Source organism: Amphiprion ocellaris, chromosome 13, assembly GCF_022539595.1.
Source record: "Amphiprion ocellaris isolate individual 3 ecotype Okinawa chromosome 13, ASM2253959v1, whole genome shotgun sequence".
Lineage (NCBI taxonomy): Eukaryota > Metazoa > Chordata > Actinopteri > Pomacentridae > Amphiprion > Amphiprion ocellaris.
Window position 1 is genome coordinate 23257397 of NC_072778.1, and position 72089 is coordinate 23329485.

Here is a 72089-nt window from a genome sequence, read left to right on the forward strand (position 1 = left end):
CCAGGCAAACTGTGAACAGCAGAATGAATAAGTTAAGCGACGTTCCACAGCAACCTCTATGGTGTAAACCAGTAAACCAAGGCCTGGTAGCAACCTGAGAATACCAGGATAATTTTAAGACAGAGTTTCAAACAATACAACTCAATACTAGGATAATCTAGGGGTTACTGACAAGGACCAAGTACAGCAAGTCCAAGGACAGTTCAGGGGAGGCTATGGATTGATAAGTTCACAACTAGGAACTTGAGACAGACAACAAGACAGACTATGAGTCATTCACAATTGGAAAATCCAAGTTAAAAAAATAGAGTAACACTAGACAGGACCAGCAATCAGACAATCACACACAATCAAAAAACAAACTCCAAACTACGGGAGAAAGAACACACAATGTTAGTAATATGCAATGGTGGTGGATTTCTGTATTGAAGAGAAAGTGAGGCAAATTGGAGTCCCTCAGCACTCTAGACATATAGCAGCATTCAACTGAGGGGAAGTTCATATGTGTGTCCGACACTGTGGTCTGCAGTATGGGATCCCCACAGGGGATTGTCCTTGCCCTCTTTCTTTTCACCCTCTACACAGCAGACTTATTCCATCACACCATGAACTGCCATCTTCAGAAGTTCTCTGACAACTCTGCCATTGTCGACCTCACCACTGACGGAAACGAGAAGGATTACAGAGAACTCAACCAGACAAACAAGCACAATCACATTCACAACTACGGACAATTTAGAATCACCAGTTAACCTCAGCATGTTTTTGGACTGTGGGAGGAAGCTGGAGAACCCGGAGAAAACCCACGCATGCACAGGGAGAACATGCAAACTGCATGCAAAAAGATCTCACTGCAGGGCTTTATTGCGTCTGCATGCACAAACCCCCACGCTGTAATGATTTCTCTAGTCTGACACCTGTTTGAAAAAGAGTAATGATAAATTCCCATTGATTAGCTGTAAAGAGTGAGAAATCCCTGTAAGAAAAAGCAGATGTGCTAACTAAAGGGTATCAGAATTCTAATAAAAGTCATATCAAAGGTCACTATTGGTTACATACAGTATGTCAGTGGGCTCATGTTGTGATCCATCCATGTGTTTGCACACCTCATAACTGGATCATTGTGGTAAATTCATTTGTCTGTAGCGGATAACGATTACCGATGAGGATTACACAGGGTGAGATGAAATGCATTATGGTCTGTTTTGCCTTGCTATATGGCTGTAGAGAGAGGAACTGCCCATTGAATAGTGGGGATCATGTTGATACACTTAGTAGAACATAGCTTTTCTACAGCAGCCATTCATTTGTTGATATCCTGCAGAGGGCTATAATGAATGAAGAGATGAGTGGAGAAAATAGTTCACCAGTGTAATTTGTTTCTCAAAGTGGCTGGGGGTAAGCATAAATTTGTATTTGCCACTATTTCACTCTTAGTCTTCCGAGCTTCCCCTTTTCATTGTTTTTTTTTTTTTTTTTTTGTCTATCCAGGCTTATTTTATTATTTTTTGGTGATGTCAGCCTCTTGCTCATTTTGCACCAGACCTAAATGTCTCTAGCTACAGGATGGATGCCCTTTCACTTGTTCAACACTTTTCCTTTATTCAAGACTAATCTTTCAAGGAGGTAAATAAGCATTATTACAACCAGCAAGAGAGACGGCATGTGGACATTGTGAGTTATTTGTAAGTCCAGTCCAAGGCAAGCTAGCCAGTGAAGGAAAAAAAAAAAAAAATCTGGGAATGAAAGCTCCAATAAATGAATGAACTCAAAAGAGGCAAGTTGATGAAAGCATACTAGGTTTTCATCTTCACAAAGAAATTGATTAGAAAGAAAACAACTATTAATTGTCTATCAGAATTAGATCATTTTGAATGGTTTTGAATAGTATGATGGGGCTAGATAGCACCTCTCAGGATTCGATTTTAAATTGTATTTTGTCTTTCATTTGTTTTCTCTTAAATGTTGTAAAATAGGCTTGTGCAAAATTGTCTAAACTTGGTAAAGTATTGGGTTGTGTTGCCTCATTATTCTGCATTTTAATCTCTCACTTTTTCGTGACATCACAAGGACTGTAAAAAAATGTTCCTGACAATATTTTTATTTTGATCAATAGTTAAATTTAGCTAAGCATTGTGAATGCAATTAAGTCAGTATGATGTCAGTTATTTGCTGCTACTTTGCTGCTAATTTGCCTGATTACAAACTGAGGTACAATTTAAACATTGCCTAACAATTTGGAGCTGAAATTCAACTCAGGTGAAGACTGCTTCTGTCATTCCTTTGATGATTGTGCTCTTGATTCATCAGTAGTTATTTCTCTTTTTCTCTCTGCTCTTTTTTCAAGCTTTGTCTTTACTTTTCTTTTTATTGCTACCTACAGCATGGTTGTCAATATCACCCTCTTCTATTGTTGGCTCATGATTGTCTTTTTTTCTGTCTTCCAAAAATTGTAATAATCAGTAACACTCGTGCATATAGGCATACTTTTACGCAGCTCTTTCAACTGTGTTACTACAGTTATTGTTTTTTCTTTTTTTTTTTCTGGCCCCACACATATCAGGAAACATCCCAGCAGCAGAAGCTAATTGTGGAGGCTGTGTGTGTGTGTGTGTGTCTCAGTGTGTGTGTGCCCTCCTTTTCGCCTGTGGGTCCCATCTCAAAAGAATGAGGTTTATGACCAGGTAACCTAAGATATCCTTCATCATTTTAATGCACCGCAGTATAGTTGCTGACACCTTGCTGCTGCAAGTCAATGAATGAAGAGGCAGAAAAAAGAAAAAAAAAAGTTATGTAGAAATGGGGCCGATAGAAAGACATATTCAAACAACGAAGTGTCTGTGCCAGCAATCGTGTATCTTATTCGTGGAGGGATAATACACCCACAGGGGAACATGGGTGACATTTCAGCTGGCATCCAGCTTCACAGGGTCAGCAATGGGATGTAATGGAATATGATTGAATGTGATGGAGGAAAATGGCCAGTAATAGCAGTGGTGGTGCAATGCAGGGTTGTGTACTTACTCACATGAAATGATGTGAGGAGACTTGATGAAAAGACAGGTGGAAAAGGGATGGAAGAGCATGTGAACCAAACCAGAGCACTGATGAATTTAATGAATGGTGAATTCTAACACAGTTTAATCTGACTGAATAAATATTTCATGGTAACATGAGAACCTACTGTTTCCCAACAAAGAAGACAGATGGTCAACTGCAACGATGAAAACAAAGCAATAACTGTGTCATTATATTTGCAGCTTGCTGAAGATGACACATTGCACTGTGTGCATGTACAATACAGAATGACAATGAACGTGTAAAAAAGGAGATATTCCTTTGTTCCTTGAAATCTGTGTTCCTGAGTAAACTGAAAAATAAGAATGACAAAAGTTAATCAAAGCTTAATTTAAATATTTACTTTTTTCATTAGCTAGAAACTATTTCACCTGCACCATTCTGTGATTTTAATATGACCAGAATTCTCCACCACCTACCCATTAATCATTACAGCTGAAATGGCGTCATGTTTTTCACCAAATTAGCTGATCCGCCTGTAATTTAAATCCATGTTTTTTTGTAATTAAAAGATGTGTGCATGTGTGTGTGTGTGTGTGTGTGTGTGTGTGTGTGTGTGTGTGTGTGTGTGTGTGTGTGTGTGCGTGTGTAATTTACAAGTAAAAAATGCATGTAAATTGCTCCACATTAATTATAATTAATTATTTCAAAAAATGAAACATTTGATCAGTACTATTACCAGCAGAGGATAAATCCCCATCCTATGAAAGGGTTAGAATGTACTGTTGTACTGTGATGGACCTCTGCAGATCCACACACACACACACACACACACACACACACACACACACACACACACTGACAGACACACACACTTGCTGGCAAGCTCACAGATAGCCATAAAAGTGTTCTTTTGCTCTCTCCCTTGCATTATTACATCTCCTTATCAAGAGTCCATCTTCTGTTCACTCTCTCCACTCTTGCCTCTAGGAACAGCAATCAGACCCAGAGGATGGGGAATGCTTCGCTACATGTCAGTGTACAAAGACAGCCCCTTTTCTTTTAAAGCCCAGCTGATAAAGCAATGGAGCAATCCGCTGTTCCCCTCAGAGAAAAAAGCCTGATTTGGCTATGCATACCAGCACTCATCATGTCTCCTCCCAACTTACCTGCTCATCGTGCTCCTTATATTTATATTCATTACTTTCGTATCACTACCCCTGCAGGCAACATAGATTCTGCATACCGCTAATTGTGCCAGTGTTGCTTTAGACAGACCACAGACATAAAGTGATGTGGTACAAATGTGCATTTTTGAAATGGAGATTAAGTCTGAGTTTTTCTGTAGAATTCACAAATCTGCTTTCATTTAAAGTACACATCATAAAAACCCGGAAAATAAATGATTTACCACTAATTTAGAAGAATTTAACTTAGAATAGGAAGACAGCCTAATGACACTATACACTATTCACCATTAATGGTAACAAGAACAGTCCCTGGTTTCTTTTCAGGACTGTAGGCAAGCTGATAAATATTCACAGCTCTATGGACCCTTTAATTGGTTGTCTGCATTGATGACTTCACGAATTTCACTACAAAGAGCCTTCTGTTCATTTAGTTCTCAGTAGTGAAGATGTCATGATGTTCGTCAGAAATAAAGTTTTGAATATTAGTTAAAAAATCCCAAACATGTCTTTGGGTGCAGCAGCTCTGGACGCATCCATAGAACCAGATTTATACTTGGACTGCTTCTCTGCTGTAAATCTCTCAGAGCTCATGTAGATAGTAAATTCTTCTAAACCAGCAACATGTCTGTTAGACCCCATCCCAACTAGATTGTTCAAGGAGATCTTTCCTTCAATTAACACTGCAGGATTAAATATCATCAACTGCTTTTTACGAATAGGCTACGTACCACAGGCTTTTAAAGTTGCTATAATAAACTCAATTCTCAAAAAGCCTACTCTGGATACAGGTGCTTCAGCCAACAGTAGAACTTTATCCAACCTCCTTTTTTATTTTTAAAAGTCTTGAAAAAGTCGTTGCAAGCCAATTGTGTGATTATCTACAAAGAAATGGTTTGTCAGAAGAGTTTCAGTTGGGATTTAGAATATATTATAGTACAGAAACAACACTGGTGAAAGTCACCAATGTTCTTCTAATAGCTTCAGACAGTGGACTAGTTTCTACACTTGTTCTACTGGATCTCAGTGCTGCATTTGATACAGTTGATTGCAGCATTTTATTACAGAGACTGGGGGATGTTCTTGGGATTAAAGGAACCGTACTGAACTTGTTTTAAATTATATCTATCAAATAGATTTCAGTTTGTTCACATTGGTAAAGATTCCTCCACTCACACCAGAGTTAGTTATGGAGTTCCACAGGGTTCTGTGTTAGGACCAATACTATTTACTTTGTACATGCTCCCCTACAGGCAATATTACTAGGAAACACTGTATAAATTTACATTGTTATGCAGATGACACTCAGTTATTTTTATCTAGAAAGCCCAACGAAACCAATCAGTTAGTCAAACTCCAGGCATGTCTGAAGGACTTAAAGGCCTGAATGACCTGTAATTTTCTTCATTTAAATTCAGACAAAACTGAGGTTATTGTATTTAGCCCTAAACACCTCAGAAATACACTGTCTGACCAGATAGTTACTTTTAATGTCATTGCCTTGGCCTCCGGTTCTACTGTAAAAAACCTTATCTTTAATCAGGATATGTCATTCAACATACATATAGAACCAGTTTGTACGACATCTTTTTTTCGTCTACATAATATTTGGAAGTAATAATAATTGATGAATAGACATATATATGAACTTAAGCAGCAAAAATGTTTGTTTCATATATTTATCCGTCCATTTTTCATCTGTCTACTGCATTTACAGATTACTGTAAACAGCAGTCTTGCTGGGTTCCAGTACTCATGTTAAGTGCTGTGGAAACCTTGTTCCCCATCCTCCTCACGTGTGATCTGTTTGTGAGGAAGTCTAGTATCCACTTGCACATGGGTGTTGGTATTCCTAGTCCTGCTAATTTCACAGTAAGCTCCCAGGAGGCAGACTGATCCAGATGAGATGAGGAGACATGCAGTGGATTTTTACACATCTCTCTTTGGAACAGACCAGTGTTGCATGGAGAGTCGCAAGAAGCTGCTGGAGGATCTTTCCAAGCATGGGGGAGAGAGCTGCTCTGGACTCCGCATTGTCGTTGGAGGAGTTGACAGTCGCTGTCAATGAAAATGACCCCATGACGGGCATCAGGCATTAACGGTCTCTCCAATGACTTCTGTAAATGCTTTTGGAATTTTATTGATTCTGATTTACATAGAATGTTGCTGGAGTGTCCCAGCACAGGATCCCTCCCTGTTTCCTGCCAGTGAGTAGTGCTTTCTCTGCTGCCCAAGAAGGGAGGGCTGGTCTTGTTGAAGAACTGGAGGCCAGTGGCTCTTCTTTGTACTGGCAACAATATGTTTTCCAGAGCTTTATCTAACAGACTAAAACACTTTCTGGAAATACTTGTAAATATGCACCAAAAGTACTGTGTACTAGACAGGGCAATTAGGGACAATATTTTCTTAATTTATGATGTGCTTGATGTGTGTAAAGAGGATAATTTGAGTTTTCATGTTGTGTCACTAGATCAGGAGAAGGCATTTGACTGGGTGGATCACTCTTATTTGTTCAGTGCACTAAGGGCTTTTGGAATTGGTGACACGTTTTTGAGTTGCATGAACTGACTGTACAGTGGTGCTGAATGTTTGGTAAAGGCAAGTGTTGGTCTGCGTCAACCAATCCCTGTGCAGTGAGGGATCAGGAAAGGACTGTCCTACTTCAGGGCTTGCCATTGAGCCCTTGCTGTGTAAGTTGAGAAGTTGGCTCAGAGGTTCTTCATGGCAGGTCAGCAGGATGTTCAGTGTTTTCAGGACACCCTTTTCCTCTATGAGAAGGCATCATCTGCATGGATGAACTGGAAGAAAAGTGAGGCACTACTGGGGTGAACAGTGGAGAGACCACACGAGGCCAAGGATACCTGGTGGACTTGAGTGGGGGATAATGGGACTAAAAGTGCTGGGAGTGTTTCTGGGTTCTGAAGACTGGGAGGGAGTTAAGCAGAGGGTGTGTGCTCCATTGTCTAAATGAAAATGTTTGCTGCCCCAGTTGTCAAATAGGAGAAGGGTTCTGGTAGCCAATAACTTCGTTGCCTTTCGCACAGACATATTGCTCTAACACCACCAAGTTCAGTGGGCCATCCTGAACTTTTTCTGGTCTACCTAGTACTGTATTCAAGCAGCAGTTCTCTAGCTCTCTTTAGCTGAAGGAGGACAGGGGCTGATTGACATCCAGTCCAAGACTGCCTATTTCAGGCTTGGCACGGCACAGAGACTGCTGTCTGGCTATGACTCAAGATGAACTGGCCCTGCACAACTACTGATGAAGAGAGCTGAGCACCTGTGATACGACAGGCAGCTTTTCCTGATAAAATTAGATGAACTGGACTTACCTGGGCTGACCCCTTTTGCAGCTCTCTTCTGGAGGCCTGGCAGGTTTTCCAGAGCACACAGGTCATTGACAAGGCCCTGAGAATTGTGGCTGTTTGAGGAACCTTTGTTTTTCAACAGTCTTATTCAGACTCAGATACTGCAGTCTGCCAGCCTGGGAGTCAGTCTCAGGAAGGCTGATTGTACTAAACTAAATCACTTGATGAAGATGTAAGCTGCATCCATGGACATCCTAAGACTGAGAGCCAACATCACATCCATCAGGCTAATGAACACAATTGTTGAAGAGGTCTGTGATGCCCTGCCACAACCTCTGCGAGCATTCACAGAGAACTGTTCTCTGTCTGACCAGTGGGATGAAGAGAGTGAGTAGAGGTTCCCCCCTCTGTCCATTACTCCAGTTGTGGGTGAGTGGCAGGAGGGAGGAGGTCAGCTGCTGTCTTTTGCAACCTCTCACCTGGACAGGTTTTAGGGAGCAGGGATGAAAGCAGTCTATCAAATCTGCTTGAAGATTTTGAACCTGCACTCTCTGGAGGGAATTAAAGCGTCAAGGTGGCCTGACTTCTTTGGTCCAGATATTAGACAGCAGACTGGACCACGGACATCTAGTGGAGGGGTTATACATGGCACAAATAGCTACAAACAGACACAGAGCACATCTGGATCCAAACCAGGGGGAAGGATGTTTGTTTTGTTTCCAGCCTGAGACCCTGGAGCATCTTTTCATCCAGTGTCCTCAGCTGTCAGGCCTTTTTGATGTCCCAAAGAGAATTTGGATTCATTTATTTCTGGCCCCAAATACCATGTTAAAAAGAAGAATGCGCACACCTTTGTGAATTTTTTTGTCAGGTTCAGCTAACCTGGCCATCAGGCTGACGTAGAGAAACCAGACTCAGAGTGCAGGTAATGTGGAACCAGTCCCAGCAAAAGCAGATGGTGGCTAATATACAGGCCCTTATTCATAGTTGGACTGTTGGAAACATTCTGTGTTCTGAGGGATGGGATGAAGAACTGTTGCTGAATCTTTGATCATAGTAGCACACTGTTCAGTTTGTTGGCAAATGATTTTGTTGCATTTCAGGGATGTGTTTCTTTTTTTTTAGTTTTTCACTCATTGTGATGATCTCATTGTGATTTAGTTTTTCCTGCAATGATTTATTAAAGGAACTTTTAAAGCTGAACCTCTCCTCTGTTTATTTCACTTTATGCATACATTTATATGACAGCATCAGATGTCACTAACTCTGTGTTTAATCTTCTTGAATTTCCCTCAGGATTAATAAAGTATCTGTCTGTCTGTCTGTCTGTCTGTCTGTCCCATAGTTTGTGTATTGTTTTATCTGCAGGTATTTCTAGGCCTGAAGCTTCACATTTGTAGATGTTATGGTGGAGGAATGTGTGACAAAAACATAAATTTGGCACAAGATGCCAGTGTCTGTATCTTGTTTTCTACCAATAGTCAGTGCTAGTTTATTTTAACTATTCAATTCAATTCAATTTTATTCATACAGTGCCAATTACAGGTCAAACTGTCTCAAGACGCTTTACAGAACCCATATGCCTGAACCCCCAGAGCAGCCCTAAGGTGACAGTGGCAAGAAAAAACTCCCTTTTAATGGGAAGAAATCTTAAACAGAACCCGGCTCTTTATGTGGGGAGACCCATCTGCCTGCTGGCTGGCAGGCTGAGAGGGACAGAAGACGTAAAGAGGTAGAGGTAGAAGGGTAGAGGGATGGGGAGATGGAGGGGGAGCGGGAGGGATGGGAGAAGAGGAGGGTGTGAACAAGGAACATATAACACACAATTGGATCCATGCATGATAAGCTAGATGATACAAAATACAAGGTAACAATGAAACTGATTCAAAAGTTCACTGTTTTTTTACGAGCTGCAAGGTGGCATGGTCGTTAGCACTTCTCACCTTGCAGCTAGAAGATCCCTGGCTCGCGTTCCGGCCTTCCCGGGGTCTTTCTGCATGGAGTTTGTATGTTCTCCCTGTGCATGCGTGGGTTTGCTCCCACAGTCCAAAAACATGCTGAGATGTATTGATTATTCTAAATTTGCCTGCAGGTGTAAGTGCGAGCGTGATAGTTTGTCCTGTTCTAAGTTACTGTAATGTTTTTAAGTTATTTTCTTGTTTGTTAGGTTTTTTTTTTAATGTGAAGCACTTTGGTCACCCTTTGGGATGTTGTAAAGGGCTATATAAATCAGCTTTGATTGATTGATTGACTGTTATGATGTATGGCTCTGGCATTAAATATACTGCATATATAGCTGGTCGTAAAATTCAAACAGTGTGTAGATGAGCATATCAAGTATAGTGAGGGCGATGCAGAAATGGGAAACTGGAAGCAGTGGGCTGGAGGAAGGTCAGCAGCAGCATCCCACAGTGGACATGATGGAGACTAGGCCAGTTGGTGGGAGAACAACCACAGATCTGAAGCGTCCAGCTCTGGGACCAGGGTCACTCAGAGAAAGGACACAAGGAGAAACGGAGTGAATGCAATGCGATAACAGAATATATAGTAAATACAAAGATAGAGAAGGACTCAGTGCATCAAGAGAGGTCCCCCAGTAGCCTAGGCCTATAGCAGCATAACTAGGGGCAGAACTAAGCAACGTTGAAAGTCAGTTGTGCAAATGAAGACACCAACTGACCCCTCAGGGTCACCCGAGTCAGCTCTAACTGTAAGATTTGTCAAAAAGGAAGGTTTTAAGACTGGTCTTAAAAAGAGAGAGGGTGTCCGCCTCCCGAACCCAAACTGGGAGCTGGTTCCACAGGAAAGGCGCCTGATAACTGAAGGCTCTGCCTCCCATTCTACTTTTAGAGATTCTAGGAACAACAAGTAAACTTACAGTCTGAGAGTGAAGAGTTCTGCTAGGATTATATGCTACTATCAGCTCTTTAAGATATGATGGAGATTGGTTGGTAAGAGCTTTATATGTCAGAAGAAGGATTTTGAATTGTATTCTAGATTTCACAGGAAGCCAATGAAGAGAAGCCAGTATGGGAGAAATATGATCTCTCTTGCTAACTCCTGTCAGTACTCTGGCTGCAGTGTTTTGGATCAGCTGTAGATGTATGAGAGAGCTATTGGGACAACCTGATAATAAGGAATTGCAATAGTCAAGCCTGGAAGTAACAACTGCATGGACTAGTTTTTCTGCATCACTCTGAGCGAGGATGTTCCTGATTTTCACAATATTTCCCAGGTGGAAAAGGAAGTCCTACAGATTTGTTTTATGTGTGAGTTAAAGGACATGTGCTTGTCAAAGATAACTCCGAGATTCCTCACAGTAGTACTGGAGGCCAATGTAATGCCATCCAGAGTAACTATATGTTATGAAAGCGAGTTTCGAATACAAATACACTATTGCCAGAATCCCAGTTAGATCTTAACCCCTTGGTTCTTCCTGTTATGCCCTCCACTTCTGACGCTAGATAGCGAGAAAGGGACTGATTACTGTCAGGTGGGAATGATCTGCAGCAATTACTCATCATACACATAAAAGCCAGATGCGGTCACCACTCATCACTGGACTGTTAAACAGTCAATTTAGTGTTGATTATTGTTTGCATCCAGCTCTTAGAAAGACTCATGCTCTAACCATGTTTTTTGTGTCGCAGTTCTGAATCCTCGCCTGTTCTGCAGAACCTGTCCTTGGAAATCCTTCGTTTTCCCCGTTCATCGTTTGGATCACCCGAGAGACCCACACCATGCTTCCTCCAGCCACAGCATCTATCTCGTCTCCACCATCACGATAGCCACACTCCACCTCTGCCCACCTCACCTTCCTTCATTACCATCAGAACTCTCTGCCAGTTAAGTTCCCCACTCAGTTGCCTAGTGTTGAAACTTTTCCGAGTGATTCTGTTTTGCCCTGTCGGCATACTGATTTAATAGTGTTGTTGGAAGCATTAGCTTCTGCTGCCGCATTTGGCACACCTGTAGTTTCGGTTTCATATTCAGAGTAGAGTGTTTTCCATAATAGATAGTTTTCGCTGTTCTGGCATTCAGATTCCTGCTATCCCCTGTTAGCTCTCCTGCCCTGGTCATACTAGGTTCAGGTTAGTCCTGTTTTGTAATCTTGTGATCCAGTTGGTTTATAGTACTCTGCAGCTGCTCTTAGCAGTACTCCTGTTCCTGTTGGCTCTGCTTCATTGTAATTAGTATTCTGAATTTATTCTTGTGTTTAGCCGTGAATTATAGTAAAACCCATTAACTGTACTCTGGCTGTCATGTTCTCATTGCCCTGCACATGAGTCTCTGTACCAGCATAACAATTCCAGGTCAAAATCTTTTTTTTTTTTTTTTACACACACTTTTATTCAATCCAAACCATTTTTTTTCTCACTTAATCAATTTATTTTGGTACACATTGTTAACCAAACCACAATTACAATGGCAGCAAATTTGGAAAGAACAGTGTTAATCAGTAATATTTTTAAAACTAAGACTGCTGATAAGACGAACCACATCAGAATCTGTACATATGGATCCTTTTTTACAGTCAGTGAAAACCACCATAGTTTGTGATTGTTTTAGTAGGTTTTGGAAGGCATTCCAAATATAGTTGTAATCTTTAATTCAAACATATTCTACAGCTTGCAGGGTGGGAAAAATCTAATCTGACAGAATTAATAATTCAAGGTGAAATGAAAAAAGTCTTCTACATCAACAGTGGACATTTATAACTTTCTCTGCCACATTTATCTATCCTGTGCTTTGTTGCATGTCAGTAAATGAAGAAACTGTCGCTAATGGAAGACATTTCAGGATTTTGCCCCGAGTTTTTCCTTTCCTCACCTAGTTTGATGTTTTTGTAAAACACGAACCTATAGGACACTGAATTCACTGAGAGGTACACTATTAATGGTGCTGTCAGATGTGACAAATATTCCAGCCCCACTTAAAGATCCCCTACGTACTTAATGTGTCATGAGTTACAAAGGCTGATGAGCTTTGTTTGTCCTGTCATATTTGTTTGATAATGAAGACAAACACCTTGATGTGAACTTCCACTCTGCATGTATTTGGTATATAGAAAGATGTGGGGAGTGTTGGAGGACAGGGATAGGGTGGACTGAGGGTGGATGTAAAAGTAGTGAATGATGGGTTTCCAGAAACAGATCAATTGCTCAGGGCTTTAAACCCAGATTGGTTTTTACTCCATGGGGAATTCAACATGGACATATGATCATGTGTTCACACATACATGCTTATGCATCATATTTTGCATCAACCACCTTCAACCACTTTTCGAGCCCAGCCTGCGACCCATCCCAACTGCGAACCAACACCTTCACTTCCAACTGCTCTGTCAAAACTGAACTGCACTCTGTGATTATAATAGCTCAATCACAGATTCCTACTCCATTCCATAAACCCTGGCTTCATTTACATATACAGTCATGACAAAAATGATTAGACCACCCTTGTTTTCTTCAATGTCTTGTTCATTTTAATGCCTGATACCACTAAAGGTATATTACCCAAAGAATACAATGAACACGACAAAAATGCAGATGATTACATACTACTCTATGTCCTATTTTACATGCCAAACATGGTACTACCAAATTGCTAATGGTCATGGCAGGAAACATCTTCTACCCTACAAGGTGACCGTGCACTCATCCGTTCCTGTGTCAGGAATCATTGTCAGACCTCCAGGGACCTTAAAAATGAAATTTGACTTATTCATCAAGGACAGTTGGAAACCTACTTCTTGAAGCTGGTCTGAAATCACACAGGGCATGGAAGAGGCCTTTCATCAATGAAAGGCAGAGGACAGCTTGGTTACTCTTTGCTGGGGAAAACAAAGATTGGACTGTTGATCATTGGGCTAAGGTTCTCTTCAGTGATGAATCCAATTTTCAGTTGATGCCCACTCCAGTGAACTTACTGGTTAGGAGGAAGCCTGGACAAGCCTACAAACCAGACTGTCTGCCCCTACAGTAAAACATGGGGGTGGATCAATGATGATCTGAGGTTGTATCAGTATGGGTGGAACAGGGCAAATGCAATTGTGTGAAGGGTGAATGAACCAGGTCATGTACAGGACTAAACTTGAAAACAGTCTTCTTCCATCAGCTGGAAACCTCTTTCCTGCCTCACATGACTAGACAATGCCCCTTGCCACATGGCAAGGTCAATTTAAGCCTGGATGGAGAACCAGAACATTGGAACCATGCCTTGGCCTGCTCAATCACCAGATCTAAATCCAATTGAAAACCTGTGGAAAATCATCAAACGCAAAATGGAGAACCACAAGACCAAAAACAAAGCAAATTTCTATGAATTTGTGCAACAGGAATTTGCTGCTGTAACAATGTCAGAAGCTGGTGGAGAGCATGCCAAGATGCATGGCTGCAGTCATCAGAAACAATGGTTATGTAATCAAATACTAACTCCTATGTGCATCATGTGACTAAAACAGACAGAAAAGAAAACATGGAATGCCTATAAGCACTGTTTTTGGCAGTAAAATGCCATAGCTATTGATGTAAGAACTGAAGTGATTTTGGTTATTATCAAGAAAACCATAGAAAATGTCTAGATATATGCTCTTAAATTAAACTCTTACGAGCTAGTTTTGTTGTTATCATTGTATTTATCCAAACAAATTTACCTTTAGTTGTATTAGGCATTAAAAGGAACAATAAGTTGAGGAAAACAAAGGTGGTCTAATAATTTTTTCCATAACTGTATATTAGGGCTGGGACTTTACCGCATTAATTTTGATTAATTAATTACAGGAAAAATAATCTTACCCTTCTCAGTTCCCTAATTTCTGGTACACCGGTAACACTGATGCACACTCCAGCCCGGAAAGTGGTAGTAATGTAGCTAAAATCTGTCTGCCAGCCACAAAGAACATGCACATGACACACTGAATGAATTAGCACACAAGAAGGTTTGGTCAACAGTGATGGAAGGTGAGACCGCATTGAGCTTGTTGTTCAGAAAGTTTTCTTTTAAGAATCTTCCCTATGGCAGCTTGGATATGTACAAAATGTGCAACAAAGAGTTTTCTGGTCACCGTAGCACTTCAAGCCGATGGCATCACCTCAATGCAAAGCATGTCGCTGCGAGCACTAGAGCTAATGTTAGCTATGATAGTCCTGGTACCGAGAGACAGTGTAGTCATCCCATAGTAGACGACTTTTCAACACACAAAGTGCTTGAGTTTTCAAAAAGTCTTAAAATATTGAATATAATCATTATAATTGAACATGGAGCTTGCAGTAATCTGTGAATATAGTAGACAGATGAAAAATGCAGATAAATGTAAAAAAACAAACAGTGATCCACCAAGGAGGCAGAGCCTTCATGCAGTTATGTGACCATCGGCATTGGTTTGTCTGTTTGTCTTTTAATAACTTAATTATAAACTTTGATTTAATCAAAAAAATATTTATTTGCTAAGAAATAAAAGATAATATTCCTGAAAAAACACCCATCAAAATTTCACAATTTGTCAGACCCAGAAATTATGAAAACAGGACAAATCTATTGATTTTCAACTTTTTGAAGGTCCTTCAACTACCTATGCTTATGTTAAGTGCCATACAGTGGGAAAACCTAACTAAATCCAGGTTTTGAATAATAAAAATCACTTTTTTCTGTATGCCCTATTTGAAATTTTTTATAAATTTTAAATTATAAACACATATATTCCTACTCATTGATTCATCGGTCAACCAAAATTAATTTGAATTGAAGAATTTTGTTATTGTGTAAAATATTGCTATTTGACAATGCGATTAACTGCGATTAATTGATTACAAAATACACACACACACACACACACACACACACACACACACACACACATATATATAAAATCATTCATTTTTAATCATGTTTATTAAACACCTGTGCTTCGGTGAAAAGAAAACTCTTCCCTGTAGAGAGTGCATATTACTGTAAGTCGGTGTACTGTTCCGTCTTCGGGATTTTTTTGTATTCAAAAAGAGGGCCAACATCCTGTTTAGCGCAGGGGTATTCAACTAAAATTCATAACGTACGCATGCACAACACATACCTGTGCTCACGCAAGGCAATTTTGTATTTATTTAGTTAGTCTGTGGGTCGATCTATATTAAATGGCCAGATTCTATGTTGCCGTGATTTCTGAATGCACAAATTGAGGAATGAACAGTCTTGGCAGAGCACTGCACTCTCTGAGTGCTTTTCTTGTTTATCTTTTTATGTATATATAATTGTAGAAGTCTAAAAAGTTCTTTCAGTTTGTAAAGCCTATAGAACAGATTGCTATGAGATGTGGTGATTACACACAAGTCACACAAGGGTACCAGAGGATGAATCATTTTCACTCCACACCAAGTTCTCTCAGACTGTGATGTCAACATTGCAAACAAGATACATCATCTTCTATGTGATCTGAATGGCCACCATAAAATCTACCAAGCATGTTAACGTTTTCAGTTTCCTGTACAGGATGAACCCTGTTCATTTCAATGAAAATCTGTCTTTTTCTTACTAATTATGTGGTCACACCTCTGCCTAAGAAGCACTTTTTTAACACGACACCAAAGCACCTCCAACCTACTAAGGCATGGACTCTACAAGTCCTCTGAAGTGGCCTTGAGGTATCTGCCACCAATCGCAAGCAGCAGATCCTTTAAGTCCCTTAAGTTGCACATTGGCACTACAGTGGTTTAGATTTGTTCTAGAGCATCCACCAACACCCTGTCACCAGTTGATGGCTTCTTACTGGGTGCACAGGACAGGTTGGATGATTGCAGTGTAGAACTGGATCAACAGCTCCTGTGACAGACCTTGTCTCCTCAGCTGTTGCAGGAAATATATTCTTTACTGAGCCTTTTTTAGATGGAGGGGATGTTCATCTTCATCATTAATTATGAACAAAATTTTACATAGACTGGCAAAAACCATGTATATCATGGCAATCTTGAGTTTCCAGTGACTCCCATACCTCTTAATTTTTTATGATGTAATTACTGAAACGCATGCACACACAAAGTTGTCTGAAAATAGGACAAAATCTGCTGAGTCAAAAATATACATACAGCAACAGCTTTGTCAGTTTTGGTGATGTACACACATGGACAAAATTGTTGGCACTTTTTGCTAGTTTGTGAATGGACTGTAAGCTGACTGTTAAATACATCTCAGACCTTGATATGCACTGTAAAATGTTCTGCATGTCATCTGTGAGTGATCATAATGTTTGGTACTCTGCACTGCCTGAATGTATGCATTGGATGGAAATTGTGGGCATCTGTGATATTTGTCTAATATTATAGTAATCTCTGGGGATATTGGACTTAGTAGGATAAAATGATTAATCACAATCACCTTCTGCTGCGTTCATTAAACACTTTCCTATTACATAGTATAATTGGAACTGAAGCCTCTAGAGGCGCCCAGTGAGTTTTAGAGTAGCTTTTAACGTATTCAGCTGTGAAAATGGAAATATAATTTTCCTCCCACAACTGCAGTGTCATCCAGTACCAGAAGAAGTATTGCCTGGCAGACAGGAACTGGTCCATAAAGGATTTTTATCAGAGCCATCTCATGACATGACAGTTCAATAACAACAATACTGCAGGCTTTTAAACACATCAGCATATGGAGATGCTTGCTGCTCTGGCAAGCATAGAAAGGATTTCTTTGAACATGTCATGGGCACAGCTTGGAAACTGTTCCACAATCATACATCTAAAAGCTATTCCTTTGTGCTTAGGGCTGCTTTTATTTCCCCTCTGAGTGGTAAGGCAAAAAAGCCAATATGTTCTTCTGACTGTACAGTATGACAGGTTAACAAAGAAAAAAGAAATTCCTTATCGAAGAACTTAATTCACACACTGTCTGGTAGTGTGGCAAGTGGGTGTTATTTGTGCATCATGCTTGTGGCTGACAGAATCGGGGAGAAGAGCAGCTCCAGTGATGTTGGCTTGCTTTGTTTCCTGTACAAGGCCTTTACTTGTGGTTTGTGTTGGATGACTGCCAGTGTGTCAGGCGCCATTGCAACTTGCACAGCCAGTCGTGTGTCAGGTTTATTACTCATGCTTTTGCCCCGCTTAATGAGGGAAAAGATACTTGTTGTTGCCTCTTGTTCTGATCGTCCTGCCTACAATGTTTGTATCTGGTAACTACCATCACTTTTTATGTTGTATATGTCACTTTCTTGTTTAGCCTCCCTATTTGCGTCTCTGGCTTTGACACTCTTTGACACGTTTTTTTCTTCTTTTATCAGTTTGCAGTTTCATCTCTGTCACTGAACCCCTCTCTTTCTCTATGTCAGCTTCTGTTTCTTGTTTTGAATGTGGACTAGTGGTGACAGGTACTTTGGTTTATATGCAGCACAAAAGCATGCAGGGCCAAGTCCTAGCTACCACATGGTCCCAGAGGATTTCCCTTGTTTATTCTACATCGTGCTTTAGGTCTCACCTTAGTGTGCAAATATCCAGTAAATCTCCTGTACGCTTACAGTGATACCACCACCACATGCCAAGGAGATTACTGCTGCATTATTTGCCTCAAGAGATGACCACCAGCCCTCCTGCTGCCTCCTCACACCCTGGTTAAAGTCAAAATGGCAGTCTTTTTCTCTGGTCTCACACTCAACAGAATAAGACAAATGTTTAAATATGTCAATTCTTCTTTGTCCAATGGGACATGAAATTGCAAAAAAATGGGGGCAGAAGGGCATGTTGGCCTCCTAGTCACAGGACAGGGAACCAACAGGTTTGAGTGGGGAAGGAGAAAAAAATCCATGAGATTATTCCAGTAAACTGAATATGATTTACTGACAGTTTGGCTGCCTTGGAGGTTGAGACAACCCTAGAAATCTAAATACTTACATAAAGTACCTGTTCAATGTTTATTTTACTGTGGGCCACCCTGTTCACCAGCTGAGACAGTAATGTTGTGCAGTGATGGGTCTTTCACTGTGTGGACTGAATGACCTTTCATGGTAGAAAGGATGAGAAAATTTCACTAAGGCTTAAGCCCATAATGACCAAGACTAATTTAGGATGAGACACGTTTCAGATTTAGAACCCTGATTTATTTACGGCTTAGCTTTAATATATGAATGCTCATTAAGGTTGGTCTTTTATCGGGGTTAATGATAATGATACATTAATAAAAATAAACCGAATATTCATCTTAGTCTAAACATCAAAACCTTTCACTTAGTACCTCAGAAAATATTGATATTCACCATATGATCTTCCCTTACTGATATGCATATGTACACACACACACACACACACACACACACATACATATAATGTAGAATTCTGAATATATGGAATACAAGTCTGAATATATATATATATATATATATATATATATATATATATATATATATATATATATATATATATATATATATATACCCTTACGAAAGAAAAATATATTAACCAATATATTGTTTGAAATATATTGTAACATATCGTAATATATTATTTGTCCACTACATTTTACAATATATTATATATATTGTAATATATGGAAATATACATTTAATGCACATATATTAGTCACTATATTATATATTCATGTACAATATATTGCAATATCTTACAATATATTCTAATATATTGCAAAATATACAAATAATTGAACATTTCCATATGTTACAATATATTAAACATAAATATATAATGTATTGCATAATATATGTTTATATATATCCCAATATATATGGCATTTTACATTTAGAAATATTAAGCATCATATATTGCAATTTATAGGGAAAAATGTATTGGCAATGTATGTAAAAATATAGTGCTACATGTATGTTCAATATATGTTAAATATATTTCACATATATGGAAAATTATATGGAAACATAAATGAAATATATGTAAAGATATATGGGCAATATATGGTAGAATGTATTGTAAATATATAGAGCAATATATATAGAAATATATGTGCATTTAAATGTACAATATATGGCAAAATATATACTAAATATATGGGAGATTATATGCAAATGATGATACAAGTGTGTATAAACATTTATACATAAAATAACTCAAAAAGAGTACATCAAAATCCACCTTTATTTTTTCCATAAATCATATGCAAAACAATTCACTTGGAGGTACAGATGTAGGGTTTCACAATTGGACATTGTGCAAATTCAAATTGCAAATAAAAAACATTTCTCTTTTCAAAAGAAAAACAAAGTGTAAATTCTGAACAGTTTGGAGAAAAAAAAGTCCCAACTTTGAACAGCAGACATTAAACTTCAATGCCAGACTGGACATAGATCTTACTTACAGCTGCTCTGTTTTACGCTTGACCTGGTGTCTAAGCTCACATATGCGACCGTTGATTGACTTTCTAATATCCGCTTCCTTGGCTGCCGGAAACTTGTCTACAACAGCATCTGTAAAAAACAGAACAATAATAAGCACCCACATTCTCATGCTCGCTGTCCCCTTTCCCCCACTCTTTACTCCAATGCCATACCACCTGCTCTGTGTTTATGGGCAACTTGCTAGTCATAATAAGAATTAGCATGGCTTCTATAGTACCTCATGACCTGACAACTGTTAACAAAAACACAGAAACAATCTATCTTCCATTGTTATTAAATTCTTTCTCAAATCATAAGAATAAAGAGACATGATTGTTCCTGGTCACAAAAGGGCACCAGCATCCACCAAACTCACACAATCATGTTATCAGCACACTGCATGTAAGTTTCCTGAAGTGTTATAACAGCTGCTGGACAACAATTTCAGCTCATCAGGACTGATGATTATGCTCCGGTTTAAATCATAATTTATACACCAAAGCTAAATCTCAAATCAAACTCAATCAAGAAAAACTCATCTCTCCTGGCAGAGATGCCATCAAAACAGGTAGGTAACTAACTTACAACTAATTACCTTGCAAAGCACGAAGCTTCTTTGCGTCGAGAGCCTGCCGACGCTCAGCATTTGGATCTAGCTTGCTGACCCCTCCTTTCAAATTCAACTTCAGAAGTACGTCAATCTCAAACAGCCCCATCAATAGCACCCGTGCCATACTATTGGCAGTGGTGCATGCTTGTGCTGTCTCCCAACAATGTGAAGAGATTCTTACATCTTCATTGCCGATTTTGACCTTGAGAAAAACAAAATTAAACACAATTAATATAAAAGTAAGAGTAAAAACAATAAAGTCACAAAAGATAAGAATGAATAAACAAAAAAAGAAAGAAAAAACCCACCACAAACCAGAATCATTAGAATGGTATATGTTTAAAATTTAAAAATGTATCAGTTATCAAATGCTTACTTGTGAAGGCCTGGAGGGTGTACAAGAGGATTCTACTGGGTCATCACTCTGAGCTTCAGGTGGATCAGGATGTTTGGTGGGGCAGTTGGTGGTGTTGATTGAGATCAGTTTTCTCACTTCCACCAACAGAGCTGGGATTTCTGAGGAAAGAAGAACAAGATTATAGACAGTAACCATATAGCATATAATTAGCCTCATAGCATAACTATACAAGTTATTTTTGCTCAGTGTGTGATATTGTTATGTTCCCACTGCTGCAACTCCCTACCCTATTGTCTCCTCAAGCTTGAAATTAGGTAAAGTGCCTGAAAACTTTAAGCTCTGCATGGTATCTGTGAACATTCCACAGTTTCAAACCAGGAAGGTGGGTCAATTTTAGACTACAGCTTCTTTGCTGTTCATTAGGGCACAGCTAACAATGTAAACAGTAGTAAAAGTAAATTTTGTATGTATTTACTGTATATTTTTCTCTTTTACTGCTGTTCACATTGTTAGCTGCGCTGTAATGTTTAGTTAAAGTAGCTATACCTAATTTTACACCGAAACAGGGTCACCCAAATTTAAAATTACTATTTTCTGGCCCAAACTCATCTCACACTTTCCTAATGCATTTAAAACTTCAAAATTCTTTACTGGAATGAGTTTCAAATCTGGTTTCACAACTTTCATGCAGGAATACTGAATACTGTCACTTCAATGTAGAAAGTGCCAACAGCAGTGACAGTTTATGACTAAATTAAAAAAAAACACCTTTCTGGTTTGAAAGAGCAGGCTGTTTGGGAAAACTATGGAAACCGAGGTAATTGAGAAATTGCCAACTGACGTATCAATAAAAATATCACAAGAGAAGTAAACACTTCAATTCACACTGACTTCATGTACGCTAAATCATACTCATTTCAGATGATTGTTACTTGGACAATCGCATAGATAAATTGCATTTTCCAGCTTCCAGTGTGAGTGATAAATATGCTCCTAATTCTTTGAACGTTTTTGAAAATGTCTGCCTACCACTTTCTGACCACAACACATTTTGCTTGAACTATAGCTAGCATTTTTAGAATCACTCTCAGGTCAAACTGGTTAAATAGCATTTGACATACAGTAATATTTTATGACCTAATACTTGATACTTGCCTTTAACTACCATGTTTCGCAGTTTGGCGTTTTCTTTATGTAAGGCCTTGATCTATGGAGGACTAAAAGTGCCAAAATTAAATAAATAAATACATCATTAAATAATTAATTAAATATGTCATTAATTAATTAAAATTGGAATTAAATATTTCATTAATTAATTAAAATTGGAATTAAATATGTCATTAATTAATTAAAATTGGAATTAAATACTTAAATGTGTTATTAAATAAATATATCATTAAATAATTAAATATGTCATTAATTAGTTAAAATTGGAATTAAATATGTCATTAATTAATTAAAATTGGAATTAAATACATAAATGTGTTATTAAATATGTCATTAATTTATTAAAATAACAATTATTTTAAGTAAAAAACATATTTCATTATTTCACGATTTAATTAATTATTTCATGGTCCTTGTGTTGCAGTGGATCATGAATTAATTTTATCTGTCAACCTCGCCCGTCAAAGTCCGTGGGCGGATCCTAACACCTGATTGGTTACCCTGCACATCAAGTCAAGGCAAATCGATTCCAGATAATGGATTGACGCAGAGCTTGTGAACACATTCCGATACACTGGGTGGCGCTATTCACCTCTACGTTGGTTTGGATACTCAATAAAACAAAACTTTATTAGCAACCGCTAAAGACTCGGTCCTCTTTCCCAAATGTTGATACATGCGGTGCAAGACAAATTTTCCTTTAGCATTTCCTTTAGCATCTACTCGGCGCGCCACGGCTCGTCTCGGTTTAGTTGTTTTTCCATTACATTGAGAACCACCTCATCGTGGGTGGAGTCGTCATAGCACGGCGGTCCGAAAGTCCCTTACCGTCATTTCTGTGCGACACAAACGCAATGCAACAATGTACATGGAGGCGATAGTACACCTGCTGCTCGGTCTGTGGCTTTCTGTCAGATTCAGAGTAATAGAAGAGTCGGAGAAAGCTGAGAGCGACGAGTCGAAACACTGAGGAGACACACAGGAGAGTTTGGGAGGCGATAAAGCAGTATCAAGCCGAAGACAAGAGGATATGAACGAGACGACATATGAGGGTAAGCTAATGCTAGTTCGCTAGCTATCGTGTATCAGTCCTGTGAACGACCCTGTAATGGCTGCAGTTTGTCGCTATTAGGTATTAAAATATGTATGCTGTGTATGTGTTTCAGATGCTCTCTGATGAGACTTCATGGGATTTACCTGAAGCAGCAGCACATGAGCCTGCAGTGGCACAAGGTGTAGAGGAGGAGGACAGAGATGTACAGGATGCACTGATGCACTACGTGTCATGCAAAGTTATTCTTCTTGTTATACTTCTGTTTTTCGGTCCCCGGACCGCTATTGTTTTCTTTAATGCAATTCTGACAATAAACTTTTGTAGATGTGTCTATACTATTGTTTGTTTGTGAAGGTTAGCAAGATTAAATAAAAAATTAAACGCCAAAACATTAAAACAGCTGTTTTAAGAAAATTCCAGTTTGATAAATCAGTATTGCTTTGGTGTAATTCAGTCACCAGAATTATGAACCATAAAGGAGTTTGTGTTAAAACATGTTAAATCCCATTAAACACAAATACATTATTAGGGAATATAGAATTGTTTGGTTCAGACTGTTGACTCTTTTTCTACCAGTGTCTTAACAGACAAAATGAGAAGTTATGATGCAATCACATAAGTCACAAAATAGTTTATTAGTCAGCAGCAAAATCAAAACTATTTACAATGTGCAAAGTACAAACTGTGGTGGGCCTCTCCTACAGTGGAGGACTAAAAGTAAAACTATATACAACTACAGGTGCTGGTCATATAATTAGAATATCATGAAAAAAGTTGTTCATTATTTCAGTAATTCCATTCAAAAAGTGAAACTTGTATATTATACTCATTCATTACACAGACTGATATATTTCAAATGTTTATTTCTCTTAACTTTGATGATTATACCTGAATACTAACAAAAATCTCAAATTTGGTATCTCTGAAAATTAGAATATTGTAGAAAGGTTCAATATTGAAGACACCTCTAATCAGCTAATTAACTCAAAACACCTGCAAAGGCCTTTATATGGTCTCTCAGCCTAGTTCTGTAGGCTACACAATCATGGGGAAGACTGCTGACCTGACAGTTGTCCAAAAGACAAGCTTTTTCATGATATTCTAATTATATGACCAGCACTTGTAAATCTCAAGTCTATGGGAGGTGGACTCGCTCACACTCGCCGGCTGCCCACTGCCTACCCAGCTACCCCAGCACACCCAGGAATGACTGGTTGAAGGCAGTATTCTGGGCCATCTCCTCCCGCTGCAAGGCCGCTTCATTCTCTCTTGCCTCGCTGAGGAGCAACCAGATGTTCTCATCATGCTGGGCATGACTCCACTCCTCCTCAGCCTGCATCTCCACAAGTACGCTAGGAAGGTCCAGTTTTCTGTGGCCCCCTTTCCTCTTGCCTAGACCAAAGACAGAAAAGTGATCAGAGTCAGCTTTAATGGCCAAGTAAGTACACAATATACACGGAATTTGGTTTCGGCTGTTGGTGTCATCCTAGGAATATGGAAGAGAATAATAAAAAATAAACTATAGAAAGAGGAACAGGGAGGAAAAAGAAATAGTAGTAAAATAGAACACAATATAAACAGAAATGTACAGCTAGACTGGAATGTATGAACACATTAGCAAAATGGTAATTGCTATAAACACAGTAGTGGTGATTTTTGTGTACAGGGCTCTGTAGTCCAAATGTCCAGGGTGAGTGGGGTCTCTGATGATGTTTTCTGCAGTCCGTACTATGGGCTGTAGTCTGTTTCTGTCCTGCTGTGTGGTTGATCCAGAGGTGCACAGGACAGATCGGATGACTGCAGTGTAGAACTGGATCAACAGCTCATGTGGCAGGCCATGTCTCCTCAGCTGTTGTAGGAAATACATCCTCTGCTGAGCCTTTTTCAGGAGGTCCTGAGAGATTGTAGTCCCCAGGAGCTGGAAGGACTCCACAGCTATGATGTGATGTGTTTAGCCACCCGTCCATCCATTTTCAATCATGATCATGTCTTTGATACTTTAATAAACTTCTGGCACTCTTCGCTTTAACCAAAGCACAAGCAGTAACTCCTCCACCACAAACAAAAACGACGTGGTGTGAACTTCATTTCATCCTGTGCACATTTTGGAGTTGCTAAGAAGAGCTGTGTTTTCTTATTTCTATGTATATTTTCATTCAGTTTCACAGCTACCTAGTGACTATAAGAAGAATGGTTGCAATACTACACTGCACCAGAACGTAAATTAATTAGAGTGACTTACTTGTTAAGTCAATGGAAAATAAATGCAGCTGCATGTGTTCTGTTTATGTGTCACTGCAGCTACATGTAGCTTTCATCAGGCGTTCCTGAGCTGGCTGCTGCACAGTTTGCATTTACACCTGCCTGAATTCTTGGTCGTTGGTCTCACTGTTCTGATCATGCTTGCAGGCATTTACACCTGTAGTAATAATAATAATGCGAAAATCAACCATGCTCTCTGTTTACCGTGTCTTACCGGTGATAAGACGGTGCTGTTGACAGGGTCGGTGTCGAAGCTGGTGCTGGAGAGGAGCTGCTGCTGGTGCTGGAGAGGAGACAGGGCAGCCGGGGGCTCCGCGACGGAGGTGGAGTAGGCTTCGCATGTGGAAAGGGATTCTTGAACAGAAATAAACACTCACTCTAAGTACAAGAAAAACACGGCATGCTGACTGAAGTATTAGCTTCTGAGAGCTAAACGTTAGAAACAGCAGCACGAAATACAAGCAGAGCACGGAGTTAGCGCCGATGGCTAACTAGCTATCTTATTGTCTGCTCCAGGAGACAACGACGTTACTTTCTAAAAATACTTGTTTGCTTAAAAGAAGCTTGCCACCAATGGAATAAATGATGTATAAGTTTCTTGAAGTCACAAAACACTCACCGTTCTCGAACGTCTCCAACAATGCAGCGGCTGAGTCTCCCTCCTGTTGCTCGCCGGTGCGGTGCCAGTAAATAGCTTCCATGAAACCTCTTCCAACACCTCCTGGTTGACCCACGCCGGCCGTTGTGGTCCTGGGTGGACCGATAGTCACTTTTGAGCTTTTTCAGCTTCTCCCTACACTGCTTCTGTCCTCTTTATATACAGTCTACTGTATATGTGAGCGGCCATCCGCTCAGAGACCTCCTGATAAACTTTCTCCGTCCAGCTCTCTCTGTATTCTTTGGTCCACCACCAAAGACAAAGTCTCGACCTCTTCATTCACCCACGGTACAGGTCTGGCTGTCACATTAAAATTATGAAGAACAGAGAGTTTCGTGAAGAGCAATGCACACCGTCGCTGTTTACAGTCATTTTTTAATGCAGGATTTTGTTTTCGTGCTGAAGTTGCTCTGTGTCGTCACTCCCTGTCCAATCAGTGGCCTGCACTATGTAAACGCCACATTATCGGCTCATCTCAGCTCGCTGGGAACCTCAGCCGAGAAGGTGCTGAAAATTAGTCCGTATGGAAACGCTCGCTAACAAAGATGAGACGAGCCGTACCGTGCCGAGTAGATGCTTGTGGAATCGCGGCTAAACAAAGACGAGCGGAGCCGTGCCGCGCCGAGTAGGTCCTAAAGGAAAAGCGCTCGACACTCCGAGCATCGCTGCAATTTGACAGGCTGGTAATCCACAAAGAACGTGATGTTCCAGAACTTCCCTCGGTATGCCAAACGCCCTGGTCCCTGTGTGTGCTCCTGTTGCACCCTGGTACCAGAAAACCGGCGGAGTACTTCCTCTAAATTTGCAGTCACTCTACGGTCAACATCTTGGTCGGAAAGTGCGGAAATAACTTCAACAACTTCAATAAATTCCTCTGCTTTACACGCTACATGCTCGCGGTCAGCAGGTCCTGCTTCCACATACTCTGCAAGGTCTAAAAGATCTCTCACCAACTCTCTAGAAAGTTCACAGCGACTCTCCCTCTACACAGCCACCATGTTTAGAAAGACTTCTACTTCCGGTTTCAAGGCAGACAAAAGCAGTGGATTAGACTAGATTCACGTTAGTCCCGCCCACGGACTTTGACGGGCGAGGTTGACAGATAAAATTAATTCATGATCCACTGCAACACAAGGACCATGAAATAATTAATTAAATCGTGAAATAATGAAATATGTTTTTTACTTAAAATAATTGTTATTTTAATAAATTAATGACATATTTAATAACACATTTATGTATTTAATTCCAATTTTAATTAATTAATGACATATTTAATTCCAATTTTAACTAATTAATGACATATTTAATTATTTAATGATATATTTATTTAATAACACATTTAAGTATTTAATTCCAATTTTAATTAATTAATGACATATTTAATTCCAATTTTAATTAATTAATGAAATATTTAATTCCAATTTTAATTAATTAATGACATATTTAATTAATTATTTAATGATGTATTTATTTATTTAATTTTGGCACTTTTAGTCCTCCATATTGATCTGGCTTTGCAGTTCTCTGGTAGACTCTTCACTTTCCTGGCTTGAGGATTCTGCTGGACCAGGGCTGAACTGACTGTCCCCTGATAGTAGTTCTTCCTCCACCCGTCGTTGAGCAGCAACTTTGGCCTTTTTCTATAGGACAAAGATAGTCTGTTTTATTATTTAGTCGTAGATATTCCAATAGAGAAATAGAAATTGAACATTTAGCATTAGCAATGCAAATTGAATGTCAAATTAATTAGGGATTTCCGAAATAGACTTGTTGCCATGGTTTCATAAGTCACGCATGCTAGTGGGTGGGTGTACTGCTGACGCTGCTAACAAATAATGAATTTACAAATGCGCACAACATAGTTTTCTATGCATACGCACAGAAACACTAAATATATTTACAACTTGTATCAGTGTTGTAAGTTCAAAGCTGCATAGAAAACTATGTTGAGCACATTTGTAACTTGATTAGCAGTACGTACACCCACCTTCTAGCATGCACGACTTATGAAACCATGGCAACAAGTCTATTTCAGAAATCCTCCATTAAAACAACAAAAATACCACTGGTTTTGAAGCTGCTGTCATGGCACAATGCTAACTGACATGTTTTTACATCAAAGGATCAAAAGGACACCAAAATGGCTATGGACAAAATTAATGGAGATGTTTAAAATTAATTTTTTTTTCTGTTGCTGTAATTTAAAGGTAACTGTCCTGTTTTGCATCATTCACATACCCTCTGTAGAAAGAAATGTAAATGTGTAAAGAAAAACAAAAAAGGGGTGGAAAAGTGAATGGAATAGGAGAGAATGAATGGAGATTTTTGAAAAATGCCACTGGTTTCAGTGATAAAATGCCTACTGTTGCTATGTTTCTTGCATCATTTGCATAAACTCTATACACGAAAGATAAATAATGTGATATAAATCACTGTTAACTTACTTGTTTTGAATTTCCAGAGCCAGGGGCTTTGTCATCGGTTTCAAAAGGTTCTTCACCAAAGTCCAGGCGTTTTCCTTTTCTCACCCTCTTGGCCGGTATGGTACCGCTCAGGTCCTGCCCTTCCAGTTCCCGCTCAGCAGCTCTCAGTGTAGCCTCTTTTTCTAAATTAATAAGAGATTAAGATCAAAATAAAAATAATTAAGAAATACAACAGAAATAATAATTTTATAGAAAAAACAGAATGAAAAACAGTAAAATATGGAATACACATTGCTGCAATAATATGAGCTTAACGTTATGCCAAATCTGAGAATGAGACTACTTGCCTGCTAACTGTAGAACTACAGCATCTTCGACAGGCCATCCATTTGCAGGCTTCTTGCTGTTAGTTGTTCGACACTCAACAAGATATGTGTTGTCAGTGGTCGCTGCTGGGTCAAAGTCAATTATCCAACTGACAGGAACGATGCTAGTTTTATCTTTATCAGGTCCTTTCGCCCAACTAACAAGGGCAAACTTCAATTTTGACATTTTAACTTAACACATATACTTAAAATTAATGTTTCACCTAATTCTTGATGTTTTTGTCTGACTGTTGTGCTCTAAAAATAAATACGCACTGTTGTTTTACCTCTCCGCTTCTGCCTGTCGCTGGCGCTAGCAACCGTCCTTCCCGCCTTGTATCGCGCATGCGCAAAAATCAAAAAACGTCATGTACTCTGACGGAGCTACTCTGATTGGCTGGTTCGATCTGGGACATTATTATGCGCATGCGCATTTCACGCTAAGCATTCTGGTAAATGTAGTCGTGTCTCATTTCACCCGTTTTCATACCAAAGCTTACGTTGAGGATGTAAAATGGACAGTGTTCGACTGAAAATAAAATATATCCTCCCGGGTTGTGATCAAACGGACATTCCAAGAACAACAAGGCATTCATGGAAAAAAAGGTTTGTCTTTTCTGCTCCATTCAGGCTATGGCACCACCCGCACCACGGGCACCACACGATAACTTGCTAATGTAGCTAATGCTAATCATTATTATTTGCGTGTCTGCCAACATAAATGCGTGAAATTCTCCATAAGTGACTGTAAGTGGATTAACGTTATGTGCTGATTTTCTGACATGACGGAACAAAGGGAAATTTACATCTTTTTATTGCTATGAATGGGACCTGACCATGATGTTGTGGGGGATGATGAATAAAAGGATTATTATTATTATTGTCTTGTATTTAGCGTAACATAATTTATCATTTTGTATCTATTCATATAATTATGTCACAGTTGCATATTATAGATTTGGGTATTTCCTTGGGGGTGGGGGGTTGGGGTCAAGCTCTGGTACAAATCATGCATTAATAAATATGAGTCTGTGTTTTCTGTTACTTTTATCTAGAAAAGCAAAGAACGATGCAAATATTGACCAGCCAAACCAGGATTCTGTAAGTTATGAACTTTAAAATATTATAATAAATTGTAATTACTAATTTATCACCAGATGCATTAACAGTAATGGATGTCTTCATCAATATCTTGAAATATACTTTGCTTGAAGAGAATATTTTGGCTCTGACAAAATTGTGACTGACTTTTACATATACTTACTTTTGTTAAATTTGTCATTTGATGGAAATTGTCATCTTTTGTTTAGACCAGAGGCCATGCCAGTTCTGATGCATGGATGCCCCTAAGTAAACCAGCTTTGGATGGACCATCGAGAACTACAGAAGACAGCGTTGTAAGCTTTAGATATTGAAAAACCTTAAATAGTTCATTGACAGGCTATTTTCAAATAAGGTGTTTTAATGTAGAACACAGAAAAATGACCAAAGCGCTACATTATGTCTCTACAATGAAGGTTTATGCGAATGATTCAAGAAACATAGCAACAGCTGCCAGTTGGCATTCCATCACAGTAAAGCAGTGGCCTTTTTAAAAAACATATTCATTAATTTTCCCCTAAGCCACTCCATTTTGACACTGCTTTTTTGTTTGTTTTTAAACATTTCCTCAAACAAAGCATGAGGCATATTTTAAACTTTGGAGTTTATAAAATGGTTTACACTTAAAAATTAGCACACCCTATGTTGCACTGACAATGGAAGATTTGTACAATTTAGACCATTTTAATATGAATTAGTCAATTTAAATAAAGCCAACATTGCCCAATTGAGACAGAGTTCACTACTTGCAGAGAGGTGTGCTCTGTGTGCATGATCCATGTTACACTTATCGTAATATTCTTAGCATTTCAGCCGGTCTCTCATTGTGTAGATTTAGTGATTACTTCAATTTAGGGTTTGTCTTAAAATATAAATTGTGGAATGTTACATGTTTGGTAACAATCACATACAGGTTATTAATTGCTATTTTACTCACATTTTGATATATTTCTTTTTAGAATGATGATTCGCAACTTTGTGTTCTGCTTGGTGGACTGCAACGTTTTTCAGGAGCAGAAAACTCTGTAAGATTAAACTTTTGCAAGAAACAACATATTTATTTGGCCCTGTTCAGAGATGTGTTTGTTTATTACAGTTAAGGGCTGGGATGGGTGGAAACAGATATTTGATGTGACACTGTTTTAAAAAAAATGTTTGCTAATAGACCTGCCGCAATATGCAAGTCTCTATGCCTGCATACCTCCTAGATCCAGTGTGGAGGATTGAAAATATGTTTGCAAAGATTTTTGTGACATGTCGACAATAAATCTTATACACCATGTGCATTGCATATTTTTGTGTTCATTATACACAGTTGGTGTGTGTATATAGCCCCCCCCCACACACACACCCACACACATGCATCGTGGCATAATATCTTTATCAATTTGGCACAATATATATTACAATATATTGTAATATATAAAAACAGATTGTTACATGTTCAAAAATATAGTGTACTTTTTGGTTTTGACTGCAATACATGTTTTTATATTTATCAATATATGTGCATATATGTTCAATGCTTATATTACTATATATTGGAAAATATAATTATAAAGTCTCATATATGGAAATATATTGCTTAATGTATTGCATGATATTTTCCAATATACTGCAATATATTTTCGTTTCGTAAGGGTATATATGTGTGTGTGTGTGTGTGTGTGTGTGTGTGTGTGTGTGTGTGTGTGTGTGTGTGTGTGTGTGTGTGTGTATAGTTATGCAATTAAATATTTTGAATACATTGAATTGTTAAAGCCAGAAATACATTTTCCTCTAATATCGGACCTGTTAGATCAGACATTACATATGTTTGAAAATCTTTCTGTTTTATTACCTGATAGGCAGAAAAGAGTTCACTTGTTAGAGCTCACCTGTATTTAGGTTCTAAACAATGCATCTGACATGAAATATTCTCTCATTAATTAGTGATGATGTTCACTGCATACAGAAGTAGCTACTGGTGATCACATTAAAGTGTAGTGATGTTTGTATGTCTGTCAGACCATAAACCTCTGGATGTTGGAGGACAAACAGCAGCTCTGTATGTAGAATGTAGACTAATGTGTTTTAGTAATATTAATAATAAAACTGTAAAACCATCCATCCCTGTTTATGAGGTGCATTGAGATAAAACACACGTGTTCCTATAAAACAGTCCTGCATTAGTTTCATTATTCAGTTTCATTCCATATATTGATAGATTCATTATATATATTTAGAGTTTCATTCCATATGTTCAGTTTCATTCAATATATTCTGTTTCATTATATATATATATATATATATATATATATATATATATATATATATATATATATATATATATATATATATATATATATATATATATATTCAGACTTTCACTCTATATATTCAGAATTTAATTACATTAATTCAGACTTTCTTTCCTACGGAGCCCCAGAAGGAACATAGAGAAAAAAAAAAACAAAACAGGAAGAATCCCGAGAAAGTTTTCCCAGATCTTGCAAAACTATAGGTATAGTCTGGGTCTTTTTGGCAGTATGGAGAAACGACAATGAAGGATACCCACCCGTATGAAAGTTTTATTGAGTTTTGTTTTGATATCGGCCTAAAATATAAAAACATTCAAGCAGTGCAATGCACGAGGAGAATGCCATGCAGACCACCGATCCTGGTAAGTTTTTGCTGTTAGCCAACTATGAATACACTATCTACAATAGTCCCACATCCATATTATGAATGTTATGCCAACTAAGTTTGACCTTAGTAAGCTAACAAGCTATGAAAAAACGCCTTATGAAACCTGAGAAAAGCAGCAGCAATATTTCATTACAAGACCTGTATTCAAAACCTTCCACATTGTTACACAATGGCCCATTTAATCATATCACTGAAATTTCCCTTGAACCAATAAAACTTTCCTAACACGTAATTTATGTGTTGGTTATGTTTTATATCATCAATAAAAGCCTAAAAATCAGATTCAAATGATCAAATTAACACAGTGAAGTAAGGAGTACTGGTAATGTGCAGCTATTCATTTATAATTTCAAGGTAAAATTCTGATTGTTCTTGAGGTTTCAGCTTTGCAGATGTGGAAATTCAATGCATTGATTTCTTATACTCAGATTTTTTGATGGTTTTTAGTTGTGCCTCAAATAAAACAAGACATTTAACACTGTTGGAAATTATGACAGGTATTTTTTGTAACACTTTCTAACATTGTATGGACAAAGCAATAATCAGTTAATGGTGTTACAGTGGGTGTTAGAGGCTCAAGTGCAGGAAACAGAGATCATAGGCGAAAGAGTTTTATAATGCTTTTATTTACAATTTGTAGAAAGTAATACAGGATTACAACAGGAACTCAGAACTCACTAAACCTAGAGTTAACTTTACTAAATCTACTATTGAAACACAGAACTCAATGAAACCTCAGAAATAACTATACAAGACTACAACGGGAAACCAGAATATACAAAAACCCCAGAACTACCGATACAGAACTACAACAGGAAACCGGAACTAACTAAACCTGGAAATACTTTGCCACCTACGGCGGACAGAACAAGATTCCCTCTACAGGATGGGAAGACTAGTTAGTCTTGGTTGGTGTAGTTACACCAACAAAAGAAATACTAAATGTAAACCCCAGCTTGGTACCACCAAGTAAGGAATACAACAGAAAACCCCAAAAGAAAACTAAACCCCAAACTAAACTATTACAACCGGAATCCCCAAAAGTGCACACAGCAAAGCTAAAGATGGAACACCCGTTAATTAACCTTAGCTGGAATCAGCAACAAACAGTTAATAGAAATAAATGATGAAGGAACATTAGTTAACCATAAACTACTCTTCTCTGGTAGTGCTCGGTACAGGGGACTTAGCCGACTGGGCAAGGGGAAACAGAGTTCGTGAGGGGGAACAGGCTCCAACCTTCCCGGTGTGGGGACGACCCAGCAGGTGGTGGTTGTGGGGCTGTGGTTAAGAGGCAGGCATCGTACTGGGAGGGTTAGGCGAGCTGGGGGGCAAATGGCTCCTGGTGTGGGGTGGCTGACAGTAGGTGCTTGCTTCGGAGAATGGAATGGAGAGCTGACTGCCTGAAGCGTGAAACCCAGGAATCTAACAGATGAGTACTTCTCCAACGGACGGAACAGCAAACAGCAGATCCAGGAGGCACAGATAGGTGAAAAACTAAACAGAGAAACACAGAATTACTAAAAGTCAAAAGAAACAACTGGCAAGGACTGAATAGTGTGCAGCACTAACAAGTGAAGGTTCAACGGTCCTGCATTTAGTGAACAGTGGCATCTGGTTTTATGGAGAGGTGTGTGGAGCTGATGATCAGGAACACCTGCCCGCGCTCTGTCACCGCTGATTGTCAAGCACCTGCACCTGCCACTCAACCTCTGTGTCAAAACATACCCAGAGAGAGGAAAAGCCTGGACCGAAGGAGGGAAAGGACTGTCACTGATCACAGCCAGAGGCTGGGACCATAACAAATGGAGAAAATGATTTGTAATACAGATGCTATCAACAACATTTCTTGTTAATTTTATGTAGTTGTCGGCCTTGGATGATGAGGTCCAGTTACCAGGACTGCTACTCTGCAGCTCGCTGGTCCCGTCCTGCAGCTCATCGACGCCGTCCTCCTCTCTACAGACCAAATCAAGTAAGATCTGTTTAGACTATGCAGACATCGGCATGATCAGTATGTTATCGTTTGGCCCATCCTAAAATCACAAAATACAACATTTACTTAAAGTTAACTGTGTTTATGAATATAGAAAGTAATTACTAAGAACTAATACTTTTTTGTGTGCTTTTATGCAGGAAAAGGGAAGTGGAGCGCTACTGTGGATCTGCTGCAGTATCTGGAGAGGTCAGAGGAACAGTTCTTGGAACAGACCAGAAGAGACCAAGACCTGACCACTGCCATGCTCCAGAACATCCAGAGGATGGATGGAAATTGAAACACCTTAGTTGGACTGATGGGATGCATGGTGTCAGTGCTGGAGCGGCTGTCCCAGAAATAAACTGCATTGTCCAATACTTTTCCCTTTTCTACAAAAAAAAATCTTATTTTTTGTAAATTCTGTTACTTTTTAGTTATTTAACTTTAACTGTTTTGCATTTTTACTCTTGCAGTTTGGGTGAATAAACAGAAATTTGTGATGAGAGATGCATGTTTTATCTACAATCTACAGAGACTTTATTCAGTGTTCAGTGCACACTTCTATGTACACACATTTTGACAGATAATCAGTTGTGCCTTTCAACATGTCACACCAAGCTAGATAGATAAACTGCACAACTGCAGCAGATACATCATTGAACTGTGCTTACATAACGTGTCTACATACCCTACTCACAAAAAGTTATTCAACTTTTGGGTGAAATTTATGGAAAATGTAAAAAGTTCGTGCTATAGTGATATATCATGAAAGTAGGGCATTTAAGTAGAAGCATGCAATAGTGATTTTCTCATCTCAAACAATTTATTGAAACAAAAGCTCACAACAGTGGAGGGTATATCACGATAAAAATGTCAATGTCTCATGACCATTTTGACAGAACAGCAGCCTTCAGCTGAAATCCAATACAGTTGTGTCCCACCAGTAGCGTGATTGTGGATGTGCCCAGGCAACAGCTGACCTCTGCCTTGCAATTAGCCTGAAGACCATCTATAAAGATGAACATAGATACTATCATCAACTTACAGCGTTTGTTTAACCGCTATGTAGTGGATACAAACATAGTTGAAGGTAAGTAGCTGAGCTAACACTATCACGTTCACTGTAAAGAATCAAAACGTCTTTGACAATTACCTATCTTCTCAAACGTAGTCGCAGTTGCCTGTGACTATAATGAAGACAGGTAGCTAATCACAGAAGAGCTAATCTGAAGAGGAAACGTCCAATAAGATTCCAGTTTTTTTTTTTCTCAATTTCCCTTCTGGGGCTCGGTACATTTCGTATGTTCTGAGTTTCATTATATATATTCTGAGTTTCATTATATATATATTCAGACTTTCATTCCACATATTCAGAATTCTAGATTATATATATATGTAACCCCTAGGTTATTATTTTTATTTCATTTCTTCATGTAAATGTTCATTTGACCAAGTAGTATCTTTGTTTATTTCCTCATGTAAACGTTCGGTTGACTTAGTATATTTACTGTACTTTGTGTATTCCTGTGCGGACATTAAGATCCAGCAATATGTATTACTTAGAATGTAGGTATTGGTGAATAATAGTTTCCAATTCACCCTGAACGCACCATGAGAAATGGGGACATCCTAACTTTTTTGGACTTTAACTCGATTGGATTAGCCACTTGAAGTGGTACAGACACTCCTGATGTGGGAAAAAGAGAGGAGAACGAGATTTTCCGGGCAGAACGGAAGAGGAGAGGCGGCAAGGATCCGAGGGGAGTCCTGCGCTTTGTGAGCCGAGCAGCCCATTTCGGTGAGCCAAGGCAGCACACGAGGTTGGTTCTGGTGTGCGGCAGAGAGACGCTAATGTACAAGCAAATGCCTACACTCACTGTCTTACTTCATTAGTAACAATAATCAGCCACTCCTGACAGGTCTCCGCACTGAGGTGGCACAGATTTCAAAGATCAAAATCAACTGAGATAAAACACAATGTCAGTTAAAGGATAAGTCTGGATATTCATGAGTAGTCACATAAGGATAAACCATACTTTTTACACACAGACACACTCATAACCTGATTCAACCGTTTTATTTTTTTTCCTGGGGTTTGCAATGACACGGCAGGATTATGGCTCAAAGTTGAAGCCAAGTTTCTGTCATTCAGGTGTGTGTTTTTGCAAATTACCTGCTTTAGATGCTAATGAAGCAGCAGCTAAACAACAATCGTTGATCCAAAGTGTTTTCCAGTCACGGCAGTTGGATTAACAATACAAGCATATATGGAAAAAGAAAGAATAAGCAGTATGAAGGATTAAAAACATATTTCAAAAAGCATAAAAACAGAAAACTAAAGCATGAACAATTGTTTCTTGGTCCATATAAAATAAAAACTGCTCTTCACAACACTGCTGATTTTGATGAACTTTTTTTTCTTTTTACAAAAAGTGCAACAAGTGCATTTGTTAAGGTTGTGATGAAACACGGAGAGCCAAATATAATTACTTGAGTTTTGTTTTCATTTAGCCAAAGAAGTTCCTCACCATCCAGTGTTTGATTTTTTATTAACAGTTAAATTGTTTCTTTTGTGAACTAGTCCTGTCAGTTGTAACAGGTTAAAAAAGGCATCAGAGTCAGAATTAGTAGGAGGGATGACTCCACTAATCACAAAGTTGGCAGTTCGATTCAGACCCTTCCATATGCTGAAGTTTTCATGACACTGAATCTAAAATTGCTTCCAATGGCGGATGAGCAGCTTTTATTGTATTGTCCTTGGTGAAATGTTGTGTGAGTGCAGATCATTTGTCATTGTTAAAGTTTGCTGCTGATCACTTGAATGAAGAAGAAGGCTCCCTGGAGGAAAATTCTGTGGTCAGATGGAACAAAAACTGTGCTGTTTGACCACAATGACCAGAAATATATTTGGAGGGGAGAAGGTGGCAATCAATCTTTCACACTGTCACCCACTGCTTGCTCATAGGAATTTCAAGAGAAGAACTGAATTGATTTGAAAACCTGAACTCATCAACTAGAAGCCTTGGTCTTGGAAGCAGTTGGGGGTTCTAGCAACACAATGACCCCAAACAGACATCCAAAGTGGTGCAACAATGACTTAAACTCACGCAAACCTGTGAACTGTTCTGAAGAAACAAGTCTGTGTTAGAAAGCCAACAAATTTAATTTAACTGCACCAATTCTGTTAAGAGAAATCCTCAAAGACACAACCAGAAGCTTGGGGATGGCTGCTAAAGGACATTTACTCACATATTTGGATTGCTGTATGTATTTTTGTTTCATTTATTATGAGCTGTAGGAGTCATTGGAAGTCCAAGACTGCCTTGATATGCTCAAGTGTATCTAAACTTTTGTTCACAACTGTATTTACACACACAAATACACTCCCTCAACCAGCTGCTAAATGGGTGATCTGTCACACACAGCAATGCAGACAATGCTTGGTTTGACTTAAAGTGACAGCTGCAATGTGAAATCTAAACAGAAGTGTGTGTGACAGCTTGAGGCACAAACCACAGACACACACTCTCATAGAAATGAAAAAAAGCAGAGGAACACACTGTTGAGATCAACAGTAGCCAGGCAGTGCCAGTCTGCACCGCTTGGTCCAATATGGAGTTAATGACAGACCATCAAGTTGGATGAATTCAGTATCACTTCAACTTCTCATACATTTCCATACATGTATATACCATCATTGTATGCCATCAACTTTGTGCCTTTTCTTTCCAGTTGTTTGTGTTTTGTCCTGCCTGCGGGTGTCGGTGGCTTTGGAGGTACATGTGGCAAGTTAAAAAAGCTAAACCATCATGAACTGCAAAGAAAATCGCACCACTGAACTTTGTTGTCTCACCAAAATTGATACAAAAAAACAAATGAATATTGTTTGTGATTATTACAGTTACAGTTGAGTTACCATTTCCAATACCAGTAATTGGATTTTCTTCTCCATTTTATATATCAGAACGTGTTTTCATATGCTGAATGTTTAGAAATTCTAAAACTCTCTGACTATTAAAAAATACTTTCACAAAAACAAAATAAAGTCTCTGGCTTTTGGACCCACCATCAATCAGCTCAAAATACTGATAAATGCCCCCCTTGATTACTAATACTGAGTACTCTCCATGAAAACCCCACATTACTTGACCCCAAACCACAACTGACAGAAATTAAGCCAAAATGATCAAAATAAGTGCCAACTAACAATATTGGAATGTTCATTTTCAGTAAGTTAGAGTGGACTTTCTGTTCTCAGTCAGGTTTCAGTGCTTGTAGTAGGATTGTGAGAAGCTGTAGTACCTGTAAGCACAGATGTACAGCATCTGCTCTTCTACTGAGAGAGAGAGGAGAGTGTGTGTGTGTGTGTGTGTGTGTGTGAGAGAGAGAGAGAGAGAGAGAGAGAGAGAAACTATACATGCTTGCACACACAGACACACCAGCACTGAGGCATGCCCACACACACGCACGGCAGCCCTGAGTCGGACATTCTTCTCACTGGCCATAACAATGATGGATGTAGAGGGCAGCTCCAGCAGACTGCTTAGCCAGACATGAAGACAGAAAAGCTGAATAAAAACACTTATTTTTCATCCTCTCCTTTCTTTCTCTCTGTCTTCTTCTTGTTTTCCACAATTCCCTTATGACTGCCACTCCCCATCCCACCAACCCACACACAAACACCTACACACACACACACACACACACACACACACATACAGTGGAGGAAATAAGTATTTGATCCCCAACTGATTTTGAAAATTTTCATACTAAGAAATAAATGAACAGTCTCCGATTTTGTCACAGCCACAGCTTAAGGCTGTGGACTGTGGTAGTGCTTCCTCCCTCGGCCCTGCTCTCTCTCTCTCTCTCTCCTAGGTGTGTTCTTGGTGAAGCTGGCAGCAGGTGTGGTGCATCGTAATCAGCAGACGAGCTGCAGGTGGAGCTGAGTGACTGGTCTCTGAGCGTCTCTATAAAAGCAGATGGCACCCGTCATTCAAAGCTGGACCGTCGTCTAATCTCCAGTTAGTGCTGGGAGTAGAACTGTCTTTGCCACCAGCCTAGAATTGCCAGTAATTCTGTTTTCTGTGTTTAGAAAGCTGATGCCTGCCTGCTGAGTTGCCGGGGTTCCTTCGTCTGCTGGTTTTCCGCCCAACCACTGATTCTGCCATTTTCTCCAGAAGATCTCCACCTGTCGCCAGCTTAACCTGGGAACGACAACGTACACCTGGAAAGAGGACTTTCTCTGGAAACATCTGCCACGACCGGGTTCTACTGATACCAACTTACCAAGCACATGGCGAACACCGGGAGGGAGAGTTCTAGATGAAATCAACTCTTTTAATGCTTTCATTTCTGAGATGAAGAAGATATTCGACCATCCGGTTCGGGGCAGGGATGCCTCCGACCGTCTGCTATCCCTTAACCAGGGTTCCCGGTGTGTAGCGGAATATGCGGTGGAGTTCTGGTCCCTGGCCAATGAGACCCGGTGGAACGACGAAGCACTGCGTGGGATGTTTTTTAAGGGTCTACAGGAAAATCTGAAGGATGAGCTGGCTCTGAGAGATGAAGCTGCCACTCTGGACCAGTGCATTGACCTTGCATTCACCTGGACAACCGCTTCCGTGAGCGTCGTCGAGATAAGAAGTTGCATACCTTGGGAGCCTCTGCTGTAGCCCCCCCGAGCTCCCGACGGTTCGGTGACTTCCTCTGAACCAGAGCCAATGCAGTTGGGTCGGGCTAAGCTATCCATCGGAGAAAAGGAACATCGAAGAGCTTCTTGTCTATGTTTGTATTGTGGAAAAGCTGGCCATTACATCGCAGTGTGCCCTCATCGCCAGCCAAAAGATTCGGCTCCCCAGTAGGGGGGAAGATTCTGGTGAGCCAAACCTCTACAACTTCCCTACCACATCTACAGCTTCAAACCACCCTTAGTTGGAACTCTGTTACCTTATCTGTTCCTGCTTTAGTGGATTCTGGAGCCGAGGAGTGCTTTCTGGATAATAACCTGGTTCAACAACTTGGAATTCCATCTGTACCTTTGGATCAGTCTCTGACCGCCCGAGCTTTGAATGGAGTTCTGTTAGCTCAAGTGACTCGTAGAACTTCTCCTGTCAATCTGATAACTGATGGAAACCATTGTGAGAAGGTTTCTTTCTGCATAATTGACTCTTGTGATCCCTCTGTAGTTCTAGGTTTTCCGTGGTTGAAACTCCATAATCCACAGCTCAACTGGAGGAAAGGAAGGATTACCGCCTGGAGTCCTGATTGCCATCTGAAGTGTCTCCAATCTGCATTGACTCCGGCGGCTGTCAAAACCTCTCCACCTCCAGATCAGGTGAAATTAGACTCGGTGCCTGTTCAATATCATGACCTAGCTCTAGTGTTTAGTAAGGACCATGCCTTGTCTCTTCCTCCTCATCGGCCTTACAACTGCGCTATAGAGCTGCGTCAGGGAGCAACGTACCCCACTAGTCGCCTGTACAATCTATCAAGACCTGAAAGAGCGGCAATGGAGAATTACGTTCGTGACTCTCTGGCAGCAGGTATCATTCGGCCATCTTCTTCACCTCTGGGAGCTGGATTTTTTTTTTTCGTGGAGAAAAACGATAAGACTCTGAGACCATGTATAGACTTTAGAGGCCTTAATGAGATAACTATTAAGAATTCATATCCACTACCTCTGATTAACTCTGCGTTCTCCCCTTTACAGGATGCACAGATTTTCACCAAGCTGGACTTGAGAAATGCATATCATTTAGTCAGAATACGTGAGGGGGATGAATGGAAGACTGCCTTTAATACACATCTGGGACATTTTGAGTATTTGGTTATGCCGTTTGGGTTAACTAATGCACCTGCAGTCTTCCAACATCTGATAAATGATGTGTTACGTGACATGCTGGGAAGATTTGTGTTTGTCTACCTCGATGGCGTTCTGATCTTTTCTAGGAACCTGGAGGAACATGTTAAACATGTTCGAATGGCGTTGGAGAGACTCCTCCTTTTTGTAAAAGCAGAGAAGTGAGTTCCATGTTACCACTACTACCTTTCTGGGTTTTGTCATCTCCCCAGGCCAGATCAAAATGGATCCGGACAAGTTATCTGCGGTTCGGGATTGGCCAACACCCACCAACCGTGAGCAGTTACAGCTCTTCTTAGGTTTTGCCAACTTTTAGCGCAGATTTATAAGGAACTATAGTAAAGTGGCTGCACCTTTGACCTCACTAACTTCTACCCTAAAGACTTTTCAATGGACTCCGGAAGCTGAAACTGCTTTTGTCGAGCTTAAAGAGAGGTTTGTTTCTGCACCTATTTTGACTCGGCCTGATACTTCTCTCCATTTTATTGTAGAGGTGGATGCATCAGATACCGGGGTTGGAGCCGTGTTGTCTCAAAGTTCCCCAGCTGACCAGAAGCTTCATCCATGTGCTTTCTTCTCTAAACGACTGTCTCCTGCTGAGAGGAACTATGATGTAGGAAACCGTGAGTTACTAGCTGTTAAGATGGCTCTTGAAGAATGGCGTCATTGGTTAGAGGAGTCTGAACAACCGTTTATTATGTGGACCGACCATAAAAATTTAGAGTATATTCGTTCAGCAAAGAGACTTAATTCTCATCAGGCTCGCTGGACTGTTTTTTTTTTTTTTTTTTTTTTTTTTTTGGTTGCTTCAATTTCACTCTCACCTACAGACCAGGATCTCGAAATGTTAAGCCTGATGCTTTGTCATGACAGTATTCCAGTTCTGAGGATTCCAAGACCCCAGAGCCAATCCTACCCAGATCCTGTTTGGTGGCATCACTTACCTGGCAGGTGGAGTCCAAAGTCTGTCGGGCACTACGCTCGCATCCTGATCCAGGTAATGGCCCTCCACATTGTTTATTTGCACCTGACACTGTTCGTTCTCAGGTGTTGAAGTGGGGCCACACCTCCAAGATTGCCTGTCATCCGGGATTTAATCGCACCTTGGAGATTCTGCGACAGAGGTTTTGGTGGCCCTGACAAGGATGTCAGGGAATATGTGAAGGCCTGTATGGTGTGTTCAAGGAACAAGACACCCAATCAACCCACCTCTGGACTCTTGCAACCGCTTCCTATTCCAAAACGCCCGTGGTCCCACATCACAGTAGACTTCGTCACCGGTCTGCCTCTGTCTCGAGGTAACATGACAATTATGACTATTGTGGATCGTTTTTCTAAGACTGCTCACTTTGTGCCATTGTCTAAATTTCTCTCTGCTAAGGAGACAGCGGAGGTGATGGTTAACCAGGTATTTAGACTTCATGGAATCCCAGCAGACATTGTCTCTGACAGGGGCCCACAGTTTACCTCGGAGGTCTGGAAGTCGTTTTGTAAGGCATTAGCAACTGTTAGCCTAACATATGGCTGTCATCCGCAGTCCAATGGCCAGACTGAGCGCACTAATCAGTCTCTGGACGTGTTTTTGCGTTGTCTGGCCTCAGAGAATCCATCTTCCTGGGCTAAAAGGTTGCCCTGGATTGAGTATGCCCACAACTCTATGACCAATGCTTCATCTGGGTTGTCACCATTCCAGTGCTCGTTGGGTAATCAACCACCTTTGTTTCCTTCCCAGGAGCAGGAAATAGAAAATAGTTGCAAAGGGTGGGCCGACGTCATATTGAACCCTATGGATTAGGAATGGGATGTCACTTACGTTCATATGCGAGTCAAGGCAGGTGAGCGAATACTTTTGGCAATATAGTGTAGCTGTGTTAATCATTTTGGATTTTTTTTTTTTTTTTTTTAAAGTTTTGTGACTTCTTAACTTCTCATGAGTGTTTCCAATAGACTACAGCTGCTGACTTCCCTGAGACAATTTAAAAGGGCCCATTTGTTACATTCATGATAGTCAGCCACTAACACTACAGTGGGGAAGTCTGAGGAGCTAAGTACAAATCTAAACAAAAAAATCATTGACTTGAACAAGTCAGGAAAGTCACTTGAAGCCATTTCAAAGCAGGCTGCCATAGTTTCTAAGTATAAACTGAATGACACAGTTGTGTCGCTGCCACAATCAGGAAGTATAGGAAGTATGTTTTATGGCTGAGAGGGTGTCATGCAAGAAGAAAACCTTTCCCCATCAACAGCACCTTAAAGCTTGACTGAAGTTTGTTTCTGATCACATAGACAAAGACATGACTACATACTGTACTTGGATTACTTTACTGAAAAGACACACACTGTACAAAAAAAAAAAACTGCACACATATACAAAATGATGTTTAGATAAAGCAACTGTGAATAAGTGTAACACAGTAATTCACATCAAGTATGACAGAAGTTGTCATGACCGGACTCATGTTTCCATTCAACTCAGTATAAGAGCTCAGACTAGGCGCGAACTGTAGCTCTGCTGGAGAGCAATGAGACATAGGGCACAGGAAACGTGTTGTTGAGTTACCATTACAATCATATCTGCTGTGAATAAAACCTGTAGTGAAATAGTTTTAACAACTCAGAAAGCTCACATGTACTTAGTCTATATACTTGAAAGTTCTGATCTTTCTTCTAGCCTACTTATAGATTCTTCTGTGCTGACTTCTCCACTGCAGGATCCAGCTGTAAATTGTAAACTATCCTGAGCAGTGTTGCCTGGCCAAGAGGCACTCTGATACCAGGGAATTTAAAATTAATAGAATTATACTTTTATTGAAAATAAATTTAAAAAAAAACAAAAAAAAAAACATCTGCAGTATTTCATTTCTAACAGGAAATTTCACTGGGGCATTTGAAATTCACACAGTTCAACACTGATGAGCACTGACAAATGATTTTGAACATTGTCTAATTCATCACACAATCACAAGGAAATTAAAATGGAAAACAATCTACTAGTAGCTTAAGCACATAAATTAACTTTTGACATTGGGGGCATATTTGCAATGAATCTTTTTCTCTTTGACCCACTTTCAGCTGACTATTAAATGAGTCCCAGTGTGGATTACTGCTTTTATTTGGCTGTACTAAGGAGTTTAAACTGGTCCATTAGAGCTGAGATGCTGTTTGTTGCATTTGACCTTTGACCCTGAACCAGGCACAGGCAGAAACAATCACCTTTACAGAACAACAGCAAAGAGCTGATTTTGTAGGTTTTCTCCTCTACAGGGAGCAAAAAGAGGTTTAATTGCAAGAATTAGGAGAACACGAGCACATGGGAAACTACATCAAAGCAACGCAAAGGTCAATAGCATAAACTTAACTGGAGAGTATTCACCAATAGATTTTCTCCATTTCTATTTTTAAGTTGCCTTTGTTGCTTTGTACATTTTCCAGCCAACAACTCCCTGTGTTTCTGGGATGAGCCACCAGAGGTAACAGCATATCGATACCTTGACAATAAGCTGTAGCTATAGAAATCCACTAATAATATACATGAAAACCACAGCTTTGCATTAAGTGCTTACAGATACCCTAGATTACAATACACATGTTTACTGCTGATTGATCTCTTATGTTTTTACTTCATTTATGACTGTAACAGTTATTTTATCATTGCTGTTGTTACTGACCATAGACAACTGCATTGGGAGCCAGCTGCTTAGAGGTTGTGGATTCATTGTCTGTGCAGTGAATTAGAGACATGGTCGACGTGTGTTCAAAGTTCCTGAGCCCATGCTTAGTTTTCTTCATTTCTCTCTCCTTGTTCGCCTGCTATCACATAAATCCAATAGCTTGTCCAAATGAGATATTTTCATACACACGAAAGAAACCATGTGTGGGCGATAGCCAGGTGGTTGCAAATAATCTAAACAGCAAGTCCTTGTTTCTCTTCCTGGCTTGCAGATCATTTGCTGCATATCATTCCCCCAATTTCTTGTTTATCTCCACTGTTCCCAACAGAGGGATAAAAAATGGACTCCAAAATCTTTTAAACAGAAAATGGAATGACTGCACAAGATATCCATGCATCCATTATCTATACATTGCTTACCCCTCATTAGAGTCGCAGGGGGGCTGGAGTCTATCCCAGTTGACTTAAAGTGAAGGCAGGGGACACCCTGGACAGGTCACCAGTTTATCACAGGGCTACATACACAGACAAACAAGCACACGCACATTCTCACCTACAGATAACTTAGAATCACCAATTAACCTCAACATGTTTTTGGACTGTGGAAGGAAGCTGGAGTACCTGGATAAAACCCATGCATGCACAGGGAGAACATGCAAACTCCATGCAGAAAGATCCCAGGCCCATGCCGGGAAACAAACCAGGGATCTTCTTGCTGCAAGGCGACAGTGCGAACCACTGAGCAGCCCCCTGCATAAGATATATATAATATTAAAACACAGTCCTCCATCATTTTCAGAAGGTTCCATAGCTCAGCGCACTCAGTGAGCTGTCTAGTACTACTAAGACTGAAATGGTGTGCTTCATTTGCAGTTGAGTGGTTGAACAGTATCAGTCTACAGAATCACCTAGCGAAGACTGTTTCTTCACTCACCAATTAAGAATTAATTTTTTTTATCCGGTGGGAGTAAAAACCCATGATTTTTCATTGTGGCCTCTCAGTTACAGAGCTGCTACTGACTAAATCTAGATATTTCTTCAGGCAAAAGATTGTTTAAAAAAGTTAGAGTTTATGTTTCTGGACAAAAAACATGAATGTGTATCGCATTATAGTTCACGTGCAAAATTAACACCCTTCATCCCATTCCTCTATCCACTAAATCTCACATTCCTTTCCCCAGTGCCCCTACCTTTATATGGAGTCACAGGAGTGCCACAATAAAATATAAATAAATAAATAAGGAAATAATTTTGGAAATATAAAGAGAAATAAATAAGGAAATAAATGTGGAAATATAAAAAGAAATAAATAAATAAGGAAATAAATGTGGAAATATGAAGAGAAATAAATAAAGGAAATAAATGTGGAAATATAGAGAAATAAATATATAAATAAATAAACAAATAAACAAATAAGGAAATAAATAAGGAAATAAATAAATAAAAAGGTAAATTTTGTCTTTGCATTCCCCTTTTTTTCCTTTTATTTTTCCTTTTGTCATTGCCTTTTCCTTTTGTCATTCCTCAGTCCACCAAGTAAAAGCAAAGACAAAAGCCTTTGCTTTCACTTGGTGGACTGAGCTGTCAATCAAATGGCTCTGGGCTGGGCTTTCTGTCCAGGGTGGGTAGTTGTATCTGATCACAGGATTCCTGCCTGATCTCAGCTCCTAGCACGGTTGAAGTCAAGTGTCACTGTTGCTTCGGCTGATTCTACCAGCAGACTGTTACAGGTTGGGGGGATTGTGAACCCAAAGTGAGTGCACACAGAGCAGGCGGGAGGCAGGTCACGGTCAAACAGGTTTTATTCACAAAAAAAAAAAAAAAAAAAAAAAAAAAAAACTCAGGCCAAAAACTCACTAGCCCTTCTCCAGAGGGTGGAAGGGGTTCCCGTCCTTCCACTAAGGACGGCAGGGAGGAAAACACAGGCTGCTCCTTGTCTCGGCTCGAGGCAGTCAGTACAGCAGTATGGTCCCACATCCCCCGCGGTGTGAAGCCGGTCTATATAGCAGCAGATTGAATCAGCTGCAGGTGTGAGGCTCTCACAGCTGCATCTAATCCAGTAATCAGCAGCTGCAGAAAGCCTCACAGACCGGCGACACACCGGCAGGGGAATGTATGGCCAGAAGGGGGCGGTGCTGGGCTAAGCCCGTGACACAGACACCGAAAGGACTCTGATAGTTCAGTAAATTAATGTTAATTTTCTTATTGGTGCCAATTTTAATGCACTGTATATATACACCTGTAGTGTCAGATATAATGTGTGCCGTGCAGTCCAGATGTTGATGGAGTTGTTTTGTGTGTGTTGACCAGAGAAGAGTGTTAGCATTCAGTAAATGTGAATCAGCGATGCTAACCGAGCTAGCTGCTCAGTCGTAGCCTGATTAGAGCTAACATAGTATTAAGCTAATGATGTTTGTGTTGAGTTTCATGTAAATAGCTGAAATGTGTTGTGTTCGTGTAATGTGGTACATTTAGTTAATAAAACTGTCAGCGGAGATGCTGGTTCACATTAATGTAACGTTTAGAAAACCTAAATGTGATTAAAACAGTGAGGTTAAGGTTCTGTGTTGTCAGTAGTCCTGAATATCTACTGAGTCTCTGAAGTTAAACTGGAGAAAACAGTAAATCTACTCTCTAGTCGTTAACATTGTTTAATGACTGATTCACATGTAGTACTTATTCCTGCAGTGTAGATTAGAAAAATAAACTCCCAGAATATGATCAAAGTAATGATGAACACTACAGTTACTACATTTAATGTTCCAGCAGTTGGACTGAAAGAACCTTGTAGATCTTTTCCTCACTGTTAATGTCTTTTCCTTCCAGCCTTGGTCTGGATCATTGGGACCATCTAGTCTGATGGACTGAGAGGTCCAGAGAACATGAACATCCAGCTGTGGTTGTCTGAAGAGTCGTTTCTCCTTCATCACTGTGAGGGAGAGCAGCACTGATGTCCTCCTCATCCTTCCAGTAATAACAATAATGCTGATGAGCTGAGGTCAGGCAGGAATCCTGTGATCAGGTACGACTACCCAGCCTGGACAGAAAGCCCCGCCCAGAGCCATTTGATTGACAGCTGAGTCTACCAAGTGAAAGCAGTCTATTGTCTTTGCTTTTACTTGGTGGATTGAGGAATGACAAAAGGAAAAGGCAATGACAAAAGAAAAAATAAAAGGAAAAAAGAGAAAAAGGAAAAGCAAAGACATGTACCTTTTTTAAATTAATTAATTATTTATTTCTCTTCATATTTCCACATTTATTTCCTTATTTATTTATTTCTCTTTATATTTCCACATTTATTTTCTCATTTATTTATTTATTTATTTAATTCTCTTTATATGTCCACATTTATTTATTTATTTATTTCTCTGTATATTTCCACATTTATTTCCTTATTTATTTATTTATTTAATTCTCTTTATAGTTCGACATTTATTTATTTATTTATTTATTTATTTCTCTTCATATTTCCACATTTATTTATTTATTTATATTTTATTGTGGCACTCCTGTGACTCCATACCTTTAAGAGTTTACGGGACACAAAACTATCAGCACACTCAGTTCAAGAATAGTGGCACCAGAGCAAACTAGTTAAAGAGCTGTCATTATCCCTACTCACTCTCCACAGATGAATTACATGCTGTGGCGGTCGCCCTCACACATCCAAACACTTTCATTGCTCTGGATAACTAAACTGTCTGCTTTCTTGCCATTAAAAAGATGAAGTTATAGAGACAGAGACTAAAGGTGATTCATGCAGCTTATATTATAGTAAGCGTTGGCATCTATATAGGTCGTATAAGTTATGTAAATGCTATTACCAGAGTCAGTGTTGGAGGGGGAACGTGCAATCATTCTATTAAATATTCTTAGTATTTGACTTTGGCATTGGCATGGTGGAGAGAAATAATTTCTGTTTACTGTTGACAGTTGCTCACACAGAATCATTAAATATCCTGTACAAATAAACATTTTCAGCAGAAGTAAGAGTAACTGGATAATTTGTCTATTCAGAAGATTAGCGGGTCATTGTGGATCTATGTTGATAATCTTACACTCTCTTTCACCGTGCTGAATGTGTGAGTCAATCTGTTGGCCCTTGGTCTCATCATCTAGTGCTCAAACCTCCCATCGAAGTGATAAATGACATGACAGTTTCCCTAGCAGTCATGTACAAGAGCAGACAACAAACTGAAACAAACAACAAAAAATAAGTTAGTAAATAAATTGCCATCAAACTCAGTCAGATAAAACAGCAGTCTGGTTTTGTGTCCTCCAGTGATACACATTGTGACTGTCAGGCACTCCCTCAATGCTATTTAACATCATGGGTCATGCTGCGGTAAATGTGGAGTCCTGTATGTCACTGACCTTCCTGTTAGCATCTTGTCATCTCCATCTATCATCTAATATGACTGCAACTAATGTAGCAGACTGTCAACTGATGAAGACGGACCCCAACCCAGAGCGAAAGAGATAAAAACAAAAAAAAGAAAGAAAGAAAGGATTCTTAAAGACAGACTTAAAAGGAGATGCCCCCAAGCTTAGTGAAGATGGTATTAGGAATTGCTGCTTAATTATGAGAGCAAACCTTTGCGGATGGCCCCAAGATATTCATTTTAGGAATTAATTTGGCACATAAAGAGATCATCAAATCTAAACAGCCCAATGGCGTAGGAGGTCTTATCCACACAGCAGGCAGACTTTCACTGAGGATTTTTATTTCAACACTTTTTGGTGATGGATATCAGTCCAGAAAATCAGACTTTTCTCAGGGGTACTCTGGCTTCCTCCCACAGTCCAAAAACATGCTGAGGTTAAATGGTAACTTTGAATTGTCCATAGGTGTGAATGCCAGTGTGATTGCTTGTCTCTGTACAGCCATGTGATAGACTGGTGACCTGTCCAGGGCGTCCCCTGCCTTCACCTTAAGTCAGCTGGCATAGACTCTGCCATTCTTCAAACTATCTTTTCAGCTGTTCTTTTCTGGTGGGTTGGTGTTGCTCTCCCTTTCTGTTTAAAACACCCAAAATGTGCTGGTTTAAGTTAGACGACATTAGTCACAGCTCATAGATTTTCTTTTTCCTCTGAAGCATGTGTTTGTGGCACTGTTAATGTCACAGTACTGACACCTTAGCTCCTGACAGTTTGTGAAACAAATCCCCACTGTCATGGACAGCACCCCCCCTCCCCCCGCTTTACTGCCCCTCTGCTGCAGGTGTGTGTCTCTCTGATTGCTGCATCCACGCTGCTGAGGTTCAGCATGGATGCACGGCTGTAACCCATCTCCCAGCTGCAGCTCATCACCCTGCTGCAATAAAGACTGGCTCCGCACTGCACTCAGTGTCGGGGTCTACTGACTGTCTGGGTGCTCATTCACACACGCTCAGACCACGATACATATGGAAGATGCTGGAGCAGCCTGCTGTGTCCCCAGGAATCCTCCCGATAGAGGACGTGGACTCCACCCTGCGAAGCCTCCTGAGAGAGGCCATGGAAGCCGTCCCCCAAATTGGGGACGTGGACCCCCGGACTGCTCCAGCCGACCTGGCCCGGCTCCTCGAGGAGGGCTTGGCGTCTCCCCTGGCCACAGCCGCTTTACTCAGGGGCTGAGCGTGAACAAGAACAGAGTGAAACCAGACCAGAAGTATATGGATAGGATGTCCACAACTGTTGGTCATAAACTCATAGTTTTGCTGCCAAGCTACTGTTAAAATTTCAAATATTATATCTTGGCATAACATTAGCCTTCAAAAAAAGCTCTGCATGATCCATTACTGAATGCACTGTTCTTCCTGTACAACCTTGAGCTTCCTTCATAAGGGATTTGGACATCAGTGAGTGTGTGTTTGTCAAAAGAAAGATTGCTCAAGCATTCTCTTTTCAATGCTCTTGCCTATGAATAGTAATAACATTTGCTAATATCATGTGGACATCTTTCCTGACCTTTTACTTTGGCCTCACTTGGCTCTCCACTGCATACCTGATTGGGCCTTGGACTGAATGAAAAGAGCCCTCAGGGAAACTCATAATCCACCTTTAAGCATATGCTAATGCCAATGCACAGTGCTCATGTCTGCACCTCCTCATATTACTGTGACCTTGTTCAGAGACCGATAGATAGAGATAGAAAAGGGATGGATGCACAGGGACTGAAAAAGGGTCAGATAGAAAGATTATGAACTGTCACAAGGAAGTAAAGAGAGACTTCTGAGAGTTTACTTAGAGATACAGCAAAATGTGGTTCAATTATTTAAAACATTTTGTTGTTGCTGTGTTTTAATAAAACACACAAATATGTAGCACATAATACAGTTTTGAATGTTCTCAGTATTGAGTATGCACATATATCCATTAACCAGAAACAATCTGAACAATACAAATGATGTTGTGGGTGTTCATCAGTTATTGTCTCAGTCAGTGTTTCTGACTTTGTATTCATCTTAAATAGATTGGGGGACCTGCTTGAATTATGTGTTGTGTTAACATTCATAATTAACAGTACCATCTAAAGCCTAATATATCGGACCGCATAGCTAACTTGAACTAACAGAACATGATCAGCAACATAAATCCTGCACGTTGGTAGCTTGTTAACTATTTTCTTTATGAGTGAATTTTAATGACCATCAAGCAGTGATACAGGTGCTTATTCAAAACGCATATTAACTGAATCTGGCTACATGAAAAATGTTCAGAAATCTAAGTAACAGAGAAATTTTTGCCACTATTATTTGTTGATTTGTTGCTGTCTTAATTCTTCTTCATCTTCTTCTTGTGCCTTTCATGTGAAACATATGTACAGGAAGTCTTGTTTTTTGATGGCACTTTAAATAAAGAGCAAAGTGCAAGCAAGTTGAAGTAATGAATGCGTGAAAGTAGTATTTGTTTGAGAAGCAGCAGCAGGGTGGCAGGTTAAACATGACGCCGATGCGATACGATGGAATTAGTGCAGTTGAAATATAACATTTATACTTACATCATTTATCACACTGTTTGAATGATGAGGGGATTAGCTTCCTTGGCTGAGATATTCAGGCAAGTTGAATGTGTAAGGCACTGAGCATCCACTTACCCTGCTAAACTGCAAGTAAAGTTGGAATACAAGTTTTAGTGAGCAGACATTATAAATGTACAGAGATGTGTAAATAAGCATTGTGTATTCAAGTTATTTAATGCAAGAATGCTTTGGATAACATTCAACTAAAAAACAAACAACTACAAAAATGTGCCAAGACATGTCCTGAGGAACTCTGCTGGAAACAATAGTCAAGAAACAATGACCAACACACATGCTGAGAATGTTCACAGCAACAGAATGCGAGGCTACAGGGAGCCAAAGTAGGGAGGTGTCATTGTGTGTTTCTCTCACCTGAAGCTTAAGCAACCTGTTCCTCATTAATCTGCTGACCAGTGACAGAGCTAACCATATCATTCACTGATGACACCTAGTAGCAGTGCCAGCGCAAGGACAATTCATACACACATGGAAGCACACACACACACACACACACACACACACACACACACACACACACACACACACACACACACACACACACACACACACACACACACACACACACACACACACAGAGTCTGATACCCCTCTAAGCTATGGTCACTGCTGTGTAGATGCATGATTCACCATGTTAGTGATATTTTGATATCCTGCTGCTTTCAAAAGATTACCGCCTTATCTAAGTCTGGCTGTGTGTGTGTGTGTGTGTGTGTGTGTGTGTGTGTGTGTGTGTGTGTGTGTGTGTGTGTGTATGTGCGTGCGTGCGTGTGTGCATATTTTTGTGTATGTACATGTAGGAGGGTATGGAATATGTCCTCAGGCAAACACCATGGTGTACCACGGATATAGTTTAAGAACAAATCTCTATGAGTTTAGACACTGAGACGCTGACACTATCTCCTGTTAGAAGTCACCACAGCATTGCTGACACAAGCGACTGCTTCACATTTGCGTCTGAACCCCCCATGATCGGGGCTCGGTTTGAGTTCAGATGAATTTAAAATGTTTTGCTTCAGTTTAGTTTACGGTCCCCTTCAAAAATATTGTTGAAAAGCGAGATCCCTTGTATTTATTTTATTTATTATTGTATTATTGCCAGTTTTGTTTTGGGCTCAGGAAAGAGTTTGTAGTGTTAAACTGAAACCAGCATGCAAGTGACCATAAGAGTGAGAGGTTTCAATACAGTTTCAGCTGGGTATCATAACTGAAGCTAAATTTCTGCTTTCTGTGATACATAGATCTAAAGAAGTCTACAGAGGCATCAACAATCTAAATATGGATCTGACAAAGAAACGGTTCCAGGACAAATGTCTAATGCACAATAGGTAAATGGATGGACTGTCAGATCTTCCATCAACTTATGAAATCGAACAGGCACACAAATGGTACTTGGCCTATTTATGTTGTAATATGGTTTTAAACAAATGAAGAAATATGCTCAGGCACAGTGAGTCATTTCAACCAGATGCCACAAACGGTGACCCATTGTCACAAATTTAAAATTCCAACCATATAGGGTCAGACTGCATAACATCTGTCATGCTGATGGCCATTTTGTCAAATTATGCATACTCCTGCATTTACTTTCTGGGTGTCACTTCAGACTACAGAATGATCTCCAACTAATGCTGTTGTGTAACTGTTGTTGACTGTCATGACATAAGATGATGAGACAGAAAAGCCAAGAGATAAATGCCCGGGTTGAGGACTGTTGAATGCTGATTTGTAGATGTGAGAACCAATCACTAAATTCAGATATGTTCATATGTTTCATGATTTGTGTTTTTCATTATGACATACTATAAATGACACCTCCTGGTGCTGCACTAACCCTAACCCTTTTTTTGGTTGTTTGAAGTGGACTTAACCGATTGCTCTAACAAACACAAGGCTAAAATAAAAATCAAAGCATTAGAACTGTACTGCAGCTCTCAAGGATTTTCAGAAGATTAACAGACTTGAAACACAGAGACAATCAATATTGGGCCTATCTAAGATATTCAGCTACCACCACAAGCATTCCAACCAAGGCCTCACTCTCACCATCTTCTACCAAACACAGCCACAACAACCAGCCAGTGTCAATACCTGTCAACTTGGCCCATGCTACTCTCCAAATGTTCCTTTGTTCTGAAGCAGTAACAGAATGCTAATCAGAGTGACAAAAGAGAGGAGCCTTGCAGTTGGAATCCTACTAACTTTGATGAAACTTCTATAGATGTCTCTTATGTCTGAGTGGTGTTTAGCAGCAGCTGGAATCATAGTACCATGGTTGGCTGGTGGTTGTTAAGTCAGCAAGACATACCCTGAATGCTGCTTACTATTCACTTGCTCCCTAGCTTAACCAGATGGCACTTGGTTTGTCCCACTGATGTCATCCGTCATATGGGAGGTATGTGAGGCTTATTACTACACAGCTGTCCAATTAATAACACACACTCATATACAGAAGTTCCCTCCACTGCAACTTTGAGCCCTTTGGTACATCTTCTTTTAAAGCCTTGGGTAATGTAGAGTAGCCTCTTATGCTTAGATGTATTTTCATATAAAGGCTTTGCACATTGTGCTTGATTTTATTTCAACATTGAGATAGATTTAACTCGTAATGGAACAAACTACACCTGACTGTGAGATTTTTTCCACCGTCCCAACAGTATTCCAGTATGCTTATAAATGTTCCTCCTCTCTTATCAGTTTGGCATTTTTCCCCTACTTACTTCCACTGCTGATTCCTCACCTTCTTCTCTTGCAACATTTATATCACCTTCCCTTAATCTCTCTCCGTCTATTCAATACATCTTTTCATCTCACAACCTGTTTTTCAGTAAAGCATCCCTACTTTCCTGTACTACCAGTCTTTTTCCCCTACAAATTTCCTTTATTTTCATATGCTTTCATTTCTTTTAAAGTGTCAGTATACTTCAAAGTTGTGCATGTTGGATTGCTGTTGACTGTTTCAAACTGCTCAACACTTACATAGTGATGTCAGAATGGAGAGGGACTGTGTCCAACCGTTTTTGAAATATTTCTAAATAGACAAATAGACTGACTTGATGTTGGAATTTTGCAAAGTGTGCCATTCTTCAAACCACTGCTCCAATACAGTTGAGCAGTTCACTAAGAATACTTTCAAGTAGAGAGTCTGGAACCACATTATGTGTCTCTGTCCTCTTTATGTTCAAGACAGTTACAAACATTTACGGTTTCGAAAATAATAGGGCATTATTCTTTTGTTTCAGTTAGATCACACAATGTTTGTCTCTGTTATTTTTTTTTTTTTGCCACCCACCCTACTTTCCTATCTATTTCTCCTTTCCAACTAATCCTCTTTGCTGACTAGTCTCCAGTGTTCCATTGCTCCTTTGAGTGAGTGAGAGAGAGAGAGAAAGAAAGAATTTCCATTTTTGGCATTCTGCCAGTTCCTGGAGTTGCATCACAGTGGGTGAGGGTGTCCATGGGTGACCAATCAAACATCCCACAGGTCAAGAGGGAGGAAGGATAGCGGTGTAACACACCATCATCTCCCCTTGGGCAACCACTGCTCTCATTCAGCAACAGTAAGTGTGTCTGTGTGTGTACAGATGCCAAATAGGAAATTCATGCTGATTCGATTGCGCTTCAATGCTTTTGATGTTAACCATGATAACAAGTACCAATTACAGGAACTCCCGTTTGGAGCAAACCAGCATGTTGGCTGCATTTATACTGATGTCAAGTTATGATAAGAGGATTAGTAATGATGTGTCTATTCCCTAGTTTCCATTGACTCTAATACAGCATTCTCTGCAAGTTCTGGGTCTTTTATCCACTAATCCCAAAACTATGTGTGACAGAGTGATGTGCTAAAAGTATTTTCTAATTGATGAAGCTGCTATTTTATGTATGAGTAACAGTTCAGTTATTGGGTTAACTTTAGTCATCAGCTCCTGTTCGTCATAGCTTACATGAAGCGGGCAGGCCCTAGTCCAGAAAGCAAATCACTCAGAAAGTACCATTAGGCCATGTTAAGAAAGATTAAGGCCACTATTTCAAAGCTTATGAGGGCTAGCCCACATGCTCTGGTATTAATTTCTGATGACCAATTTTATGTTATTGGTCTGACAAGAGGGATTAGTGAAATGTTTCCACTCTGTGTTCCTACTTTCTTTAATTCTGCCATCCCTTCTCTTTCCACTCCATGTTTTAAAGCCTTGGTGTAATTGACTTTTTTTCTTTCTTCACAGATGCGGCCCAGAGATAGCTGTCCAGTCAGGGACAAGTTAGCTGGTTATGAATATGCTCAAACACATGAAAGACCCTGCTAGTTCTGAATCATTTCTCTGCTCTCTGTTCCTGCAGTCTTTTTACTTTTCTCTCTGCTTGCTTCATGCCACCGAAGTGAAAGAAATGGCATGATGCTTAGTGAATTATTCAGATGCAGGGAGCTAAAACTGAGGCTGCTGCAGCTCACCAGGCCTGGCCCTTTGACTGGGTCCCCCAGGGATATGCTGAAACCAGCATGACCCTCCTTTCTGCTTTACACTGGTGCACACGCGCTTACACAGTCTCATGTAGGGGCATACGAACACACTCACAGGCTTGGGTATAAAAGGAAAGGCAGGGGAACTACAACATGTTGTCCAAGTAAAACTGCACAGACCACACACTACTGTGTTGAACATTATGCTAACACTATATTCACATAATGGTTAAGTATTCTTAGCTGACAATGTGATAAGTGTGGTTATATAAGATCTTAACCAATCAACTAGCTGAAATGCATTACATAAGAGTACAAGCAGGAGGAAGAACACATTGACTTCTCTGTTTTCTTTCTTTTTTCTTTCTTTTTGGAACATTACCAACGGACCAAAAGACTGACCACAAACAAATAAAAAAACAGAAGTATATTCATTTACAAGTTATGCAAATATTTAATGGTCCATGTATGATGCAATTCTGCTGCATACAAATTATTAAAATGGAAATAGGTAATTTTCTATTAGGCATGAATGTGGCCTGTAAATTTCATTCCAAGCTATGGTGTTTCTCAGGTGAATATGTACATGATCTGATGTTTGCCAGAGGACAGGTCACTGGGTCACAAACTATGAGTTTATTCTTTGTTGTAAATGCACATCCTCAGGAAAATGGGAATAATCAAAGTGCTGAATAAATTCCATGATAACCATGGGATTTTGACACAGGGTCAAAATTCTGGTGTGGCACTAGTGCTGGTGGAAATGGCAGTAGGTAACTGAAATCATGATTAATTTAATACACTCTCATCTTCTGTAAACTGCTTTAAAATATAGTATTAACAGACTGCTTATCCTCTCATTTTGTATGTTTTAAATAAAATAAAAATTAAGAGTTTCTATTTTGGACTTTGGTATTGCACAAGAGTTTCAAACTTTGTTGTTTTACTTGTGTATTTTGTTTTGTGGATTTCAAAAAGGTTTGAGTGCAGAACAGGTTTGTAATGAGTGGCCCACTTGGGGGAAATGGCTTGTAATTTAAAGAATTTCCAGGTGACTTCTCTATAATGTAGTTACTTGAGCTAGGTTCACCTTCGTGACAAGGGAGCTGTCATAAATGCTGGCGTTCCTAACTCATAGCTTTTAAACTGACATGCTTTAAATATTGATAAGCTATGTTTAAAATTTAACTGGAATACTCCAACTATTTGTGAGTAGATTAGTCTGCACGATTCATCATTTACACTTTATTAATAGCTTCCTATTCAGCTGAAAAACACTTGTGATGATGGTGATGAAGCAATTTCCATAGAAGACGCCTACTTGTTGGATAATGTTATATCTGTCTCTGTGACTCTTTCATGAGGAACGTTTCAGCTACCGGGCAGCATCAGATAATTTGCCAGCTTGGCAAATTATCACTGATAACTGAGAACCCTGATTATGCTTTCAGATTATTTGATTAGTGCTTCAAGGTTCAAGGTTCAAGGAATCTTTATTGTCCCCGTGGGGCAAATCACTCTACAGTCAGCAGAACAAAAGTCAACAACAATCGCGGAGTACCAGTTACATGAAGCACAGATCACAACAATAAATAGGACGAACAGATTAGTCAGTCACTTGTTGAGCAGGACAGTTGCAGCAGGGACAAAAGAATGCTTGAGTCTATTTGTCCTGCATCTTGGCAGGATGTACCTGCAGCCTGATGGGAGCAGCACAAACTCACCAACCAAGGGGTGGCTCGGATCAGTGAGGAGTGTGCGGGCCTTATTTAGGGTTCTGAGCTTATATACATCAGAGAGATTGTTGAGGTTAATACCAGCAATAGGTAAGGGAAAAGTGAACTTGAGAGTAACCAGATGAAATAGTATATGTTTAGCTCTGCATTAGTTTGAGGTAATAGGTTACTGCAAAAAAAAAAAAAAAAAAAAAAACAGATTAAGCGTGCAGTGTTTAATCTGGGGAAAACATGTGGTTGCTCTACTATTTATCCATTGACCTGGCTCAAATAGGAAGAGGAAAATGGATGGATGGAGACTACAAGTTGCTACTTATGTCTAAATAAACTGAAATGTTTTAATGTTTTTAATCTGATCACATACAGTATGTGGCGAAGATTTGATTATGGTTTAGGAAAAAAAAACAAACATTTGAATGTGACAAAATAATTCATAAAAGGTCTAGCTTTTCAGGAGCTGGTACACTACTAGGTGGGTACTATACTGAAATAATTTCCACAAAATAGGATGAAAAACTACAATACAAACGTTGTGTGACAGTATGTAAACAGCGGTTTCGAGTGAGATATTTTTCATACCCGATCAGTGAGTGAACTCCCTGAGAGGTCTCTTGCCTTGTTGCTGTTAGAGAACATACTTTACAAACTAACAACCACTGTAACGTTTTCTCCATGAAATTATATTATGTTATACTAATTTGAAACAGCAAATATCTTTTCAAATGTAAGTTTCCTTGGTTGTCTGTCTCTGTGTTGGTTCTACAAAGGATAAAGCAGTGTATAGAAAATGGATGGATGGAAATATGTTTTCAGGGAAATCAAGAATGCCAAATTTTCATGTGTCAACATAAAGAGGACATGTTTGCAATGAAGGTATGTTCAAAGCTGCAATAATGTTCCACCGAATGTATGTGAAAAAACCCCAAAAACAAACAAAAATATTTTTTGTTGACTTTAGCCTTTACCACAATACCAGCTTTCCCTAACTGCATCCAGATTATTGAGTTTTACATGAATTTGTAATAATAGTTTTGAATTGGATTTTTTTCTGAAACTTTTGTGGAGCAACATATCATGGTCTTACTCAAATTTTGCTATGATGTCATGGAAAACCAAAGTTCAGTCATGCCATTAACATGATATGCAGCTGAAGACTTGTGACAAAGCAATGTCCAACTGATATAGGTGGCTGAGAAGACTATATATATATATATATATATATATATATATATATATATATATATATATATATATATATATATATATATATATATATATATATATATATATATATATGTGTGTGTAGTGGGACACGATTAAAAAATTAATCTAATTAATTACATGCTTTGTAATTAATTAATCACAATTAATTGCATTTTTGTCAAATAGCAATATTTGACACAATAAGTGAAGTTTTCCAATTCCAATAAAATTGTGGTTGACAGTTGAATCAATGAATAGACATATACATGTTTATAATTTAAAATGTATCTTAAAAAAGGAAAATGGGACATATAGAGAAAAGTGATTTTGATGACTTAAAGCCTGGATTTAGTTGTTTTTTTCCACTGTATGGCTCATAAAATCAGCATAAGTAGTTCAAGGAGCTTCAGAAAGTTGAAAATCCAGAGATTCATTCTGTTTTCATCTTTTCTGGGTCTGATAAATGGTGTCATTTTGATGGTTCTTTCTATAGGAATATCAATTTTTATTTATGTAATTTTTTATAAACAAAATGTATATAATTAAGTTATTAAAAGAGATATTTTTGTTGTTTAGGTTATTCCTCCTCCAAGGAGGCAGAGCCTCGACGGAGTAAAAACTTAAACCACAAAAATATTTCATTTCTATTTATCTGCATTTTTCATCTGTCTGCTACAGTCACAGATTACTGCAAATCTAAGTGCAATTATAGCGATTTTAGTCAACATTTTAAGACTTTCTGTAAACTAAAGCACTGTCTAGAAAAGTGGTCTATTATGGGATGGCTACACCATTAGCCGTTAGCATGACTCGTAGCTAACGTTAGCTGTGGTGCTAACAGCAACATGTTTTACATTGAGGTGATACCGTCGGCTTGAAGTGCTGCAATGATCAGAAAACTCTTTGTTGTACAATTTGCACACAACCAGGCTTTTATCCAAGCTGCCATCGGGAAGATTTTTAAAAGAAAACTTTCTGCCCAACAAGCTGAATCTCGTCTTCCTTCACTGTTCACCAGTGCCTGATTTCATTCAGTACTTCCTGTGCTTCTTCTTCATGGCTACAAACAGACTTCAGGTTCATTACCACCACCTACTGGGCTGGAGTGTTCATCAGAGTTACTGGTGTGCCAGAAATGAGGGAACTGAGGAGGGTGTAAATAATTGCGTTATTATTTTAACACGCTATTTTCCATGACAGTTAATCGAAATTAACGCGTTAATGTCCCAGCCCTAGTACTCTACCCTAATATTCTGTGTTGTTTTATTGTTTACCTCTTTGTTGAATATCCAGCTGCTGTAGGTTTAGGGTTAAAGTCAGTCTAAGTCTACGTACACACACGCGCGCGCGCGCGCGCGCGCACACACACACACACATATATATATATTCAGAAGAACACTGGAGTCTAGTGACAGAGAAGGATTTGTTGGAAAAATAGCCAGCTCCATAAATATTTGGACATTGACACAATGTTCAGCATTTGGGCTCTATATACCAACATAATGGATTTGAAATCAAACAATCACTGGATGTGCACTCAAAGACACTTTACATATAAGATCAACAACATTAAAATAGAGGAACATCATAAAAACTAGTCATAAAAATAGGTTTGTATTATCTGTTAAAAGCAGTTCTGAACAGGTGGGTTTAAAATACATTTTAGATGTCTCCTCCACATTTTTAAAGGACCAAAAGTAATTGGACAGTTTGCTGCTCAGCTGCTCTATGGCCAAGGAACAAATAAAAAGGTCTAGAGTTTATTTCAAATATGGGCTGTTTCCTGTATTTTAGAATCCATATCATTTTTATGCATTTTTCTTTTGTCATTCACCTCACTCCTCATTCAACAAAAGCAGTTCAATGTGGGCGTATGAAGCTAACGTGCAATAATAATGTATTAATGACAGTGAGGGCTGACTGACACATTGTTTACCTTGTATTTTCTCCAATGAACTGGCACCCTGCTCTCCCCTCCAATGTACCCGCAGACAGGACTTAGTTCACACACACATGCACACACACACACACACCTACACACACACACACACACACACACACACACACACACACACGCATATCCAAATCACGATGAAATACATCATAAAAGAACAGAAAACTTCCACCTTTAATGATCATGTAAAAATAATTAGGTTGTTTGAAAAAACATTTTTCTTAAACTGTCAGCTGTCAAACAGTGACAGAATGAAGTTGAGTTACTCAACTCCAAACACCCTGTTATTATTCAAATGTGCTAGAACATTTCCTGCTAAGCCTTTAAATTACACTATTCTCCCTAAACAAAAACACAGTCACTAAGAACCTGAAGCACCAACTCTTATAGAAAAATATAGATATGAAAAACATCAGGAATCTCCAGTGTATTTCATAGGAATTTGTACTTGAACTCTTTTGAATGAATGAAAGAGTGCTTTCACACATAGCCTATTTATTATGCAAATCTGCGCTACTAACAATATTACTGGCATTCTTTTATTGTCTTTTTTTTGTGGATGTCCAAGTCTCAGCAGTTATTCTTCAAGTTACAGTAACCTATCACTACATTATTCAAAGACATTTTATATTCACAAGTACGTATTTTGTGAAGTATTTAGTATATTTTGCTTTACTTTATTTTGTCAAATAAGGGGACTATCAGATCATTATTTTCTCTAGAGTACTGCTGGTACTGGCTGCTGGTACTGTCTGTGGGTGCTGCTCATACTCCCCACAGCTCCTCCTCTTCCATTCACCTTGGATCTGTTAAGAGAAAACTCCGTGACATAAGTTGGGAAGGATACAATGCTTGAGACAGTATGTTAGGCACAGTCTGTGTGTGTGTGTGTGTGTGCGCGCGCGCGTGTGTGTGTGTGTGTGTGTGTGTGTGTGTGTGTGTGTGTGTGTGTGTGTGTGTGTGTGTGTGTGTGTGTGTGTGTGTGTGTGTGTGTGTGTGTGTGGAGGTTGGTACTAAAACCCCACAATGTGATGATAGACAAGGAGATGAAGAAACTGAAAAAGACAACAATGCAGAGAAATACAGTGGGAGAGTATGAGATAATGGCTGATGGAAACATTATTTTTCTTTTGAATTCTCCTTTAATGGAATGTCTTACTGTGGCCATTTCTTTGCTTAACTTATTTGTCCTACACTCTAAGAAAATTCCCTGTATATTTACAGTAAAGAGCTGGCAGCAAAAGTTGCCAGCAGAGCACTGTTATTCTACAGTAAACCTACCGTATTCTACAACAACAGTTTATTATTGTAAAAAATATTATAGTATTATGCTGTTTAGAGTTTATGCTTACAGTATATTACTGTCAGTATTTTGGTGCCATTCTACTGTTATTACACTGTTTGTACTGTAATCTTCATAAACAGTTTAGTACTATAAAACTGATATCAGAGAATGTGATGATATAAAGTGATAACCCTGCTAAAAAATAATGATTTAAAAATGTCACATCTCAAGATGAAAGCCCCAGGAAATAGCATAGCATAGAAATGGCTCAGACAAGAGATGACTTTTCAACATTAAGCTTTTATTAAAGCCAACTCTGTATCAAACATAGCTCAAAAACTGACTTATTTAACCCATTAAATTTTAGTAACATGCAATCATTTCCTCATGGTGAACAGGTTCTTATTCTGGATGTTCTACTTCAGGTACACTGAGTTTGTTTTCCATTTTTCCTGAACTGTAACAAAAGATACCTATATATCATTTCAATTATTTAACTACTGCATTGAACGCATTCAGCAGCTAACAAATTTCAAGTAATTCATGTCTTGTAAAATAAAATCTACAAAAAACAATGAATGATGTTTAACAGGTTGTCAACAATCTGTTTAAAAATTGCATATCACATTTCAGGAACTCTGCCTTCAGAATCAGTTTTTCATAACTCATGATCATCAATAAACACCAAGTCATGGAACAAACCTGGAACTTCAAAACTGAGACACCAAGACTGAAGTATTTTATACTGAACCGAACACAATACTGAGACTTATTACCTTAGAATGACAACATGAACATCTGGTTGCAGACTGGGCTTTTGCTTTGTGAAAGTGAGGTCCTGTGTGTGGAGGTGCTGTGGGTTTACATGAAGTCCCATTCAGAGTCCATCAGTCTTTTTATAAAGGTGGCTACATGTGGATTTACAGTAGATGCCTTTTTCTGGAGCAGCTCCCAGACCTCTTGGGCATCACCTTCTCCTGACTGCCCTTTGTTCCCCTCTCTGGGTTGATACCAAGAAATAACCTACAACAAAATGACAAAGAAGGACTATATTAAGTGTGGTAGGCAAAGATCCCTTAAACTTAATATGGAACTCTATCACATTTATCAAACAAACAAACAGGAAACTCAAATTATTAAGCAAAACAGAGGCTTCCACTTATAACAGCTATTTAGTTCAGTACACATTTAAATCTAATTTTTGCAGCCATTTGCATAACAAGCAAATTTACCTTTCCTAAGTGGAGAGAAAAGCAACACGACACATCCTACAAACCTGTTTTAAAATTTGAAATTACCCAAATGGTCAAATGCAGACAAGTACATGTGGAGATTTGATAACATCAATGAAGCGTCACACTGTATATTTGATGGAAAATTACACGAAAGACAGAGATAGATAACTTAACCTAGTTGGATTTGGTTGCTTAGAAATTCATTTTCCTGGTCTGGTTTAAAACAAAGACCCAAAGTTTTGTCCACTCTGCAGCCAAAGGGCAGTATTCTAGCTAGCTGCTAGCTAACAGTCTGGAAAGCATTAGCATTCGTGCTAGCGACTTGTGGCACCAAACAGTGACTAACCTGGTTATGTTTATGTTACTGTCAAAGAATAAAACATAAAATAGACTGACAGAATTAAAAGTAAGGCTGACGTTTTAAATAATCACAGTTACCTTGTTAAGTGAACCATAGGAGCAGGATGGATCAGTTACAGATGGTCCCTGCAGGTCTGAGGGCCAAAAATCGCCGTCCTCAGTTCTTCCTTTTCCTCTAATTCTTCACTCAGTAATGAGTAAAATCACTGATACATAATATTTTAAGCCTATTTCGTCACTTCTTTGTGTTGGCTGTTTGCTAAATGCGGTGATGTGCAGGCAGATTTGCCGAGACGAGTAACGGTCGGACTGCACCAACAGTCACATTCAAATCAACCCAAACCAGAAAAATACTGTAATCTGCTGTAAAATTGTACGGTAGCTTGCTGTTAATGTTTTGTTCTTTAAAAACACATGAATTTACAATATTCCACTGTATTTACAAAGAATGGTATATTACTGTACAAAATATGCTGTATTTTTACAGCAATTTGTTACAGTGTATAGCCACAGAAAGTATCAACAAATCTAATGTGATATAACTGTTGCTAGTGGAAAATATTTTAATATGCAAAAAAAACCCCAACAAAAACAAACCCATAAAATGAAAAAACATCTGCTTGATATTATGTAGGTCCTCTTCATACTGCCAAAACAGCTGTGGTGTTGTCCTGTCCTGTGAGCTACACACTCATGTCGCTTGAAACTGGGACCTGGGGAGCTTGGAAGTCAGGTCAATGCTTTGGGCTCTTTGGTATGAAGAACAACAGTGCAGTTAATTAATAAAATTCTTATAATTAGAAATTATAACTAAGAGCATATCTGTCTGGACCAGGTTCTGACGGCAGGTCACTCCGTGTCGGTATACATGCGTTCACATCAGACAGCTGAGCTGTCACACACAGAATGGCATTTAGTCTCCAGCTGTTTAGTGATTACAGTTTAGTCCGTTTGTTGCAAACCTGCAGCATCATCCATCCATCCATCCATTATCTATACACCGCTTAATCCTCACTAGGGTCGCGGGGGGGGGCTGGAGTCTATCCCAGCTGACTCGGGTGAAGGCAGGGGACACCCTAGACAGGTCACCAGTCTGTCGCAGGGCTACATTCAAAGACAAACAATCACTCTCACATTCACACCTACGGGCAATTTAGAATGATCAATTAACCTCAGCATATTTTTGGACTGTGGGAGGAAGCCGGAGTACCCGGAGAAAACCCACGCATGCACAGGGAGAACATGCAAACTCCATGCAGAAAGATCCCGGGAAAGCCGGGACGCGAACCAGGGATCTTCTAGCTGCAAGACGAAAGTGCTAACCACTACACCACTGTGCAGCCCCTGCAGCATCATAATTACATTTAACTACAAATCATCCAAACATGGACAGACTAGGATCTAACAGCAACTGTGAACTTTTCTTCACCTCAGACAGATGAGCTGTCGCACACACAGTTTATTAGCTGCAGACTGATATTTTGTCACATTGTGGTCATCCTCAGGTTGATTCCTGAACTTTCAGTTTCACTGTTTAAGAAATCAGACATAAACTGAGCTCTTAGTTATTTGGACACTTTGATCAGCTGCTAATAGTTTTTGTGTTAGTCTGTTATTACATTATTATGGACCATACATCACTTGGTGTATTGACAAGTCTCATGTGAATGACAAATATCACATGCATACCGCAACACTTTCAAACACTGTGGGTGTTCTGTGTGAATGCAGCCATGAGTAAAGCTAATGGATAAATGAACTATACATAAAACAATCTGAATGACAGAAAACTGTCACTTTAACTGATTGAATAGCCCAGCAATGTTCCATGCATGCATATACATTACTGTTCAAAAGTTTGGGGTCACCCAGGCAATTTTATGGTTTCCATGAAAACTCACACTTTTATTCATGTGCTAACATAACTGCACAAGGGTTTTCTAATCATCAATTAGCCTTTCAACACCATTAGCTAACACAATGTAGCATTAGAACACAGGAGTGATGGTTGATGGAAATGGGCCTCTGTACCCCTATGGAGATATTCCATTAAAAATCAGCTGTTTCCAGCTAGAATAGTCATTTACCACATTAACAATGTCTACACTGGATTTGCAATTAATTAAATTTTGTCCTCATTGAAAAAACTGTCTTTCTTTCAAAAATGTGGACATTTCTAGTTGACCCCAAACGTTTGATAGGTAGTTTAGGTTTGAAAGAATTGTACTGTCTCTTTGTTTTCACTATTTAAGCAGCGATTGAGGTTGATTTACTGCATATCCATTTACTCTTTCATGCACCCACTAATGCAAATATACTCAGAGACACTCACACACATATACACATGCAACTGGTGATGTGTTTGTTCATGTGTTTTACTGTACTATACTGACATCTTGTTTTGTTAAAGGCATTTTGTAAGTAAAGCAGGTGTTGTGGTTCATGTTGTGGACCTTAACTATTGGTGACTAATGCAACCCCGCTATCCAATGATTTGTAACTATTGGTCACATATTAAATCAAAATATTTGAAGTTTATATTTTCTTTAAAGTACTGCCCTAGGATGAAGTGAATAGATACTTTTGAAGAGACTTTAGTAATTTGGGTAGATATAGGGAACAAAACAAAAGACTGCTCAATGAAGAGATGAACATATAGTAATGTATATTCAAGGAACTGACTGCATTGTTAAAAATAGATTTTGGAAAACAAAATTGCATAGCAGAACCAAATTGTACATTATGAGTTTATGTAGCCAATAACTCAATTAGAAATTACATGTAATTCAAAAGTAGTAACAATTACCTTACTACATTTTAATAAGGTGCAACATGTTTAGAAAAAAAAATCTCTAACTTTCCTTCTGGCTAGACCCCTATGTAGATATTCCTTTAAAAATCAGCTGTTTCCAGCTAGAATAGTCATTTACTACATTAACAATGTCTAAACAGTGTTTCTGATTAATTTCATGTTATCTTCATTGAAAAAATTGATTTTCTTTTCAAAATATGAACATTTTTAAGTGACCCCAAGCTTTTGAATGGTAGTGTATATTAGATGGATCTCTTGCAAGACTGCATTCTGGATTATAACTAACTAGTCCACTGAAATGCCTTCATCACTGCTGGTGCTGCACCAATCAGCCTCCCAATCTCACTGTCTATATTGACCTCACTCTTAGACAAGACCTCAAAATACAAGGAATTCTTCACTAAGGGAAGCTTATTTCTTCCAGCACAGAGCAAACAGATCATAGTTTTGTGCACTTGGAATTGTCACACAACAACAACAAAAAAATGCTCCCTAAATTCCTAACTTAATCTAGAAAAGCTCTTCCTCTGTAAAGGAAATGTAAAGGTGATGTTATGGTCTCTCAGTTGCATGCACTGTCTTATTGAATGACCAGATGAGAAGTCTAGAAGAGAAAAAGCTGGCCACAGTATTAGGAAGGAGATGTGATATTGTTTATAAACAATGAAAAATAGCAGAAATAGACAAAAGAATAACGCCCTGCAGCAGAATTGGTTTGGGAGACTCTTGATTAAACACTGTACTGGAAGAAATGAAAGTCATGTGACTGATAGGGTTAGTTGAGCCATCACTACCATGAGCAAGCTGCTTTACTGGCTTCTTACAGTAAAAATGGCATTAGATTGAAAAAGAAAAGAGAAAAAGTAAACACATCAAAGAGTAATTTTCTCTCACCTGAAACACAACTAATGTGTTTTTTAATATACAATATCACTCGGGGCAATGTGGAGGTAATGATAATGCTCAGAAAAGTCATATCATACCTCATGATCGCATATTATCGAGATAACTAGTTAGATACAGATAATGTGATAAAGAACCTCTTTTTTGAAAATCTTCATTTTTTTGCCTCGTTTACATGTCTATCATATATGCACACTTCCAGGCTTCATATGTAACAGACCAACCAAACTACATCTGTCAATTTGGAGGAAAGAGGCTCTATATCATTCTTGTTCCTCAGAGGCCATTTTTGGTTTGAACATGGCTGAACTGCTGCAATATTACAACTTGCCCATCTGTAAAGTAGAGTATGGTGTCAGTATGGTGACACAAGTGAGCTGGTACTGTGGGGCAGCGAGTGAAGAGCGATCTGCACATTCTAGTGTCACGTTCCTGAAGCAGAGACTCAAGTGCAGGCAATGACAACTCGGCCACAAAAGATGCAAAACAATAATATTTATTACAAGAGAGAGAGTGCTGCAGAGGTGAGTGCAGGGATGGCATTCCAGTGTGCGGCTGGAGCAGAGATGGAGACGAGCCGGTGCTGCACAGGCGAGTGGCAGAAAGACGTACCAGACGTAATCCAGAATAGAAGGACAGCAGTGAATGAAGCTGAACCGCAGGCAGGCAGGATCCGAACTGGGAAACAGGAAAACAGAGTTAGTACAACAGTAGGACGAGTAGAAGCGGGACAGAAAACCTGGAGCGAAAACACTAACTGGGTTGTACAACGGCCCGGCAATGAGTGAGCTTATATGGTGAAGAGAAGGTGGTAGTTGCTGATTGCTCCCACCTGCCTGTGATTACCAACAAGCAGCACCTGCTCATAGCACCACACACCAAGCTCACACCCACCTAGAGAGAGAGAGAGAGAGAGGAGAAGCTGCCACTACGTGGCATTAGATGCAGAGGCCATAACATCTAGAGAAAGCACAGACTGCATTTAAGCCCCTTTAAGGTGGAGATGAATTATTTTACTGAAAAAATGGACATATGTGAGTTTGACTCACATAGATGAGTTTTTATGAGTTTGACTTAAGAGGGACTTTAATACTGACATGGTATATGTATACGTCTCCATAAATGAATTTGCTCCCTTCATGAAATAGTCCTGTGATAGATTGGTGACCTGTCCCTCACGCTAAGTCAACTGGGATAGACTTCAGCCTCCCATGACCCTAATAATGGATGGATAGTTGGTCTGGAAGTCTACATACACGATGGACATGTAAATGAGGCAAAACACCTGATTTTCAAAAAAAAGGGTTCTTTGTCATGTTATCTCTATCCATAATATAATATAAGTGATGGATAGATAATGGATGGAAATACTATTAACTGAAGAATTTGCAGCTTTAAGGTCGCTATACATTTTGGACTATTTACATGGATTCTGTTCTGACATTAAATAAGCATTATTTGTTCTAGTTGGCTCACCCTTAGAAAATCCAGTGAAACAACAGTTCTTTCACAATAGAAAACTAGATGATATCTTCAGTGTAACCCAGAGTAAAACATCAACAAATATTACATTCATTACATCTAAAAATACAGTGCATTTTACCAGCCAAGTTATTTTCACTTGACATGATTTATTGTTATGTATTTTAAGGAGACAAAACATTTTTTTATTTTTTAATATTTTTTGACAGCAGTGTAAAAGAGCCGGAGGGTAAAGTTTAATTGAGGCTGCAGAACAAAGAAGGGGAAAAATGAAAGGACAGAAAGAATGAAAGAGACAGAGGAATCAAAATAGAAATGCAGAGAAGCTGGGGAATGAGTGCAGAACAGATCAGGGAACCCCAACAGTGAATAAGTGTCTATCTCTTTGATTTCTGCCCTCCTTTTCCCTCCCAATAATGAGCACTTTTAATGGTTTCTTGGAATGTCAACTCCCAGTCTGAAACCAGCTGAGCTGGGCTGTGTGTGGGTGGCAGTGAGACGATAGGGATAGAGGCAGAGGGAGGCTCCTTCACTGCTTTCACAGGAGAGAGGGAACACGGAGAAAGAAAAAGCAGAGGAGGAGAACAATCTATGCAGCAGCCCAGCAGTTTTCTCATGGAAATAATTCCATGTAATGTTGTAGCTAATCATCTTCAGCTAGGATGAGCCAACAGTGAGCGCAGCCAACACAGGTATTCCTCGTACCCTTTGTTTCCTGATGATACCCGTAATAATACTATATTATAATAATAATCATAAACACATTTATTGTTAAATTATCAGACATTCATAGGTATTTATGAAAAATCTGTTTGCCATCTATAAATTGATGTTAATAAAAGTCAGATGAGTTTCTAACAATTGTTTAGAATTCATTATAAACATTTAAGTTTAAATTTGAGTATAATTTACCTATTAAATAACTGTCCACTAAGTTTGTCTGCCTTGGCCAACTCAAAGATGTCTCAAGTACAAGCAAAGCACAGTAAACGTTCTGCCGTTGGCTGCAAGAGTCAACACAAGAGTCTTCATACAATAACCTTACAAATATCAGTATTATTCAATACACTGTTTCATATGGTGAAATATTTTTTAGAAGTCTGAAATGCAAAAAGTGGTAATGACACACACTGACCTCCTGCATGTCATAAAATGTATCAGCCATAATAATAGAGAGGCCTAAATAATGTAGTATTTATGTGTTGTTCCTCAGTGCCAGCTAATGTGAGCCATCTCTTATTCATCTCCAGATAAAAACAAATAAATGCATTTTTAAAAGTATTATAAATAGGTCAACTGATATTCAGATGCATCAGACATTGTAAGTCTGATGATGATCACGCAGGCAATCGGTGCAATACGATCTCACACACAGAGAAGGAAATAACATGTTGGAAATGTAACAGGATCAAGGGAATTCAGTGATTGCTCTACTTGCTGGAGGAGAGGATGATGAGGAGGAGGCCGTTCAAAAAGAGAAACGCTGGGTTTATGACAAGCTCCTGGGGAGAACAGAGCACTAAGAACTTTATCGCCCTTTAAAGAGCTTGGCTTCAAGGTAGAACCCATTCCAGTGATGATTTTCACTTTACCATAGCATACAACATAGTTGACGCTGAGGCAGCACAGACAGTGATTCCAAATATATAGTGTAGTGGAATTAATCATGGGTTTCACAGGGGTTACCAATAAACATGGTTGATTTATATTCCGAAATACTCATAATGCATCACATTAATTCCTAAGCCCCAAACTCAACAGTCATGGTAGAAAAGACATACGTCCTCATCAAAATGAAGCACAGACCTTTACACAATAACATATAGTGCATACAGTATTATTCTAGCATGTGACTGCCAAAGGACAAAACAGGCTGGAAAAAAATACAGAGCACAGAACAGCAAAAAAGATCCATGCATCCAAATTCATCAGATCATATCAGATTATTCCTTTAAAGGTCCCATATTGTGCCTCTGTTCAGTAAATTAATCTAAGTCACATATGTCTCCACAGTCTGTCTTTCTGTTTTCAGCTCATGATCGAATAACCCCTGGTTTTAAGGTTGTTGTAAGTGGGCTGCGTGCTCTGAAAACCAATGAGTTGCTGCTGTTCCTGCACATCGCAAGGAAGAAGACATTGCCTGTCTGTTTGAGCTGGATGACTATTTTTTTGTTAGATGTTACATACGGTGTGGTTGAATTTGTTCTTTCTAAAACTGGGAGACTGTGTAATTGTGGTGGGGCAGAAGCTTTGATTATTTCACCTCCGAGTTTCTAACAATTCAAAAGTAAAAAAATTTGGACAGGAGACCAAAGTGCATTGCACATGACAATGAAAAAAGGCCTCATCAAAAGTATATTTGAAAGATGTTCAGAGACAAAATTCTCTGGCGAACTGGGAGACAGTGCAATGATGACAAGACTGGAGTGATGTGTTGGTACCGTTTGGTTCCAGTCAGTAAACGGGCAGCAGCATTTTGGACCATCTGTAGCCTATGAATTGAGGCTTGGCCCAAACCAACATAAAGAGAATTACAGTAGTCCAAGCGTACTGTAATAAACATGTCCATCACTCTCTCAAAGTCTCTTGGAGGCAA

The 72089-nt window shown here is 39.2% G+C and overlaps 2 long non-coding RNA genes across 2 annotated transcripts; both read left to right on the plus strand.

Moving 5' to 3' along the window:
• The first annotated feature begins 22271 nt into the window (after positions 1–22271).
• LOC129350279 (uncharacterized) lies at positions 22272–23363 on the plus strand. Its single transcript, XR_008603622.1, has 2 exons — positions 22272–23028; positions 23143–23363. It is a non-coding gene; the product is annotated as an uncharacterized LOC129350279 (long non-coding RNA).
• Positions 23364–29280: 5917 nt separating this feature from the next.
• Positions 29281–30135, plus strand: LOC129350350 (uncharacterized). The gene is made up of 3 exons (XR_008603711.1): positions 29281–29347; positions 29797–29842; positions 30052–30135. It is a non-coding gene; the product is annotated as an uncharacterized LOC129350350 (long non-coding RNA).
• The last annotated feature ends 41954 nt before the right edge of the window (positions 30136–72089 follow it).